Below are 72,089 nucleotides of genomic sequence, written 5' to 3'. Positions count from 1 at the left end.
GCTGCAGTTCAAATGATAATAATAATAATAAAAAAAAAACAACGTTAACAATCCGTCGACCTTATTTCTTCACCATATTTCCTTGAGCAATCGAAGCCTTGAATAAAAAAATAAATGTAAAACAAAAGTCATATTGGAAAAACAAATGCACCAATCCTCGTCAATTAGACATACATTTAAATCCTATCAATGATTTAGACGGTGAACTTAATAATTCAATATAAACTCTCTTTTTTACTGCAAAGTCAACATCTAAGGAAGAGTTCCTCAAACCTAGGAAGTAGCAATAACGCGAAAAATTGCATCACAGATGAACTTTTAAAATTTGCAAACCCCCTTGTGCCCCAATTATTTTAGAATCATCCACTTCCCAACTGGGTGCATTGAATCAAAAACAAGATTCAATTTTTATCAAAAAAAATAAAATAGAAATCCCTTTCCTTAATTTGCAGATTTAAAAAGGATGAAAAGATTACAGTATCCAGGGAAGCGAAGAAACTGGATGTTGCAGAGAACGACGTCGTTGCAGCTGCTATGGTGTTCTTCTTCCTTCGTCTTTGTTTGTGTGAGGCAGATAATCGTTCGATGGTTCTCAGAAAATGTGGATGACGATGATGATGAAGTTGAAAGAACCTGTACTTTATATTTTGGTTTTTGGTCCGTAATTTGTTGTGTATTTCTAAAGTGACCACATATTTACGTTTTACTAATAATTAATTTAATTTAATTTAATTTAATTCAAATACTGTTTATCTCCCTGTAATATGTTTGTTAAGACTTAAATTAAAAATTATATTTATTCTCTTGTAAGAGTTAATTTATAATATCCCATACATTATTAAGGTCTTAAATTTAACTAAGTTTTGTGTTCGTTCAATCAAAAATAAATACATACCCACATGTCTAAATGATTTCTAAAACATAAGAGAAAAATTAAGAAGAACTTGCATTTATACCCTTTAATTTTAATTTTGAAGTAAACACTCATTTGGTTAGTTTTAAAATACTTTAACATATATTTATATATTAATTAATGGTTCTCATCTCACCTTAGGGATAGTGTGTCAATTAGATTTTCATTTTTAAAAAAGTTTAAATTTTAATTTTAAATTTATTAATGAATATCAATAAAGTTCTTTTATGTTGACGTCATTTAAATAATTAATATTGAATGATTAAACATGTTTTTATGACAAATTATATAGACGTTTTATATGAGAATTTTGTGTGCAACTAAATTTTATTTTAAAATTCATTAATGAAAATCAATAAAGTTCTTTTATGTTGGCGTCATTTAAATAGTTAATGTTAAATTATTAAACATGTTTTTGTGACAATTTATATAGAGTTTCATATGAGAATTGAGAATTTTATGTGCAACTAATTTATTGGTATCTGAGTTCTCAAAAAGATATTGGTCAAAAAGAGTTAAAAATATAACTAAAAAGAAAGGAAGAAAAATTGATCAAAGTTAAAAAAATGAAAAAAACAAAAAATGCGTGATAGTTTAGAAAAAAAAATCATATTTAATTCATAATTATAGTAACATTATTAGTTTTAAATAAAAAGTACTTATATTTAGTATACATTATCATAAAAAAATTAAATTTAACATTTAAATTTTATTCAAAACAATTAAAGTTATTTTTTAAATTTCAATTTTTATATTATACAAAATTAATTTATTATATACGTAATAATATATCTCCAAAAGTAAATTTAATAATTTAAAATGAATTTTTTTTGAATAGAATTGTGATATATAAATTTGCAAGAGAATAGCTTGGATATTACTTTCTCACTGAATATAAGTTTCATTTGTTAGCTACATATTAATGACAAAATTATTTCATAGCTAAAAATTATTTCATAGCTAAAAATTATTTCATATTAATGATATATAGTGATGTAAAACATAGATTTATCAAATCATAACTAATTAACTATAATATTTTTCGTCGTTATTTCTTCACTAAATAGCAAGATATTAATGAGAAATAATTTGTCTCGCTAATTTTCCTAGCTAATTACCAATTTTGTTACAGTGTTTAAAATAATAAAATACTACTAAGTTTCATGTCATAGTAATTAATTATCCCTCATCTACATATCGTATCCTCTCTAACTCACTTATTATATTATGCCTACTCTTGCATAGACTACTTAGCTTGACAGCTTAACATCTTATGCACTCATCACCACAATGTCTAATACTACATCCATACATGATGCCTCATTTGTAAAATACCATTTACGACTCATCGTCTACTTTATATAATTACACATATAGTCTATTTCGTGTAATTAATTAGTGTCTACTTTCTGCAATTACACGACATCAATGTAATTGCACCTAACATTCATTGCTTTCAATGTTTATCACACTATATATTAGCCTCTATCAAGGCATCATCTAACCATAACCTCTACATCTTTAATTTATTCCTACACTTAGCATTTTCCATGTCCTTACAATGATAATACTAAATAATAAAAAATAATAGGTGGATAAAAAAATAATACTAAAAAAAAGATTTTTTAAGTAAAAGAATTGTATTTTATCTAATTTAAACAATTTTTTGTTGAAAGGGAAAATTGTGAAACTCCAAGTCTTTGGTTTCTGATGCACATCCATCGATTAAGTTTAGATAAGTAAATTAAGTCTAAAAACTGTTATAAGTAAAACGGCGATAAAATCAAATTAATTTCAACTAAGATAAGTTTTGATACGAAAAATATTCATTTCAAAACATGTACGAGTCACTAATTTTTGTATCAACTGATTAACTCACCAATATAATAAAACAGAACACATTTATAGGATTTCAAAACTAAAGAACATTAATTGATTAGGTTAATTTCATAATCAATTAATATCATCGGTGAATAAATTTGTCTTTAAAATCAGCTCCTTACGCATTGTGAAAATACGAATTTTGATATAAAAAACCTAATATTATGAGATGGAGGTCGAAAACACGAATTTTGATATAAAAAAAAGCTAATATTATGGGATAGAGGCCTTCTTGGGTTCATGGAGAAAGCATTGTTGTGTTTCTTTTAACTCTATTAGGTTGCTTAACATTAGGAATGTCTTGTAATATCTGTTTTTTTTTCAGGTATACTCATTTCATTTACTTTATGCATTTTTTAATTTTTTATATTGTTATCCCTGTGTAGGTGGTAGTCTTGCAACAACTCTGTGAAGCATTGCATTTTTAGTGTGGTTCTTGATAAGTACATCAAGTTCTTGATGTCTTAGTGTTTATAATTATTAAAGTGCATTTGTAATTTAGAAAATTCTTTCAATATAGTGAAAATCTTCTAAGCTCAGGTTGTTTAGAAAAAAAAAACTAGATGTAGATTCTAATTGATTTGAACCAATATAAATTGGCATGCTTCCTCCTTTCTTCAATCTCTCTTTTCTTGATAATTAAAAATTTTCAACATCTCAATATACTTGAAAATTGATAAAAAAAAAGATTTAAATTTTTGGAAAACCAATTCACTCTCCCCTCTCTTGGTTTATGAATACTAGCTATGACAATATTAACTATTTTAAATTTTAAATTTTCTTATTTTGTATCACACCATCTATGTAAATTATAAATGTTAACTATGGTAAGTATACAAGGGTTTAAGATATAAGTAAAGTGTTAAATCTTAATTTTAAATCAAGTAGTAGAAACATATGATCAATTGATATTTATTATGCATATTTAAGTGAAAAGAAGAAGTTAAAGAATGCATTATCAAGAACTTTTCATATGTAACATTTGTAACTACTTAAGGCTATATGACTTTAACGACTCTTTATGTTGATCAATCTTTTAAAAATTAAGTTATCTATATTTTGTTAACAAGATAGTTCACGCTTGTATATAGGGTCGTTGTATTGATTATGATATGGCAATAAGAGGAAAGATATTTTTTTCTCAAGTTAGACAACATTTTTTCTAATGATAACATGGTGAATTTTGTTTTTTTAAAAAAATAAAGACTTAATTTGGAAAATGCTTTGTTGTGTAAAGGTGAATATTTTCATATAAAGTATGTACACATTTATTTAACCTTATAGTTTAAGAATTGTCAAAGGCATTGGATAATAATGTTTTGCTTAAAATTAAAAAAAAATGTTAAGTATGTGAAGGAATTAGAGAAGACGTTGAAAGAATTTCAAAAATGTGTTAAATAAGTGAGTTTAAGTTATGTATGTTAAATTATAATTCAACTCCCACACATTTATAGGAAATACAATATGCTATTTACAAAACAAAACTTATGTTAGATTAACATCCCAACATATAGCATAATATTATATGATAGATTAATCACATATAATAATATGATAGATCAGTTCACCAAGAGTTTGTAAATTATTTTAAGAGTACAGTTATCCAAAATAACCATAAAACTAAAAACTTTACGGAACAACATAAGTCTGATAAATTAAAGATATAAACCGAACGGTGATACAACACTGTAAGGACCTCATTTTTTTTTTAGTGGTGGGGACACCCACTTCTTGCATTATTAGAGTGCAATTATTGGGGGAGGGAGAAAAGGGAGGGTCGCATTTTTGGCACCAAGGAGAGCAGCCCACAAGTAAGGAACCCATTCTTTCTCGCTCTAAAACTTCATCTCCAAAATTCTCTCGCTTCTCTCTAGAATTCCAACACCTTGAACCATAGGAATTCAATTCTGATGCTACCTTGGCCTCCGCGGAGTAGAGGGCTTCATTTCAACCGAACGTTTTCGTCGTTCCGATCGGGGCAGAGTTCTTGCCTGTAGGATGGTTGTGCTTGGAGAAAACCAGGTAAGGGGAGTTGGATTTATTTCCTTGATTGTTGAGATAATATGTGTTTGCTGCAAATCTGGACTGAAGGGGATGAAAATGGGGTTTCTGGGTTTTTCTAGAATCTGGTGCGATTCTGCAGAATTCTGCAGAACGCGCGTCCGTCCAATTTTGGTGAGTTAAAATTGGACGTTCGTCCAATTTGCTCGACCATGGTTGGCTAAAATAGTACGAGCGTTCGGTTTTGGTGTCCTAAGGTAACGAGCGTTCGCGTTCGTCCTTAGGTAAAGTTAGAAATATATTGGACGTTCGTCCAAACTGTATACAGTGAATTAGTAATTTTAGGCGTTTGTCCTTAATTAATTACTCTCATGAAGAAATCTGTAACGTTCGGTCTTGGTGTTTTAGTTATTGTAGCGTTCGGATAAAGTTAGGATTCTCAGGATTTGATTTAATGTTGATCGATCAAGAACTGATTTAGTACCGTTCGATCAGTTTTTGATCTAATACTGTTCGATTAAGTTGAAATCATTCGGCCAGGATTCCATATGTTCGACTAGTACTTTAGGTGTTCGGTAATGTGTTCTATGTGTTCAACCAAGACTCATAACGAACGTCCATAGGTTGTAGCGAGCGTTCGGTCTTGATGTTCCTTGTTCTCAGATAGCGAACGTCCATAGGTAGTAGCGAGCGTTCGGTCTTGATGTTTGTTCTCAGGTAGCGAACGTCCATAGGTAGTAGCGAGCGTTCGGTCTTGATGATGTTGTTCTGAGGTAACGATCGTTTATGGGGAGTGATCGATCTTGACATTTATTCTGAGGTTGTGATCGATTAATAAGTAGTGATCAATCGTGATGATGCATGTTTCAGGTAGTGATCATTCATAGGTAGCGCTCGGTTTGAATGATGCTTGTCTCAAGTAAGGATCGTTAATAGTTAGCGATCGTTCATAGGCAGTGCTCAATCTTGTAGCGATGGGTCTGGATAACGTTCGGTCTTTAACGTTCGGTCAAAGCTACTAGGGTTCGATCTGGTGTTCGGTTTTGAGCGTTTGGTCTAGTGTTTGGTCTTAGTGTTCGTTCTAAGAGTGTTCGGTCAATAGGGTGTTCTGAGTTTTTAGCGTTCGGCTCAATAGAACATGATCCCCTAGCGTTCGTTCAAATAGGATTCAACCAAATAGTGTTCATTAGATAGCGTTCGGTAGATAGCGTTCGACAGATAGCGTCCGTCCAAATAGTGTTCGGTCTTATAGTGTTTGGTGAATAGCGTTGTTCAGTAGCGTTCGTCCAGTAGCGTTCATCTAGTAGTGTTCGTCATGTAGCGTTCGTTCAATAGAGTTTGGTGAATAGTACTTGTTCAAATAGTATTCTACAAATAGCGTTGGATTCTGAGTTGAATTGAATTATGTGTACAAATGTTTGGAATATATGATGTAATGTGATATATGTGAATGCATGAGATATGATAAAGTTACTATGATGAATTTATTTTATGATGTTGATATGGGATTATGCATTTGCTCATGATATCAGTATTATGGGGAGATTTAGTAATGGTATAATATGAGTTAAGGAATATGAGTATGGTATGAGTCTCGTGAATAGATTCAATAATGTTATGGTATTTGTATATATATTGATATGGAGGGTCGGATGTCTTGGTCTATGTGCCGGTTTTGGACATAGTGAGGGGACTAACCTTGTGAATGATATGGAGGGTCGGATGTCCTGGTCTATGTGCCGGTTTTGGACATAGTGAGGGGACTAAGACTGGCATCACAAGTGGTAAATCTTCCGTTGAATTGCTCATCAACGTATCATCCGGATGAGTGTTTATTGGGTATTGTGGTGTTTATTGGGGATTGTGGGGCGAGTGTCTAATAACAATTGTAGTATGATGGTATATGAGGATGTCTGACATAAATTTATATGATGTTTATATCAAAGTAATTATGCATGTTTTATAAATGTTGTGTTGTATGTTAGCTCACCCTTACTTGTTTGTTTGTGCCGGAAAATCTTATCTGTGCGATGATCGTATAATTCGTTATACGGGAGCAGATGAAGGATTGTCGCGTGATCTCGTGCAAATGAAGAAAGAGATGGAAGAACAAATTAGAAGAATTCAATGTTATATTTGCAGTTAAATCTGAGCTTAAACATATGTATAGATTTAAGTGTGAGAGTTTGGGGTGTTACCGTAAACATATTATTACAATATTTAAATTTTGAATTTTTGGGATGTTACAAACACCCTGTATAAACCGATCGGTTTAGAAAAGATAGGTTAAGCCTATTGACCGAATGGTTCATTCTAAAACTATACACCACTGATAACCGAGCGGTCATAACTTAAGTAACAGGGTCCTCGCCTTCCAATGCTTGCTCCACCGAACACTCATCACCTTCTGCTCACATTCACAGGATGATCATTGCAAAAGAAAAGATAACCGGACGGACAAAACAAGACAAACAAGAAAGTAGGGTAAGCTAATGTAATTTAATTATAAACACATATATACAATTCATGCAAGTTCAATACGTACAAAGACGAACGATACATTATATCCACACTGATACATTTAATTACATACCAACCGAACACCACCATTCATATATATATATATATATAAACTGAACGCTATGACTTGACTATCCGGATTGTATGAATATGTAGCTATAGTCGTCCTTGCACTTGTGGTAGTGTAACAGCTGACACCAATCAAGCTACTACCCAAGGTTAATCCCATAATACCTACCTCGGCACCCTGAGGTGGTAGGACCTCCTACTATTCTCACAAATGAAATACCTCTCTCTATGTGAGAATGATACTCATAGAATTTTAGGATGAACGCCAGCTTAACATATCCATATTCATACTTTACAATTCAATAATCATACACGAGACATTCCGCCTTGGAATTCTCTTCTACAGTATTTAAAGGTCACAATTATCATATTTAACATAATCTATCATTCATCAGTTACATTTTCATTCATATAATAAAGAGAACATGTGAACGTTAGAGACCAAACACTTTCCCACTACCCAACCGAGAGAACCGAACGCTTCGTAAAAGACAGAACAGAATAAAATGACCGAATGCTATTATTGACCGACCGCTATAGAAACCGCCTACTAGGAACTTAATCCAGTCCTGAAGAGCTTACACCGCACACTCATAGCTCAAACCGAACTCTAGTTTAATATCAGAAAAATTGTGATTAGCCGAACAATCATACTTAGATAATACCTCTAATAGACCGAACACCTGTAAATGACTGAGTACGTAACATGACCGAACGATCAATCAAAGCAAAACTCTGAATAACACTTCTTAAACCAAAACAAGGCATTTTTCTTAATTTCTAAACTTCCAAACTTGATTTCTAAGTTATTATAAACCTATTCCACTAAACCTATTACACACTGTTCACCACTCATATTTTCACATGCTCTCATTCCCAACCAGAAATGACCGAACGTTCTACAACAGGAAAACCCCAGTCCAGTTCACATGTCTCGTCCAAACACAGAATTTGAATACAATTCAATCGAACACACCATTATTCATACATGCAAGCTTCCACACATCAATTCCAAACACAGAAAAATATAATTAAATCACTAGCTTCCCTTACCTTGAATAAACTAGGAACTTCCTGAGCTTTCACCACTTTGACTAACGAGCAACCACTTCTAAAGCAACCTACTACAATTTAGATCGATGAAAAGGGACCAACCAGAGGATCAAAGACAGAAACAGGTTCAGAGAGAGATAGATGAAGAACACATGCAAGCTAAACAGTGCTTGCATGTACCAGAAATTACCTAAACTTAAAAAGACCGAATGAGTTTAGTTACCCACTTCACACAGCAACTAGATTGATAGAAAAGAAACTTTTGCGACCAAGGAAGAACTCAGACACAACCTAGATGATGATTAGAAGGAGAAAGTGAGGATTTTTTTTAGAGAGAAGAAGGAGAATTGTAGAGAGAAGGAGGAGAAACTCAAAAATTTGGAGAGAAAAGGTGCATGCAAAAGTGGCTCAATGTTTGAAAATTTTACTTATATACTACCGTAAAAAACTGATCGGTCAATCAGCTACACACACCTGTCTTCCACTTTCTGAATTTTCTAAACCCTTTCACCTACACCTGACTTTCACTCACAGCTGAATTTAATGGTTCTAACATTAGACCTACCTTTAACAAAACTCTATAAATTGTAGAGATTAAAAATTCAACATATCTTATTTTCATTATTTTAGATGTCAAACTACAATATTCTTTATTCTAAGTCATACTTTGTCTACAAGTATAAAATTGTTGTCCAAGCATAGAAAAGGTCACGATTTATAAGCGTACTTAAAGATTATCAAAGGCAACGATTTTAAAAATATAAATACTTTATGTCACATTTATTTAATTGTTGTTTTTAAAAATGTAGCATAAACAAATCAAACATGGATTAAAATAAGATTTGAAAAAAATCTAAACTTTATCCTTGAAGGATTTGTCGAAAATAATTTGGGTGTTCCTCCCTTGAAGGATTGCAATGTGTTATAACATCCTGCTTTAGTCCTTTATTGCCTTTATGTGCTTCATGTATCTATGATATTTTATTACATTAAAATACTTACATGAAATTATTAATTCATTAAAATTAAATATTATTTAAGCATATAAGATGAATGTATCTCTCATCAATTGTTTTAAACATTTAATAATGGTTTAATACCTCTTTTGGTCCCTCGAAAGGGGGGAAATGTTCAATTCGATCCTACCTTTTTTTAGAAGTTCAATGTGGTCCAAACTTTTGTAAAAAGTGTGCAATCAAGTCCTTTTTGGAAACGGCGTTAAGTTTTTAACGGAGCAGCTGACAGGGTGGACTGAAGTTAGCTACGTGGCTGTGTGTGGGTAATACGTGGCTGTGAGAGGGTGATAATGTGTGTGGGAAATCGATCGTTCACAATTCCAGACCAGAGGCATTAACCAATAGTGGCAGGAGGAGTGTTGCAATGGAGCATTTTACCTCAATTGAGGATTGCCCCAAATTTAATGTTCTCAACCGCATTTGTGTTAACCTTCTCCCTCCCAATCCTCTTCTTCCTCGCTCCTCGATCCTTCCTCCCAAACCCCACTCTCTACCAATCTCCCCCTCCGATGAACTCAATGACATCAACCTCTTCAACCGCGCCATCACCCTCACCAATTCCCGCACCTCCACCGCCTTCGCCACCAACCCCTCCAAATTCTTCCACCTCTCATCCAAAACCCCTATCTCAAAATAGCCTTCCTTTTCCTCATGAACACCGATCTCCACTTCTCCCCCCTCTAGGACCTTTTCTTCCACGACACCCCATCCAACCTCTTCAACATCTACATCCACACTGACCCCTCCATCAACATCACGCGCACTCTCTCGCCGCTCTTCGCCAACAAATTCATCCCCTCCAAACACACACCTTCTGCGCCTCCCCCACCCTCATCTCCGCCATGTGCTGCCTCCTCTCCACTACCCTCCTTGACGACCCCGCCAACACCTACTTCGCCCTCCTCTCCCAGAACTGCGTCCCTCTCCACTCCTTCTCCTACACCTACCACTTCCTCCTCGTCTCCCCCTCCTTCGACTCCTCTGATCCTGAATCCTCCCGAATCAGCATCCGCCTCAAGTACAAGTTTGATAACGGGAATAGTCGGATTGAGTTTTCTGGGAACAATTTGAGGGCTCTGTGGCCGAGAGATGGGAAGCCGGGTCTGTGGCTGAATTCAATTTCAAGGATGGGAGCAGTGTACAACTTGATTGCAAGGGAAGAAGTGATTTTGATTGAAGAGAAGAGATTTTGATTTAAGAGAAGAGAAGGAAGGTTGGTGGGGTAGTGGTGGATGTGGAGAGAAATGAAGATATTGAGCTGGTGTTGCCGCCATTGTTTGATGACTGCACAAAGGTTTTGGAGGCAGAAGATCAAATAGTTGCAAGAGATTTTGCCCAGAAAAGTAAAATTGACAGAAAATTGATACTCACGAGAACCAGATTTTGCCCATAGCTGGTTGCGAGACTCGTCTATAGAATTGGGGCTGATGTGAATGACATAAAATTAAACCTATTTTTTATATATGGATATTCGTATCTCGAACACGACGAACACCCTTCAGAAGAAGCCATTCGTATCTCAAATACCAATTTCTCTACAATTCCTCAAACCCTAACTTTTGATTTCTTAACCTCAGTAATATTATCACATTTACCCTCTCACAGCCACGTATCACCCACACACAGCCACGTAGCTAACTTCAGTCCACCCTGTCAGCTGCTCCGTTAAAAACTCAATGATGTTTCCAAAAAGGACTTGATTGCACACTTTTTACAAAAGTTGGGACCACATTGAACTTCTAAAAAAAGGTAGGACCGAATTGAACATTTGCCCCCTTTCGAGGGACCAAAAGAGGTATTAAACCTTTAATAATAGAGTGTTAATAATACACTTATTAACAATAGATTGTAAGTCTAAGAAAAAATAAATTATTCCATAAGTTAAAATTAATTTACAAATAAAACCAATTTGTTTAAATATATTTACATTCATAATTATTTACGAATTTTTTATTGGTGAAATTTACGGTGAACATTTTGTTAACAAATTTTTAGATGTTAGTAATTTGTCAATATAAACAAACTTAAATTATCGTCGAATTTTTATTATTGTTAACAAATATTATCAACTATAATTAATATATTTTTTGTAATAATAATTGTTTAGAAAATTGATTCATGATATATATAATAATATGTTAGGAAGAAAATATTTGATTTAATATCTTATATTATACATGAGAAAAAAAACTATAAACTTTTATATAATCACATCTCATCACAAAAGAGATAATATAAACTCAAATTATATTTCAGTATTATTTGTGCGCTAGTTATTTATTTTCAAATTCTCCTATTAGTTTGAGATAAAGATTTTAATGATGATTATCTCACTAATTTACTCTTGATAATCAATGCAAAAAGATATATTTATGGCATTTAATATATTGTTTAATTTTGATGAGATAAAAAATTTATAGATAAGACAGTAATTTAAGGTGATTTTGGAAGTATTACATGTAGAGTAGGATATAGGGTAAAGATGGTGTTTTGCTCACTTATATGAATTTATTTGTGACTAATTGATTATCATCTCCCTGTTATCTTTCTTCGAAAAGTTTAGTAATAACCACAGTCATTAATTTTACTGAGAAGAAAAAGATAATTTTTATATACTAATAAAAATAATTTTATATTAAAATTTCAATATGCACATTAATTTGTTTAAGACACATACATATCAAAATTCCTAATACTTCACCTGCTGTCTTTAAAATATTCACATATAATAAAATGACACAAAATTATATAATGTTATTCCTATATATAAAAATATAGAATGCTTTTGATGATAATAGTATATAATATTTATCTAGATAACGTGTGTTTTTAATTTGGACTCGTGGAATTATAATTACATATTTATCATGTTTAATAATATATATATATATATAATAATTGATAATTATCAATGGTTTTAAATCTGTTAGTAAATATTTATATCGATAAAATTCATCTATAAATTTCATAATTAGGTTTTTTTTCTTATTTTTTTCTCCTCTTCTCATTTGTTTATGACTCCTCTATTGTCTCTATCGTTATCGTGTTAGCCGCCTCCAATTCCACTTTCAACGCTACCTCATCTTTTTCTTCTATTTTCTTAATTTTCTCTTCCTCCTCCTCTTCATTTTTATTTTCCTCCTCTACATTACCTCATCTTTTTCTTCTTTCTTCTTAACTTCCTCTTCCTCCTCCTCTCCATTTTTATTTTCCTCCTCCACTATCGGCTGTCACGGTTGTTATGGTCATCATCGTTACTCCATTACTAACCATTGTTGTGTCACCAATGCACCTTTGTTACTAACATCACTTCTTCTCCTCCTCCTACTACTTTTATTCTCCCCATTTTCTCTTCGTTTTCTTTTCACCAATATCACTTAATTTATAAAATAAATATCATCAAACTTGCCGAGAAATTTGATGTTTTTTTATTGACGAATTAATTGACAAAAAAATATATTTATAATAAGAATTATATATTATTGATGAATTTTATGATATAATTATCCAAGGATTTTATTGATGAATTTTATAAAAATTGCTTAAAATCCATAATGGGAAGTGTGTGCTATTTTCATCGACAGACAAATGCATCAATAATAAAAAGGCTTAATAGCTTATTTTGTCCCCAGTTTTGGTGAATTGTGTCAATTAGATCTTTCCTTTTAAAAAAGTGTCAATTGCATCCTTACTTGGTAAAATTTGTCTCAATCAAGTCCATTCCCTTAAATACTCATATACGGCGTTAACTTTTTATTCTCTCTCCACTGTTTCACTACAACGCAGCAGAAAGTTATGTCAGTGCTATCTTTTCATCCTTTTATGCAGTTATACTTCCAATTCCAATACAAAAAGTCAAACGCACAATCTCCATTTTTCCACCTCCATTACTCTGATTTAGATAACTCATTCGTTGATTATCCAACCCCAAACACTCTTCTATTCTCTCCCACTCATTCTTCACCTCCATTGTCAGCAATCAATTCATCCATCATATCTTTTATTCTCAACATCGTTGCCATCAATTAACACAATACACATAAATCAGAGAGAGAGAAAAATGGGAAGAAGAAATTGATTGGGGTTACAAGGTCATTGTGCTCCACAAGCATACACATATCTTTATTTCTTTCCTAGATGATTAGGGTTTATGTTGCACAAGTCCATGCCTTTCCCATGTTCATTTAGGTCCAATGTTGCGTCTAGTTCTCCAGACTTCCATCCAGTGGTATTCTGAACCGTCCAACCCTGTTAATTAATCAATGTTAAGTAAACCATAAGTCACTCTTATGCATTATGATCTTTCCACAATCTAAGGCTAAGATATCCAAATATCAATTGGTATCGGGCTCCATCCTCACCCCAAGGTACCCTGCTCTCACCAAATCTGGAAACAACTTCACAAACTCCTTATCCCTCACAACAGGGTACGCAGTGAATCAGACCCCCAACGAGTCACTACACACGAACTTCCCCACTGTTTCCAGCATATTAGGGTCAATCACAATCACCCCCTTCTACGTCTCCGTCACACACACCACCCTCCCATTGCCAAGCTTAACCACGCCGGTGTTCGCGTTGTTTGTCAGCGCCGGAGAACAGGCTCGCCAACTCCTTCACATACCACAGGAAATTCGCCACCTTTGGCACTTCCGAAAACTCCCGAAAATAATTCACCTCCTATTACGTTGTTTTCTCCTTCTTCACAATCGGCTTGACTTCTTCTACCTCCTCCTCCTCGCGGCGCTGCTTCCTTTCGCCTTCGGCGTCGGCAGCCTCCTCCACTATGCCTGCTTCAAGCGGGAAGTTGAGGATAGCCTTTGAGCCGCAAAGCCTAAAGGTAGCACGATCGTAGGCCTTGGTGGTGTCAAAGGTTCCAAGCCACACTCTCGACCCGCGCTTGTTCGGGTCGCAAATCTCGGCGGCGAACTTTCCCTAAGGCCGTTGGTGGACTCCTCTGTAGTGCTTCTTCTCCAGCTGGTTCTCCGACAATACAACAGGCGGGTTGGGATCCTGTTACCCAAATTGGATCCACTCGGTCTTCTTGGGAGAGAGATTTGTAGAGAAGGTTCCTTATTTAATTGAGGTTTCTTATGAAGCGATGTGAGGGGTTAGGGGTGTCAAGGTCAATTATTTGAGGTTTGGAGTCGAACTCGGAAATGGGTCTTTGAATTTCAAGGTGGAAGAGCTCATTGAGGTAGTGATCGAAGGAGAGGCAAGAATTAGAGGAAGAAGATTGAGAATGTTTCATTTGGATTCATAAAAAAGTTTACGTGTCAAGTGTGTCAGAAATGTCTGTTGCGTTGCAGTGAAATAGTGGAGAGAGAATAAAAAGTTAACGTCGTATATGAGTATCTAACGGAATGGACTTGATTGAGGCAAATTTTACCAAGTAAGGATGCAATTGACACTTTTTTAAAAGAATGGATCTAATTGACAAAACTCACCAAAACTGGAAACAAAATAAACTATTAAGCCTAATAAAAAATATAATTTACTGACAGATATGTTATTAATATAAATTTCGTTACTAACAATTTTTTCGACAAATATTTCTATTAGTAATTGAAATTCTAAAATACCTCGATAAAATTCATTGAAATAGTGATTTTATCGACGAAATTATTTTCATTGTTAAATTTTCATTAGTAATTATGAAAATTGTTGTAGTATATGTTTACTTCTAATTCTGGAGTTATAAATAAATGGTGTAAGTCACTGAAATGATATTTCAATTTACCTTAAACTATAAATAGATTAGAAAAAAGAAACTTTTTTTTTATAAAATGGTTATCTATAAATAATTTATCAAATTCATATTAGACATACAAGTTACCAAATGAAGAGTGTTTGGCTTTCAATTAATAGAAACATTGATAAAAATTAATAAGAAATTGAAAATGAAAACAATTTAGAAACCAAATTAAAAGTATTCAAATGGACTAATACTTCTTTTATATTTAATGATTAATTATAATGTAACAATCTAGGAAATTGTATTTTAGATTTGATAATGCATTTATAATGATGAGACTTGATTATTTTAATAATAAAAGTTTAAATTACAAATATAATTTTTTAACGAGTTTTATTATTTAAAAGTACATCATCTCTCTAAAACCTTTTTCCTTTCAGAGCTCTCCTCCTTTTGTCTAAGTTTTTTATTGTCTGCGCATTTGTTTGAAAATCGAAGACCGTTAAGGTGATCCTTGAGACAAGTTCTCCACGTATATCCAATAAGTTTCTTAAATAAAATAAGTTGGTTTTCTACTCCTTTTTATGTTCTTTTGGCACATGTCAGCTACCTTGGCTCGCATGTAGTGTTTGAGTCTTTTATAAGAATCTTTATTGATCAGTGGTCCTAATGGTGTGCTTTGATCATGTTTGTGTTGTTCATATTAGTATATAGGGTTTCTTGTGCATTTGGAGGAGTCTATAGGATTCCTTGAGTGTTTGGTTCATTTATTAGATAAGGAAAACTAATTTCATTATTTAATTGATATATAACTTATAATTGTTGATAATATGCTTGTGTGATAATTGGTTTGTGTAATTGAGTTGTTTGATGAAATATGACACATGGAGTTGAGTACGGTTTTGGTTTGTCACTTATGCTTGATATGTTGAAATTTGGTATACTATGTGGTTGATATTACATTTGAGATTAATTGAATGACTGAGTCATGTATAATTTGATGGCTGATATGTTTTTCTATTTATGGTTGTTGTTGGATTGAATTGTCAAGGCTTGAATGACATAAAAATCTATATAATTATGTAGACTCATTGGACTAACATATACTCGTTAGGTGAATTCAAAGTCAGAGAGTTATAGACTTGGTTGTCGTTGAGAATGAGTATACTCGTTAGGCGATGCCAAAGTCAGAGAGCTCATTGACTTGACTTTCGTTAGGTGATAATATATTCGTTGGATGAGTTGAAAGTCAGAGAGCTACTTACTTAGTAGTCGTTGGACGAGAATAATTTTGCTGCACATAATAAAAGTCAAAGAGCTTACTGACTTCACAATAACAGGGCAAGACAAGTCTCATTGGGCGACTTTCATGAAATTCTAAGCCTCTAGGTTCCAGTGATGACTCGTTGGACAAGCTATCTGGTCGCTGAGCGAGAGTACTTTTAGGTACTACTCGTTGAGGGAGTAGATATTCTCCTTGAGCGAGATTAACCTTACGAGTAGTAGGGTAATAACCCCTATGTTTATGACTGCTACTAGAAGTGCACACCTATAATAAAATCTTATGTCAAAGACATGTATCTAGATAATTGAGTCTAATGACTTGGTTGTCGTTGAGAATGAGTATACTCGTTAGGCGATGCCAAAGTCAGAGAGCTCATTGACTTGACTTTCGTTAGGTGATAATATATTCGTTGGATGAGTTGAAAGTCAGAGAGCTACTTACTTAGTAGTCGTTGGACGAGAATAATTTTGCTGCACATAATAAAAGTCAAAGAGCTTACTGACTTCACAATAACAGGGCAAGACAAGTCTCACTGGGCGACTTTCATGAAATTCTAAGCCTCTAGGTTCCAGTGATGACTCGTTGGACAAGCTATCTGGTCGCTGAGCGAGAGTACTTTTAGGTACTACTCGTTGAGGGAGTAGATATTCTCCTTGAGCGAGATTAACCTTATGAGTAGTAGGGTAATAACCCCTATGTTTATGACTGCTACTAGAAGTGCACACCTATAATAAAATCTTATGTCAAAGACATGTATCTAGATAATTGAGTCTAATGTTTATTGTTTGTGTGTGTTTACATGAATTCTGACACTTTATCAATGTTTTGTTGGAAATTGATATGATTTATGTAACATCCCGGCAACTCACAGGGACCATCGACTGCCCCCACAGATCACCACGAGGCTTTCCAGTGTGCCTTGTCCTCACTCGCACACTTTCTGGGAAAACTTCCCAGAAGGTCACCCATCCCAGAATTACTCCAGGTTAAGAACGCTTAACCATGGAGTTCTTATGAGTTAGGCTACCGAAAAGTAAATGCATTTGGTGATATGAGTAGCCAAATCAATCCTTTTAAGTTATCCTTCAACTGTATAGTCCCATGCCTATACAGTCTCTGATCCCTCTCATTCCGGTGTATGTTCGATTCGTCCATGTACCCCTTCCACCCGAAGCTGCCAGGAGCCGCTCCTTGTCTGTGCCCCCTGCATCATGCCTCTTGCACCGGCGTCACTCCCCGCCCTCGTCAATGCCCGGATGTCACAATTTAACTGTCTTATGATGTTTATTTTGTACATTAACTTATCTTGTCTTTTCTAATGAGTTAGGTTTTGATATGCCTTTGGTAAAAGACAATGACACATAATTGTATAGTTTTATCTAATTAGTTATATAAAAGTTTATCTCTTTTAGAACAACTGTTATAGTTTCTTTTAGTATATATATATATATATATAAATATAATATATATATATATATATATTATATTTATATATATATATATATATATTATATTTTTATAGTTATTAAATTGGATAACTGTATTAATATTTTGTATTAATATTTTATATGCTTTCAAACTATTTATTATATATTATCAAACTTTATTTAATATTCATATTAAATGAGATGTTACGTATAATCACTTTATAAATTTAAAATAGATTAATATAATACTGAATAAAATTTTCTATGATAAATAACTTATTAAATTGGGTTAAGTCGAAGAACTTAATTTCTTTTGACATAAATCAATTATTAAAATGTGGATTTTATTAATAAATAAATGTAAGCGATATAATATTTAACCTCAAATTAATGATAGAAATGTAACATGATCGTTATTAATGATAAGACTATGATAATGAATAATGCACAAAAAATAGAAAAAACAGAGATAGGATAAAAAGAAGAAAACTCTCAAATTTAATAATTAAAAGAAATAAGAGATCATAGATAAAGCTTGCTTATTTATTTATAAGCTCTAATTAGTGATACAATAGTCTTCGATCCCATATATTTACTATAGTCGTGAGCCCAATTACGAATACTTTGACATTAAAACTCATATAAGATTTAAACAAAACTACCTTAACTAAAAAAATATTAAAAAACAGTAGAAAATTTCAAACCTAGTGGATTCTATTTTCATTTTAAATCTCAGAAAACGAATACTTCAATGCAAAAAGAATTAGAAAAAAAATTGCAGATAACTTAAGCTATAGCCCAAACTTCCCACATATTTAATATAATTGAAAATACAGATTTAAAATGTTTATATTAAGCAAACCTAATTTATTATTATGGATTAGAAATTTTCAAAAATTTAGAGAATAAATAAAATATTTAAATCTAAAACAAAACACGAGTATATCATTCATCAAATTTGAATAATAAATACAATAATTAAAATTAATTTTTTAAATAAAACCATAAATTTTTAAAAATATAAGAACAAAAAAGTTATTATGACTAAAATTAGACATTAGATTTGAAATCCTAAAGAAGAGTTTATAGGTAATGATGGTTTAAAAATAATGACACTAATATTTTAATATTAAAAAGTTTAAACAATAAAAGATATTTTAAATAACTTTAAGTTCGTTATTATAAAATCATTATCGCTTCATAAAACATACCTTTAAGTTTTGTCCATGATATTGATCACTATTTTTATCTTCTTGAACAACAAAGATAGTATAAAAAATTATAATATAATTATTCGATGAAAGAGTTAAACAAAATAAGTTTTATTTTTTTTTAGGTATTTTTGTTTCATGAGATGCATGTGAGACCTAGGTTGTGCATGTAACTTAAGAGAGCTCTTGATCAATCTTTGTTGCTCTTTAAATTATGTGTTTAGGTTTATGACTGGGGTCTTTAATATTAAATTAGGTCTTCGTATGTGAATAGAGCTTTAGAGAACACCTTTGAGAGCAAATATAATTTAAACAAGACAAGGAAAGTTAATTGTAATTTCTTATCATGTGAATTGCATTTTGAATGATTGATGTTGTTGTGATTTGAGTTTGATTTTGAATCATGTTTGCTATGATTAACTTGGTGTGTATAATATGTGTAAATTTGAAAGCTGGAATAGGTATATAGTACTTAGTGATGAGATGCAGAACGTTCAATTATATATGTGAAAGTGGTATGTCTATTTGATACTAAGTTAATTTGATTGAATTGAGTATGTTGGTGTGTTGATTGAATCATAAGATGATTTATATGAGTGTTTGATATTGCTTGAAATGTAGAATTATGTGTATGCACTATACAAACTCACTAGGCGAGTCATTTTCTCGTTGAGCAACAATCAATTTTGAATTTGACAAAGAGTCAGGAGAAATCTACGTGTTGGACGAACAAATTCTTGCTAACTAACGACCAAATTCAAATTTGACAAATAATTAGAAAATGAATATTGTCAGACGAGTCTACATCGCTAGGTGAATAAATATATATTTTAGTTTTAGTGCTCCACTTATTAAACTAGGTCGTTAGTTCTTGAATAAAGATTCTACAAAAAAACTCACTAAACTAGTAATTGATCTTGCTGAACGAGACTATCAATTTCCATAATATTTTTGGTTAATAGTAAGAAATTTATTATGAAACTTCAACTAATATTATAAAAGAAGTAATTTGTAATAAAAATTTATATCAATTATTTAATAATTAACACAATAAATAATTTATAATATTTTGTAAGTCTAAGTTAATTGTATAATAATTGATGTAAAAAGTATTATTTATCATTAATTCATATTTACGTTGTAATTGATGTTGAATGATTTTGTTATATTGGTTATCATATAATCATGTAGAAAGTGTTTAAAATCATCTTACAATTTTTATTTATCGTAAAATTGTTGTTAAGTATAAAAGAAAATTCATATAAGTAGACACAAGTTTATTTATCATTAATTTTATGTGTGTGTGTGTGTGTGTGAGATTTTGATGATGACAAATGAACATGTTTTGATTTTTCTATCAAAATTACATGGTATATGCAAAAGTTTAAAAATTGTATAATGATTGAACAATCAAATATGAATCTTTGACAAACTATAAAAAAAACATTAGATGCATACACAACTTAAATTTAGTCTTCTCACATTCTTTTACTCATGTGAAATTAGATTCTATAAGAAGAAATATTTAGACTTTATATATCTTGATGGTGAAAAAACTTTTCTTGTCAACACAAAACAACCTTTATTATATAGTCAAAAGTGACTCTATGTTGTTAACCTAAATGACATAATAAATAAAATAAATTAAAAACATATCATAGCCAAGTCAAACATTAAAGCACATAATTATATAAAATGTTTGATAAAAAATAGTAAAAGTTGACAATCTTCAAGTCAACTCCATGTTTTTTTTATTAAAATAAGTAAAAGTGTATTTATACAATTTGTTTATTTCTTAACTAGTAAATCTGTTAACAATATCACTTCACTGAAAAACATTAAAAAAACCATGTCAATATTATTTGATTATAATTAAGGCGAATTAAGGTGTATTGGAAGAAGCTTATATAAAAACATTTTAACATAAAAAATGATATAATTTTGTATAAATTAAAGTTTATTTATGAATAAACTAATTTTTGTAGGTTTTAACCAGAAAAAAAAAAATCATACCCTGCAGCAGTATATATATTTCTCTCTTCACTTGATGTTTTTTTCTTCACTTCTTCTCACTCTCTACATTTTTGTTTTCTCTAACCCTTTTATTTTTCTGTCTCTCTGCATGAGACTGCGAATGTTTGAGGCTTTGATCTCATGTTCTTCTCTCTCTTCGCTCTGATCCTCTTCCAACCACGGTTGTACTCCCATTCCCATTTCTCTCTTTTCGTTCTCTCTGTGAATCTGAATTCTCAATTCAATTTTATTATTTTTATGATTGGATAGATTGAAATTCCGAAACCAATTCATCGTTATACTGTGTGTACAAATGTTGCATGGAATTCACTTTATTGGGTCTAATTATTAGTTGTTTATTTAAATTTCTTTATTTTGTTTTTCATCTGTGAATTTCAGGGACGCGGTTTTCCTTCAGTTTTTAACTCAGGTTCAGCTTCTCTGCTAGCAACAATAAGATTCATGTTTATTGGGAATTTGAACTAAAATCCTTGGGTTTTAGATTTTAGCTTGAGTACTCTCACGTCCTGTTTAGGTATTATTATTAATAATATTACGATTATTTATTATTATTATTATTATCCCTACTTTTATTTACTAATAAGTTCCTTTCCTTTGAAAGAATTTTGGACGTGTTAAGATGTGAAGTCGCTGTTAGTTTTGTTGAAGTGTTGAAAGTGAAATTTGCTCTTTTAATCATGTTTTTTTTTTTTGTAATAATTATATATTGCTGTAAGCAGCACCAGGCTTGTGGGGATATTGAATTCTGTATTGTGGGTATGGTCTGTTGGAGAAATTTTTTGTTTTTCCATCTCCAAGAGAAAAAGACTTATGTTCCTCTTTGTATTTACTTTCTGTTTGGGTAAGAATGGTGAATATGATTTGAAACTGTGACAATTGTACTTGGTTTTATTTTGGAGTCTGCTTTCCTGGTTTAGAGAAGATCATCATAGTTTTGTGTTTAGGCAGAAACTTGTATTGTTAAAACTTATATGCATAATGCTTTACTTGTTCTATGTGATCTACAATTTTATAAAAAGGATCTCCTTGGATTTTATGGTGCTTTTAGTTTTGATTATTTCCCTTACCGTTTAAGGATTATGGCATCTCTGTTTGTTTCTGAGGCACCTTATAAAGTTCTTTTCTGGTTTTCTTCCTTATTGTCTCGATCATCGAATATCATTCTACTTGTGTATTGATGTGTAATATTATGATGTGTAATATTACAATGTGGTCCACCACACAAAAGTAACATCCGAGGGGAGTAACAGAATGAGAGGGAATTTAGTGGACAGCTCCAATTTTATTTTTTTTAATTTTTTGGCTTTTCCGTTTTTCATTTTCTAGTACTTTAATACGTGATTCACAAACTCATTGCAGAGACTATTATTTAAGAGATGGGTCAAATGACACATGAGATTGATGACACTGTGCATGGTAAGAATCAGACTGGGTCACGGTTGAATGACGGTGGTATTGGAGGAGGTGTTGTTCTGAAGAAAGGGCCATGGACAGCTGCTGAAGATGTTATTTTGGTGGACTATGTCAATACGCATGGAGAGGGGAATTGGAATGCTGTTCAGAAGTATTCAGGACTTTCTCGGTGTGGAAAAAGTTGCAGATTGCGATGGGCCAATCACCTAAGGCCAAACTTAAAGAAAGGCGCATTTACTGCAGAAGAGGAGCAGATGATCGCTGAACTCCATGCCAAAATGGGAAACAAATGGGCACGCATGGCAGCACATGTAAGCAGACTTCACAATATTTGTTGACTTACGTATTTAATTTTGTTTCATTTTGCTGTTTCTTTCACTTTTATTTATTTTAAATGTATGAATTCTTTTTGCCATTGATGTCAGTGTTGCGTACGCCATCCTATCTTCAAACAGTGAACATCATATGACAACCATGTCTTCTTTTTTATTGAACTTGTCCCTTACAGTATGAAATCAGCTTGTTAGATTTATGAATTTCAATGCCATTCAATAATATATACACAGTCTAATGTGGCATAATACACTTTAGTTGCCATTTAATAATATTCTGAATTTAACATAAAACATTATGCATAACTTTCATTGAATACTGCAACAGTTAAGTGTGACAAATCTTTGACAGTATAGAGCCTTGTAACTTTTTTCTCGATTGTTCTTGACATCATCATGTCTATCTTGGGAATGTAACCAGTATTATGGTACTGTGTTCTTGATGAGACTTGTCTCTGAGCATCTATTTGAATTTTTTTCTGTCTGTAAATCATTTTTAGTTCTTTCTTAGATATGAAGATAGACTAACATATTACTTTATTATCTTAATCATAATTTTAGACCATTAAAGTTAGAAAATAGCACGAAAAGGAAAACTTCTTACGCTTGTTATGAAAAAGGTAACCTATGTCACGTTCTTTTTTTTTGTGATTGTTTCCTGTCTGATAAAATATGGCACATGGTAATGTGCCAAACTGGGGAAATGAAAGTTACATCCATTTTAAAATGCATTCAGAGTTTTTGAGATTGCATTTATTGCGAACCAACTTGTGTAATTCTTTTCCTTGCATATCGCAAAAGATTGACAGCAAAATTCAGTTTCTTCCTTCCACCACCTTTTCATTGTGTCCAAAGAACCATCATTCTCTCTTTTAAAAAGGATATGTAATCAGTGAGTCTTTATTTAAGATCACAATGCTGCTGTTGCCAGGGGTGGAAGAGGGAGATTACAATACTGGTATTTCTACCCGACACCACCCACCCAAAGAAAAAGAAATCAGTTAGTGACAGAAAAGATGTGTGAGAGATTAATGCCAATGAGTAAAAAGAGGAGAGCAATAAAACAAATGAGAACATATTTTTGTCAGAATTAGAAGCTGGAATTACCCCTTACAAATGGAAGAGTATGCTTGCAATCACTGCACACTTAATTTCTTTTTCTGTTATCATTATGATGTATTCATTTTCTCTATCAATGGAGATTTAGAATGATTGATTTCTTTTGTTTTCAGTTGCCTGGTCGTACAGATAACGAAATAAAAAACTACTGGAACACCCGGATGAAGAGGCGTCAACGGGCTGGCTTGCCACTTTATCCTCCGGAAGTAGTACTGCAAGCATTTCAAGATAATAAGCATGACCAAGGTACTGCTGAAATCAGCGATGGAGATGGAGGCCACCAGGATTTCATGGAGAAAAACAATTACGAGATACATGATGCAATATATGACAGTCTGAAGGAAAATCAGGGAATCTTACCTTTTGTGCCTCAGCTTCCTGATATTTCTGCTAATAGCATTCTGCCAAATGTTCTTGGTTCTCCTCCATACTGTAATTTCCTGCCATCGACATTACCTAACCATGATCATCTTCAAGAGTCATCCGTGTCTTTTATTGGTTCCAATGAATTGAACAGTAATGGGTTTTATCCATTTGACCACTTTAAGGATAATACTTCTGATAAGATTGCAGAATCATTTGGATTGCATTCTCCCCTTGATCATGGTGCCTCCTCATATGGCTCAATCTGTTACAGCCATTCAATATCGAATGACAATTACTCTACTTCTAAGCTAGCTTCTGAGGCTGTGAAGTCAGAGCTCCCTTCACTCCAATATCCAGAAACTGAATTTGGTAGCTGGGGTACCTCTCCCCCGCCTCCATTGAATGATTCTACTGATGTTTTCATCCATTCTCCTCAACCACCTTATGCACTAGACTCAGGTTCTTCTTCATCACTCACTCGTTGCTTCCTTAATGAATTTCTTTATCAGCAGGCGAAGACTCTTGGTTATTCAAATAATAATTGGCCTGAGAGTTCAAATTCATCCATTGCAACTCCCGTTGATGGAGCTGAGAGTTCAGCTTTGAATATGTACGAGACAGAGTGGGAGGATTATGCTGACCCTGTATCTTCCTTTGGTGCAACTTCAATCCTGAATGAGCATCCTGTTGTTGGCACCAACGGAAAGCCATGGGATGGGTGGGAACCTTTTCAGACCTTTAGTGGTTAGTACCTTCTAATGTGGTATGATAAGGATGATATTTGGAAAGCATTCATTATTTTCTGCACACATCCACATATATCTTTGACACTGCAAAACTTATTTAAAAGTGAGATTACCTATTTTACTTAAATAAGCTTCATTATGTCGTGTCATGCACATTCTGGATCATAAAATTGTTGACTTGTCTTAAATAAATTAAGTAAAAAAATTTATTTCCTCTAAAGTTGTATCATTGGAAATTGATTATGAATCTTGATAAAAATAAACTCCATGACTTGAAAACTCTGCAGGCAACAATGTGAAATTGCAGTCAGTTGAGGTTTCGGCCCCTATGAGTGAAAATCAATCCATGTCCATGTCTCTGTTGAATCTCACTTGGCCAGATGTCTTGCTGGCCTCAGATTGGCACGAGCTGTATTCTGAGCACAACAACATGAACCAAGCTGACATGATTGATGCTAGTGATAATTTCACGAGACAGTAAGCATGTGGTGACTAATGGAACTCATTTTTCAAGTACAGGATCTTGTTTCTTTCGTGTGGATTAAGATGACTCTTTTTGCAATTGGCTGATATTAATTCAGAAAACTGCTCAGTATGTGATTCAAACTTTCTATTATCCATTTATGTTTGGGAAGTGTGTGTAACATCTACTGTTCTGAGAGTCTATATGGGTGTGACCTGTGTTATCAAATACCCAGGTAGAGAACTTGTTTCTTTCTCATAGCTTTATATACTCCCTTTTTCTTTGTTACATTTATTGTGCACCGTCTTTAAACACTTAAAAGACAAATTGCTTTTGCAGGGTTTTGAATAATTTGTGGAATAACACTGCACTTGAAACTTTGGACAACATGTAGCTCAATGGAATGACAATTGTTTTGCATTTTCTTTTTGGTTCCATTTGAAAGTGCATGAAGGTTTGGTAGCTTTTGGATATTTTAGAAAGCATGTGTTTTTGATAAAAACAGCATAAAGATAGGCTCGGTTAACTCCCGATGTAAATTTAGGATATTAATCATTTTCAAGGGAAGAATTGGTCACCAACTAAGCAATCTTATTGATTTTACTGTTTTAGAAAGGTTAAGAATCAACCCAAAACTTGAACCACAAGGCCAACTTCCCACCTCCCAGTCACACCGTGGTTCTCCAAAAAAATCTAAGAAAAACCTTTCACTTAGCCCATCAGTTAGCTCACGGCCTTTAGGCGTTTCATCATCACCCATTCACTAAACCAAGCTCAATCCCTTCCCCTAATGCGCAGCAAATCCCAACAAAGAGTCCACCAAAAAAACCTAGAAAATCAACCAAGAACGTCATTTCCCCCAACCTCTTGTTTCTATCTATCATCAAAGTTCTCTTAAGAACTCACTAAGAACCTATCCTGAATCACTTCTAACCTTCCCAAAACTGTCCTATCCCATAATAAACCCCTTAAATCTTTTAATCTTGGCCTAACCTCAGACTTAACCACCGTTTTTCAGCCTTAAATGCCACCAAGACTTACCTTCTTAAAAGCTTAGTATTTTGTGAGTTGTGCTTCAAAATCTAGGACATGAGGATACAAATCTATTTATGAATTATTTAATTTAAAACCAATATTTATATACTCAAATCATGTATGTACAAGGTTAGTCGAATATAATGATCTAAACATATTGTCACCTAATACAAAAATCAATCTAAGTGAAAAGTAGTATTAATATAAGATTTTTTTCCTTATTTTTATAATCATAATAGAAACTTATACAATAAGGGTTTATAAGTTTATAAGCTTTTAGAAAATCATTGTATTTGTTCTCAATGACATTGTGTTAGAATCATGTTAAAATCATGTCTCGAGACAAAAAAAATGTGTTTCAAATTAGACACTTACCGATACATGTCATATGCGTGTCATTGTTCTATACGGGTTGGACGTATTTGAGCCTTAGAAAAGATGTTCACCTCTGAATAAATTAACCAGAAACACCTTATCCTGATTCGAGTTTGGTTCTTTGTTGAACAACAATACTGGTTGAATTTATTAGAGTTTTATTACAAATTAGATTGAAACAAGTGTTTTGTTATGTCCCTTTTAAAACAGTGTTTCAAATTCATTTACATTCATATGTTTCAGAAAGCTTTCACCATTAGTCTAAGTTTTCCCGAACATGATACACCTTTCAAATTATTTGAGTTTTCATATTTTGAAAATCAATTTATTTAGGTTTTTATTTTCGTTTATCCCATCAAATAATTTCAAAATGCATTTTATGATTTTGAAAAGTTGTTTTGAAAGACTTATTCTAGAAATTATGTTTTAAAAATCATATATTGTTGAAATTATATTCTAGAATATTTTAAAAACAAATAATCCAAAAATTACTTTTACAAATCGAAATGATAAGGTGTGGCTGAAATTTTGGGCGAAGAGGTAAAAAAAAGTCCTAAAAGGTTTATCATCTATTTATGAATGGTCTCTATCTCCAATTTGAAATTTGATGAAGTTTTTTTTTATATCAAATTTTGAAATTTGATAAGATTTTGGAAAGTTCTTCGTTAAATATAGAATTTGATGAAAAAAATCCTAAATCAAATTTTGAAATTCAATAAAGGAGAAAAAAAATGAAGTGAAGAATTTTTTTTAATTTTAGATGATAATTTTTGAATTTAAAAGAATTTAGAATACAGAAATGATTGGAGGGAAATGAAATGATGGGAAGTATAAGATAAAATAGAATGATACTCAAAGTGGTTTTCTTGACAATTTCGGTTTATTTATTTATATATCATCGGTTATAAAAAAAACTACCCAGTTGACTTCCACTCACTTAAAATAAATTTCCTCCCTCTCTCTGAAAATTTGAAAGAAACAAAATCTAAAATTCAAACAGTAAGTGTTGAGGTTATAATAGAATCTATAATCTATACCTATAATGGATTATGTTACTAAAATATAAAGTGCTTCAAAGCATATTTTGTAATGTATATAAAAGATCATCCATAATACTATGAGTATCTTTTATACTATTAAAGAAAAACATAATATTTAATAATCAATTCAAAACTATATATTCTAAATTATTAATGATAATCTAAAATTGATAATGCTTCATAGTCAATTCAAAATCTTATGTTTTAAATTACTAATCTTTCATAATCAATTCAAAACTATATTTTAAAACACTGTAAGATTCCAAATTATATAATTAGACATATTTCAAATTAAATAATTTAAAAAATTTCAGATAGCATAATCTTAAAATCAAAATATAGTTATAAATGATTTAGTATAAAACATAATTTAAAAAAATAATAATTATAGATTACTTTATTTACAAACCGTTAATAAAGTAATAATTACAAGTTTTCATAAATCTAAAATGTGTTACTAGAAATATAAATTGAGGTGAAAGAAACTCAATTATTTATATTAACGAACTTCATTGACATAGGATGATTAAAATACATAAAAAAAGACTTGAAGGCTTGAAAATAATAAAATTTATAAATCTTGATTAACTAAATTTCAATAAATTAATATACAAATTAAATTTATAAATACATTTATAAACAACTAAAAACCTTGGATTACTATATTTTTTATTTTTAATAATTGATAAATCATATTTTTGTTATTTCATTTCTTCTAGTAAAGGATAGAAAGTGAAATTGACAGTGATATTTTACATTTTCATCTTTTTACATGATCACACCAACTTACTGGAACAAGTCACAGCCACATTTTAATTTTAGAAAAAAATACATTTTGAAAAATACAAACCACTTAATAATAATGTTATTATTATTATTATGATAATTTATAATAATAATAATATATCAAGAATTGTGAAGTGATTATATATTTTATAAAAATTATCAATATATTATTTATTTTGTTTTATTGGACTCAACATTCTAATTGATGACAACCACTTTCAATCTAAACTCTCTTTTTTTTTAAAAAAAATAACAACGAAGGTGAGATAATTATAAACTCACTAATTAAACTAGCAAGCTAGCAAGCAAGTAGACGTAGCCAAGATCGAAACAACCACATGTCAATAATGGTTTCAGAATAAGTCTATTTTAATTTAGTTTCTAAAACAGTTTCAAAGCAAAATCCACTAATAATGCAGATTTGTGCATGTATTTCTTTTTATCAGCAAACAATAATATATATATATATATATATATATATATATATATATATATATATATATATATATCTCCATAACAAACATAATAGGATTTTAAAGCAAAAAACACTTCCTCACCAAGCACTATTTGTGTGTTCAATATGTTTAAGAACAAACTAATTTCAGTATTTAGTTTCTAAAAATGCTACAATTTTGTTAATTAGTATACAGTTTTAACCTCGCAACATTATATGTGATATATTTCATTAGTTGTAAGGAAATAAAAAGAACATAAATACAAATGATGAGGTTTCTATTTAGTGTAATTAAAGATAAAATGAAAAGGAAAATAAAAGGAGAGAAATAAGTTAACTCTTAGAAACACAAGTCAACTTCTTTTCATTTCTTCAACTTAAATTTTTTAATATTTTTGAACTTATTTATTTTATTCACACGGCCAAATATTTGTACGAAAATTATGACTCATAGTGAAGAGAAATCCATACACAGTATATCTAGTAAGAGAGACATCTAATTCAGATTATAAAGCTCTAATCATAGTTAAAGTTTAGAAGTAGATAACCCATTATAGTTTTATTGTAATTTAGAATTGTCACAAGTAGATAACCCATTCTTTGATCAAGATTGGTTTGAGATACTCTGATCAAGGATAAGATGAAAATGTTTTGGCCTCTAGTTGAGGAGAAGTTGAAGATACTTTAGCTAAGTTTGGTGAAATTACCTTAATTAAGGTCGAGTTAGATTTAATTTTAGTCAAGATCATGTTTTGCAATTTCTCTGATCGAGATTGAGTATGTTAAGTGAAGATGACTCGATCAAGGCTTTGTTGAATATGGCTTGATTTGAAGTCAAACAAAGATGACTTAGTCAAAACCAAGTCCAAGATGTCCTTGTTGAATTAAAAATGCCCTAAACCTAATTGAGGCTAGTTCACAAATAATTTGGTTAAAATTGAGTTGAAGATAATATGGTTGAAATAGAATAGAAGCTAAAAATACTTTTTTTTTCAAGATCAAAGTAAATATACTCTGAACTACAGTTTCACCCAACTTCAGACGTGATTATTATAATTTACTAAAAAAGACAAAATGCATTGAGTGCAAAGTATGGTTACTAAAATAAATGTAACAAAATAGAAGATGGCAACTCAAAGACAGATAAACCAAAGTCCTGCATCAGATTCTGTCTCTTCAAAAGAATTCAAAAAGGGTATCATTATGTTCATAAGGTAAACAATGCAAAAGTTAAAAACAAAACGACAAAGTACTAAAGGTATCACACGTATACAAAGTACCCACTTGACCCAATACATTTCTAAAGATGCTTCCTTCGATGACATGTTTAAAAATTACAGAACTATAAAGACATCCATGAGAGATCAGTCAATGTACATGTTTGAAAATGATGAATTTCAAGCATGCTAGAATACCAAGCCACTTTACCACTTAAGAAACAGGATTCACGTGACTACTTCCATATGTAAGAGCTCTCAATGTCCATCACAATCTTTATTATTTGTTACATACCTAATGCGCATTCCCTTTATGATATGTAATCAAGAAGCTTCTTCTTCCAGCCTATACATTGTGATTTCCTGCTGCTTGAAATATCGTCTGTCCTCTTCATCAACCAACACAAGATTTAAAAAGTACTTCACACTGAATTTGTTATTAATGTTGCGATGAGTTGGTGTCAGCTCATAAGGACTGAGGAACAGTCTGATCGGAATTGATTCACCTGTAAATACAATCACACAAATAAAGGTGAAATGTATTTCACAGAGGTGTGAAGACAACATCTGTTTATTGTTTTCATTTTTAATCACTGTCTATGCCATGAACGTTTTTACAAATATATTATTTTAGGGCTTTAAATTGTTATTAATACTTTGGCATTATTGAATATAGTGAAGAAGATTAGGAGAAATCTCCCTTATGTGTTTGGCATACACATAGGGTGGTTTATTTATAATGTAAGATAAGGGTTAAACCCTAAATACAGAATGGGCTAAGCCCAATTAACAGAAACACACAACTTAACATCTAACACTCCCCCTCAAGCTGGAGCATATAAATCATATGTTCCAAGCTTGTTACAAAGATAGTCAATTCTAGGTCCTCGTAAGGACTTGGTGAATATGTCTGCCAACTGGTTGCTTGAGTTAACAAACTCAGTCTTGATATCTTCGGATATGATTTTTTCTCTAATAAAATGACAATCAACTTCAATATGCTTGGTTCTCTCATGGAAGACAGGGTTAGAACTAATATGAAGAGCAGCTTGATTATCACATATAAGTGTCATGTGAGTGACATCTCCAAATTTCAATTCATTAAGTAATTGTTTAAGCCACACAAGCTCGCAAGTAGCAAATGTCATAGCTCTATATTCTGCTTCTGCGCTGGACCTTGCCACAACACTTTGCTTCTTACTTTTCCAAGATATCAGGTTGCCACCAATAGAGACACAATATCCAGAAGTAGACCTCCTATCAGAAGGGGAACCAGCCCAATCAGCATCTGAATAGCAAACGATTTTTGTATCGGTGTTAGGGCCATATAGCAAACCTTTTCCAGGTGATCCTTTAATATACTACAGTATGCGAACAACTGCATCCCAATGGTCTTCACATGGGGAGTTTAGAAATTGACTCACTACACTAACTGCGAAGGAAATGTCAGGACGCGTAACAATAAGATAGTTTAATTTACCAACTAATCTTCTGTACCGTTCAAGATCTGAGAAAGGCTCCCCCTGATTTGGTAGGAGTTTGATGTTAGGGTCCATAGGTGTCTCAACAGATTTACAGTTCATTAACCCTGTTTCCTCCAAAATGTCTAACGCATACTTCCTCTGAGATATGACAATACCATCATTGGATTGTGCTACTTCAATACCCAAAAAGTATCGGAGTTTGCCAAGATCTTTGGTTTGAAAATGATGACAAAGGTGTTGTTTCATCTCAGAGATGCCGAGATAGTCACTTCCTGTGAGAACAATATCATCGACATACACTATTAAGTAAATACATCCAGCACTTAGTGGCGATAGAACACTGAATGATCCGCTTCACTGCGAGACATACCAAATTGTTGAACAACACAGCTGAATTTACCAAACCAGGCCCAAGGAGATTGTTTTAAGCCATATAAGGATTTGCGAAGACGACATACCAATCCAGATGACTCCCCTTGAGCAACAAAGCCAGGCGGTTGCTCCATATAAATTTCTTCATGCAAATCACCATTTAGGAAAGCATTTTTGACATCAAGTTGGTAAAGAGGCCATTGTCGAAGAGCAGCCATGGCAATGAATAGGCGAACAGAGGTCATTTTTGCCACGGGAGAAAAAGTATCACCATAATCCAAACCAAAAATCTGTGTGTAGCCTTTGGCAACCAGTCGAGCTTTCAGACGATCAATTGTGCCATCAGGACCAACCTTGATAGCATACACCCACTTGCAACCAACAACAGACTTTCCAGATGGTAATTGGACAAGCTCCCAAGTTCCACTTTTCTGTAAAGCACTTAATTCATCCAGCATAGCTTGACGCCAGCCAGGATGAGTTAGGCATCACCCACAGATTTAGGAATTGACACAGAAGAAATGGATGAGAGACAAGTGTAAAAAGATGGAGATAATCTGTGATAACTAAGAACAGTATAATGGGGGGAAGGGTTACGGGTAGAGCGTATACCTTTACGGAGGGCAATAGGCAAGTCAGACTCAGTTGCTGGAGCCAGAGGAGACACAGGAGGCGGCACTGGAAGTGAGTCATGAGGGAGACAAAGATGACGACTATAAACCTGAAGGGGTGGTGGTGAAGGACGATCCTGTGGTGAATGAGAGTCTAAAGAAGGAGGAGACAAAATGGGTGGAGCATCACCAGGAGGATCACAGATAAGAGGAATATCAACAGTAACAGGGAGAGGTACAAAACTAGAAGATAGATGTGTAAAGTAAAAAGAAGATTCATCAAAAGTGACATCAGCAGAGATAAAATGACGATTGAGGGAAGGGGAAAAACACTTATAGCCCTTTTGTGACCGTGGAAATCCTAAGAAGACACATTTGTGAGACCTAGGAGATAACTTATCAAGACCAGGACTAAAATCATGAACAAAACATGTAGACCCAAAAACTCTAAGAGGTAATGGATGCAGAGGGTCTTGAGGAAATAAGATAGAATGAGGGATTTTGTTCTCTAGGACGGAAGATGGCATGCGGTTGATAAGATAACATGCCGTGAGAACAACATCACCCCAAAAACGTGAGGGTACTTGACCATGAATGAGAAGGGTACGAGTTGTTTCAATAAGGTGTCTATTCTTGCGCTCAGCCACCCCATTTTGTTGAGGGGTATAAGCACATGAGGTTTGGTGAAGAATGCCATGAGAAGCCATAAAATGTTTAAACTGTTGAGAAAGGTATTCACGGCCATTATCACTGCGTAAAGTGCGAATAGAAACCCCAAACTGAGTTTTTATTTCATTGAAAAAAGTTTGAAAAATAGAAAACAACTCAGAACGATTCTTAATGAGAAACAACCAAGTACATCTGGAATAGTCATCAAACAAAATACTGAAATCCTAAAGTTGACTTAACACGACTAGGTCCCCAAATATCAGAATGAACCAATGAAAAGGGGGATGACGCTCGTTGTGAAACACTACGAGGAAAGGAACACCGAGTATGTTTACCTAACTGACAAGACTCACACGACAAACTTGATAATTTGGACAGACTCGGAACAAGTTGCTGCAGTTTGGCAAGACTGGGATGACCTAACTGAGCATGAAGAAGGGATGGTGACTCCATGATTACGCCAGCATGTGGAGAAGGGCTGAGATGATATAAGCCATGAGACTCACATCCTGTGCCAATCATGTGTTTCGAACTCCGGTCCTGCAACCAAACAAAATCTTTGGTAAAAGAAATAACACAATTAAGGGAACGAGTTAGACGACTTACAGACAATAAGTTAAAAGGAGACCTAGGGACATAAAGTACATTATCAATGGATATGGACGAAAAATATGAACAGTACCAATACCATGAGATGAGACTCTAGACCCATCAGCCATCGTTACCGAGGGTAAATTAACCGGACATGACAAGGAAGAAAACAAGGACTTGTTACCAGTGATATGATCGGTGGCGCCTGAGTCAAGGACCCAAGATTCGAGAGAGTGAGTCAGACCAACAAAAGGAGTACCTGTGCGTGTAATAGAAGCAGATGTAGTGGAACTAGAGTGCTGACGGTCCTCATACCATCTGAGAAATTCCTGAAAGAGTAAAGGGTTATTTATGGGACTTGATGAAGTAGGATGGTCTGCAGACAGTGATCGGAGAGGTGGATCAGAATTAGCCATTGCTATAGGTCGAGGAGGACGTCCATGAAGCGCATAACATCTATCAATTTTGTGGCCTAGCTTGCCACAGTGGTCACATTTTGGACGTCCTTTACCTGATTGGCGAGATTGACTCCGATCATCAAGTTGGGCAGCCATGGAGAGGGAGAAACCCTAAAAAAACAAAGTGCTCCGATTGACGCAACGACCACAGATCCAGAAAGAGGGCGAGGAGGCGATCACGGCGGTGCTGATCGGCGGCGGAAAGCTCTGGCGACGCGCCGGCACGCGCGGCGACAGCGGTGACTCTTGCGGCGGCGCGTGGAGGCGCGTGGGTGGTCCGTTCGCCGTGATCTTCGTACCACGGTGGTCGCCCGGCCGAGACGATTCCGATGGTGTGGTCGCCGGTCGATTCTGGAACTCCGACGACGGCGACGGCGGCGGCGACGGCGATGGCAGCGGCGGCGACTGCAACGACAGCGGCAGTGATGGGTGCCGGAGACCGTGGAGTTGACTGGAACTATTCCTGTGATCTAGATACCATGTTAGTAGTGGTTTTAAGCCTAACTCAACCCCACAAAACCACTACTAACAGGCATAAAAGATTTGACAAAATTGTAGTTGTCTATCAATTACTTGAGACAACCTTCTTTTATCTTTGGCTTGAGAACAGTTTATGTAAAGTTTGACAAGCTTTTATATTTTGATACACTCTTCACTGGAGATGTCCAATTTACACTAACCTCCGTCGTGGAGAAATGAAATGAGTACAAATTTAGCCGATTTTAACATAAATTAATCTTAACAGTGATGATACGACCAAAGTCTTCTAAAGACATTATTAAAAGCTTTATTATTAATTTCAGAACATCCATGGCATAACTTTGGAAACATCACCTAAAACATTCATATCTTTCTCAAATACAAAAAATTAATAATTAGTTGATTTTCAAAATAAAGAAAGAACTTTAGTTTACCAATCTACAAGACAAACGTAATTTATCTTTATATTTACTTCAAAAAACGACAAGTTTTATGTCATTAGAATCAACATCTACGTGGCATAAAATTGTTGCCTTAACTAACTGATAGAATACAAAACCAGTAAAATACAATTTCACCTCTGGTAAAAGAGTGAATTAAAAAAGATTTATGAATATGTATGCATAAATATGAGATGTTATGCTTAACAAGATTTTTTATTTTAAAGTTCAGTTAATACAAAAGGGGGAGTTGGTTTACCGGTGAAAGTATATGAAAACCTAGATGATGTCTAAACTATTTTTATGTTATCCAGATTAATTTGTAAATAGAAAGTACAAAAGATGAAATCCAATTTCAAGGCTAACCAACCTCTAACAGGAGCACCATCCATCAACTCAAATTTAGCCAATGTTTCTGTCTCAACATGGGTGTTGGTCCCTGACCCTGTGGATTCTCGACGCCTAATCTCGAGATCCATGTTTTTTATCTTGATTCTGACAAGTAAAAAGTATATCTTACCAATGATGACATCTTTCAGATGATACCTGAAGAGCAGTACATACGAATAAGCATTTGCAAGGCTCCCCAATAAAGTACAAATTAGATGAGAAAAGTATTTTCTCTTCAAACATGCACAAAAGCTCAATGCAGTATACAGTACTAAGATGCACAGACATTTCTAAATAGTAGCCATGTCATATCATAGCCATGATGGACATGTATCCATGTTAAATACTGCGCAAACATTTCAAAATCTTGAATGCATTTTTACACTTTACTTCCCTATAGATTTCAAACTTTTATGCCAACATAGATTGAAATACTACAATAATTAGATAGATGAAGTATTTCATTGTGACTGCTATAAGTTACAAAATTCTTAAAATTTAAAGTTACAAAATTCTTAAAATTTAAACTCAATCCTTTGATTAAAATGTCTACTTTAAATGAATTTTAAATATTATATTATAGTCATGTTGTGTCCAATAATTTGTAAAATTTGTTGTCCCCTTGTGTCCGTGTCGTATTTTTGCTTCCTAGATGCAGTGTGATGCAGTGTAATTTTTTGAAAAAAATATCTTTGGCGCAGATAACTGCTAAATTGTCTAGGTGTTTCTATTATAATCCATAGGCTTCGTGTAAACAGAAAAACAAATCCATAGGTCTAAAAGAAAAAGATAACGTAATGCATATATTTCATACTGCAAGATATGAACAGAAACTCCACAAGATACAGGTTGGTACATAATTAAGATAAACAACCACACAATTCCGGTCAAATAGCCAATTAAATTTTCAGCTTACTTGCTTTTATTGTATTCAAATTCAATGTGTAGACAATCTTCAATTCCAACTTCCATCTGTACAAGGTATAATACCATGAAATACAATTAAGAAATGGAAGTAGCCAATAACAAAATTGAGGTAAAGCACACAAGGAATAAATTTTATTAAGAACTCTTATTCCCAATACTGGCACTGATGTGTTTTCAGAATCAAGAACATGGAACAGACAGTAAATGACTCCCCTCTGAACCCCTCTTCCTATTTCTATATAACAACATCCTCTTGACTGACTGAGTAAATGTCAGGGTATGACCTCCTATTACAAAGGTCTATGAAAGATGAAAGAAGGGAAAAGGAAAATACACCTAATTGTTTTAATTCAAACAGCTGTAAAATCTGTTAGTAGTTAAGTTTGTTGTTGTGTTTGAAAGCTGATATATATACAGGTGCGTTTTCAGGTCTTGGGTGTGTCAAAAAAATTAGTGATTAGTGGGAGGTTTTCTGAACCCTCAAAATGCCAGCAGGATGGTATATCTGTAAACTTTTGAAACTTCCAAACAAACTCTTTAGTTTCTTTGTTTGAGTGCTCTTTTCCTTTTTGATTTTATGATCCAGTTTCTATAAGTAACCCACTAACTGACTAACTCACCCCTTACTGATGAACTAAGGCCTCTCAACTAACAGAGCTATCACAATAACTACATGCACCAGCAGATGCTTTGGCGACAGGTAAATCAAAGACAATGGTTGACATTGATGTCATGGCTTCACTTTATTGTTCCTGAGTCATTATTGGTTTTGATTGATTGAAAATTGTGAAAATGAATATCACAGTTTGTAGCAACAGATATGTGCTAGACAGAATTAAAATTTAATTACCACATCATTATGCTCACCTTGATGCTATTGTTAATTTCTGGAGGTGGAGAATAGTTCCGAACCTGACAGATGAAGAAACAAAATATAAGTTAACAAAGAAAATATATTCACATCTACAAAATTATTTTTTTTAGATATACTCATGTGAATTATATACTTTTACAACTACATCCACCACAATAGTGTCCATGAATGTATGATTTGATAAAACAATAAATTTGATATCAGAGATCACAAATCAGAAATTCTATTTACTCAAAGAGAACATACCACGAAATCCTGGTATTCTATTATGCTTCCAGCATAGCCCCGATTAATCGTCACTTTCAATACATACCTGGAAGTTGAAAATGCATAAAAGCATAACAAAATATCATATTCATGCATCCCATACCCTTATAGCAAAATAAATATTTCAGACTATAAACAAAAAGCAAACTGAGAAGTCCATGGATCTACAAGGTATCTTACCTAAGCCTCACATTCACCCCATTATAAGTTTCATATGGCATTTCAACAGTAGAAAATTCAAATGCATATGTTTTCCTCTCATAAATTTCTCCAGGAACATCTAGTTCTCGTACTGCAAAACAGTAAAAAGAACATATGTTATTTCACAATAGTATAACTAAGCATCGCATGGGTCACTCCATTAGTTGTACTAAATGAAAGGCTGACTACAACCAGGTAGAATATTTAAATTTAAGAATGGAAATGGCAGAAAACAGCTGATTACCAAGGGAAGTAAAGTCATAAAAATTTCCTCTGTCAAAATACATCTCTGCACAATGAAACAAAATTGAAAATGAAATTGTTAGTAAGATAACGGTCACAGCAAAAATTATTCCCAAAGCAATATTGATGAATGGATAATTTCTTCTTTGCCAGCCATTACCAGCAACAAATTTAACAGTTACGTACATCATTGTAAAAATAATCTTCAAGTGCACAAATTTGAAATAAGATTATCAATGTCAGGACGATTACAACAGTTTCAGGTGCAGATGCTCAAGAGAATAAAGGGTGGGTAAAAATCCAAAGAAAATAAGTTCCATAAACTATTTTGATAAAACTGAAATGAAAACCTTCAATTAGGAAATCCATCTTTCCGCTGTACATCTTTAGGACTGAAATTGTTCCGTATAATAATTCATTTATGTTTCCTAAGATTATAAGAAAATAATGAATAAAATTTCAGAGTAGCATGCATCGTCAATGCCAGATTGATTTTTAAATGATTCCAGACTCCTTAAAGGTATGAAGGTGAATTACATAGAGAAAATCACACATCTATCTTACAATGTGATGCAAATGTGACAATGTAGCATCCCTAGGAGTTATAATCGTAATTGAACATTCAATACATTTGATACAAAAGGACAAAGATAGTGGATAATGAAAATTTTAGTTTAGGGGAAATGGAAAATCATATACCTTGAATGGTAACTGACAAGGTAAATTCCTTTATGCAAGCGCATCAAAAGTCCACAAAGTACAACAGAATTTTTCTATCATTATCAGTTTCATCACTTAGATACAGACAAAAGATTTTTAAACACCAATTCATTGTACTTCTTCATTTTGTTTTCTTCCGTTGAGATTTTCAAGACATATAACACATTGAAGAATCGGGGAGATTAGTCAAGTACGAACCTATCTGTCCAAGGAGCTCAACTTTTACACCATTGTGATCAATCTTCTTCCCTTGCATTGGTTCTACAGTAATCTAAAAATGGCAGCAGATAAAATAATATTCAACTCAGTGAGGTAGACAATATATAAAAGGTTACTGAAAAACACCATGTGTTTAAACTTAAACTCAATGGTCCAATATTATGAACATCAAATAAAATACCTTCCCAGCAATGTTTTCTTGACTTTGGAAAAGTGGGACTGTAACCATTTGACCATTTTCCTTTTTAAAGGGAACCTAAAAAACCCACAAAGAGAAAATCAACCAAAACTAGCATATAAGACCCTACAATGAACAAGGAAAACCAAAGCTATTGAAAGATCACAATTCCTCTCCCACCACCTTGAACTATCACAAGCATCAACCTTTGCCTTTTGCAACATTATTACAAAATGAAATTGCCACAACGTGAAGTATACCACTACTTATAAAAACAAAATAAAAACGGTTGCTTACCTGCTTCCGGTTCTTCCCATCGTTAAACGAGATCAAGACATTACACGCAGGCTTGAAAGCTCCAAGCAAGTAATTCTATATACATATATAATTTATTTATTTTTCATTTTGGTTCCCCAAAAATAAGTATAAAGAGTCATCACCATCAGCAAATCAAGTGAACCAAGGTTAGAACAATAACCAACAGGAACATAACCAAAATATAAACCCCGAGAAAACAAAACTCACCATGGTGCTCAAAATTCAGTATTCTTCTTTCTACCTCAGTGCACACACCAACACCTGTGAAGCACAAATCTATTAATTTAAAACCATTCATACAAAAAAAAAATGCTCCTGATTCACAGATCTTCACCCCAGAACCAAATCAAATTGAGTCAATGTCCAATTGGGCATCCATGATCACACTCAAAACCCCTTTTCACCTAAATTGTCTAGTTCTACCGCTATCCCCCTCCCAAAACCTGAAAGCCGAAATCTAACGAAATTGAAGAGTTACCGTGTGCGCTATCCCACGGATCAACAAAAGGAAACGGTGGAGTTGCGATTATCTGCCACTTGGTTTGAATTGGTAACGAAACGCATAATTTGAAAGTGAATCAGAAACTCCGTGAGCCCTAACAGTGAAACGAGAGAGGTAGAAGAAGTAGCAGAATCGCGTCTTCTTATTCTTCTGCGTTTCCAAAACCAAAACGCATTGTCGTTTCACCGAGGCTGTGTGTTGTGTTGTGTTGCGTTGCCTTTTCTTTCTCCCATTCACCTCTGCTCTGTACCATTTGGACAACATGGCTAAAATAAGTCATATGTTTTTTTATAATAAAAAAGTATAATAGTAATTTCGAAAATTTACAAAATAAAATCTATATAATTTTGCCTAAAATAATAAGAGAGATTTAATTTATAATAACAAATCAAATTTTCTCACCAAATCACATGATAATTTTGGATGCCCAGATGAGTACAATGAAAATATTTTTTTACATAAAAATAATATTTTATTGTTACTATTTTGAAATTTTCTATTTTCCTGCTACATTTCATGTCTTGGAGCACGTAGAAAAGTTTTTCTTTTTCTTCATTTGAGTAGTATTAAAATAAATAATATTTTGTAAAAGAAAACTCTGAAAAACAAAGGTGCTTGGATAAATTATAAAAAATGTAATTATTTTCTATTACGTTTGTTGTTTCATCTCTTATATAAAAAAAATTCTTTAAATTTTTAGTTAATTTAAAATTGCGTTTTATTAAAATTACTTAAATAAACATTTATTTTTTTATTATAATCGATTAAAAATACAATTGAATATTAAAAAAATTATTTTTTTCGGTTATTTATTAGAATGCTTATTTCACTTCTAAATGATCAAGTAAGATTTCACTTCTTTCCTCTTTAAAAATGTTTTTGTTTTTACATTTTTTTTCTTTTAACTTTTGTTGCTTAGTTTATATTATCTTTTTTAAATTATTTTTTTAGAATAAATTTTAATATATTTAAATATAAAAAGAGTTATCATAAAATTCATACTTATTATTTCACTTTATTTGCTTTATATAAATAGAAATTTTTAATGATATATTTTATGCTTAAATGTATAACACTCATATTCTCTGATATTTTTTATAATGAAAAATATAACAATAACTTTAGTAAACAAAATATACAATAAAATAAAAAATAATTAAAATAATAACTTAAAAATTTGTCACTAAGTTTCTTTAAAATAAAAGTCAAATATGTTTTTTTAGGTTTGACTTAACCATTCCTATTCTTATCACTAAATTTCTCTCTTAAAAAAATTATATGCTTAGAAAAATCTCTTATATTTTAAGAATTATAAAAATATGTTTTGCTTTATTATCTTTTCTTGTTCATCAGTTCAGGAACATATTACAACCCTTATCTTAAAATTGGTTATGACAAATATTCAAATTATACTCAAATTTTATTTTGATAACTTGAATATACCTTTTTATTGTAAAACTTTTAAAAAAAGAAAAACTTCTAAATGTATTATGCAAAAATATAAATAGGTTTCTTTTTAGAAAACTTATACGAAATGTTTATCTTCCTTATACAGCTTTTTTTCTAAATTTTTTATCTTTCTACTTAATATCTCACTCAAAATTCATCTATTCTTTAATCAGAGTATGTCGTGGGAATCACAACGGAAAACTCCACAAATTTCACGGATCAAAATCATGATTAAAATAAGTTTTTTTTTTCCTATTACTTTTTTTAGAGTCAAATATTTGATCTTATGTTTGTTTGTTTGGGGTTCTCTGAGTTAGATGTAATTCAACTTTAATCTAATTTATTATTTGCATGTTGATAATTTTAGTGTAGTGTTCAAATCATTAATTGATATCGTTGTGTGAGAGTAGATACTTTTGTGTGGGTAGAAGCGGTGAAAAGGTGTGAGGAACTTAAAATTTTCAATTGAGATGAAGGAAGCTGATTATAACAAATTGCATGTTGATTTTCGTTTTAATATTGGTAATGTGTATGTAAATTACGATCTAAACCTAGAATTGCATAATTTTGTTTGAAATGAGTGTTTGAATTGTGCATGAAATTGATTGAATATAGAAGTTGTCAAATATGTTACATTTGGTATTGTGACAGACACTTTGCTATGAAGTTGTGGAATGTATTTTATTTGTTGAGATAAGTGTTTTAAAATTGTGATTAGTGTGATATTGAGTTGTGTTTTAAAATTGTGATTGGCGTGATATTGAGTTGTTTTGAAGCAGGAGGTAACAATTGGTTTGGTTTGGCACTACTAAATTGTATAATAGTTGACTCTGTAGACTCATTGAGTAAGACCCATTCTTGTTGAGTGATTGATAAGGTTATCTTCTACCCTTTATTTGTATTAAGTTTTGTGAATAAAATCAACTCTTTAGATTTTATATTGTTTAATCCTCAAGTTTGTTTTATTTTTGCATTGTTTTGTGTTTTATTTGTTTCGTTCTTCTTTTACCTATAATCTCCCTTTTAAATATGATAAATAAGTGAATAGGAAGCAATAATGGTAGAGGATAACAAGCTAGACATCAAGAAGCATGATTGGACAACAAAAAGTGGATTAAGACAAATATTTGAGTCAAACGCCATAGGATTCACGCCCAACGCTGTAAACATAGAGAGTATTTGTGTTGTAGGATGACCTGGCATTAGGTGGCACAATCATGGCGTTGAGCACCACCCACATCAGAATAGACTATCGTTAGGCAGTAAAATCTGGCACCAGACGTCACCTGGTCCTATAGAGTTAGTGTAGAAAAGGATTGACCTTGTTTCCCAACCAAGAGGGGGGTGAATTGATTTTATGTTATAAAAATGTATCTTTTAAAAACCTTTTGAAAATCTTCAAGTCTTTCTTGAAATGCAAGCAAATAAAGAATGAAATGAAATGAAATGAAAGAGATAAAGAATAGAAAGAACCACACTACGGTTTATACTAGTTCGACCTCAATGCCTACATCCAATCCTTTTCAATCAACCTAAGATTGAAAGTAAATGCACTATATAGATTGAGTTTTACAGCAAGCAATAGAAACACCTTCTTAATGTATCCTCTTCTCTAACTTCAAATCTACTATAGTCAAACACACAAAAAGAACAATTCTCTTTTTGAAAAACCCCCTTTGAGATACCCCTATCAAAGTAACCAGAACTCCACGTTCTCTTCCTGGCTAGTGGCAACAGGGCAACACCAATCACAAATGATTGTAGACAAAATTGATCTTCCAATAGAACACCTCATTGTAGATTGATCAGACTATAACACAGAGTTATGCGTCAATTTATATCTTCCAAATGAAATGCTTCTTGATTCTTGGAGAATGAACGCTCCTGCAATTTAAGATTCAACAAACTTTGTCAGATTTGAAAGATAATATCCAAAAGTTCTTGTTATGCACAAAGTTATGCGTCAATTTATAAAAATAACAACTCTAATGCAAATTAATCGATTACGTTATTAATGTAATCGATTAAGCAATTAAAACTATTGTAACAAAATTACATTTAACGCATTTAACATATTTTTAAATGCTATCATTTAAAAATATGACCATTAAGGTAGTTATGACTTTTCAAGAAAACAATTTTCAATTAATGAACATTTTAACTGATTAAGAAAATAGTGTAATCGTTTAAGTACAAAGCTTAAACAAATTTGAAAACTTTTTCAGACCAAAACTCATCAATGCACTCAACAATCAAGTAAATCCAAATGCACGATTTTTAATTGATTATCCACATAATGTAATCGGTTAAAACTTGTAGTTTACCACTCTTAAACAAATGTTGATATCTAATGAAAATAATAGATTACATAATCACTGTAATCGATTAATTCATACAGATAAGCAATGTGCACAGAGTTTTATCAATCTAACCAATGAATATACATATCACATATATAATCACATATCACAGATATAAACACAATGAATATGCATAACTTATAGTTCAAGCACAAAAAAATATATAATCATCATCTTTGCTTAATGTGTGCAAGAAACTATTAAAACATTTTTGTTGTTGTCATCATCAAAAAGACATATGAGATATGTGGGTTTAGGTTTAACATAGCTCCTCCTATCAACAATCTCCCCTTTTTTTGATGATGCACAACCAAAAACTATTTTTCCAGTTACTTCTCTCCCTTTGGTCATTAGAAAAAAGATATCACCAAAGCAACAGGAAAAGAAGTGCCTAAAGAGATACATCAAGAGGTTCTTACAATTAGTAGAATGTGATTCTTCCCTTATCATAATGCAATAGCACTTTTAAATAGTTTGAGCAATAAATTGATACCATAATCAGTGCTCAAAACAAATTAGATTAACACAATATAATAAAATAACCAATGTATCAGAGTAAAAGTATCATATTGTATACTGAGTTTAATATACTATATCAAGCAGTAACAAACATGTATCAGAGTAAAAATAATGCTTGATGCAATTATGCTATCATGTGTAGTTTTTAAAATACTCCATTTTGATATGTTGCAGATGTGAAGCGAAAAGTATAATGAACACATGATTTCATTTCATACATTAGCATAATTAATGTTTTAGTATGAATGATTATGTAGCATAGAGTGCAATGTTAAAAAATGATGCATGTATAAAGATCTTCAAAACAATTTTTGAAATAGAGATGCAATATTTGGAATCCACTAAATGAATAAGGAACAATTATAACATATCAATAGACATGAATCAACAAAGATTAGTATAAAACCATGTTCTCAATTTTTAATCGATTTCATAAAGAGAATAACTGATTAACTCTGCTGAACACAGTCAATCAATTTCAGACAAGTGTGTTGATCATTTCAACTTGTCAAGTTTCTGTAATAGACTTGCAAATCACAACTTTCTCAACATTGTTGAGTGTTAGTCCAGTAATACACAATAGTTGTGATGCAACTTGGAATATCAAATAAGTATGAATATGCAATGAATTATACGATAATGATAAAACATATTACATTCATATATCAGATTTATCCAACCAGATTCATTCAATAAATCAATCATTTAAGCAATCAGAATAGGATATGAACCATACTTATAATATTTCATTTATCATAGAATCAAAAATATAAACATAATAGAGTTCAGATCATTAAGGCCTTATAGCCATATTACATTAATCCCAAAATAAAACACAAAACAGACTCAAAATTAGAGCAAGTCCCTAATTAGAATGTCATCATCACTTTCATCTAGGACACTCTCCTCCTCGTTATCATCATTCCCTTCATTCTCCTCACTTCCATCATCAAAGTCCTTAATTTATAGCTTGTGCATGATTACTGCCCCTTGGCAGAAGAATCCCGGAAATGATGAAGGAACAAAGATGATAATCCTTTTTCATCCCATCAGTTCTGTAGTGAGAATTTGTGAAAACCTTCAATACCAAGATGACATTTCTCACCTCTAGGTTAAAATCCGGGAATGCTGGTCCAGACATCATTCGTTAGCTTGATGTCCACCCCTTTAACTCTGGAACACAAGGTTCCATCACTAATCTTCAAGTTTGAATAGTGATAACAGTTGAAAAACTGTTATTTTTATACTTAACATTGATATAAAAAACAACCTTTATGACTTAGAAACTAGCTTGGAATCATGCTCTTGCTTATGTTTGTGGAAATAAGAGAGTTGGATAGGTTTTATGCTTGATTTCCTTGTTTTTGCAGATTTTTGAGATGAATTTGATGAAAGAAGAGAAATAGGAAAGAGATGGAATCAGAAAAGGACACAAAAAGTGCACAAGAAGAGAAGAACCAAGTGCCGCTCAGCGGAAATTACTGCTGAGCGGTGTTCTTCAAGACTCGTTGACACTGTTGAGGGGCATAATTGCAGTTGAGGGGTGGAATAGAGGACACGCACTTACCGCTGAGCGGTATTTTACCGCTGAGCGACATTCTGATGGGCTTGGGCTCACTTTTCTGTAATTTTTAGAATACTATATAAGGTTTTAGTTAACATAGGTCAATCATCTTTGGCTGGTACGAAGCAGAAACACACTCTTTCACCCCTTGGAGGAGGATTTTGGATGCTAAGGCTCCTTTCTCAACTTTCTAGGGTTCTATCTTTCACTCTTTCATTGTATTTCATCTAGTTTCACCATGAATATGGTGAACTAAACATTTATTGTTGTTGGGGAATCAATGTAATCCTTTTGAAACTCTCATGTATAGAATTTGTTTTTAAAAATCTTCTTTAAGATACATGCTTTCTTTCATTAATTGTTAGGGTTTTTCCTCTTTGCTCAAAGCATGCATTGTTTAACTCATTCGATGTCATGATCATTGATTTTGTCGATATGGACGCATACGGGGAAATCTAGATCTGGGGAATCTCTCCCAATAGTAGTTTAAACCTAGACATAGGAGTATGATGGTTGATTGCCTTTAAGCTTCTGTTCACCATAATGCATAATTAATTGCTAGGGAGACAAGACATTGTAAACTAGTGATTATGATTAGGCTTTTTTTGCCGAGACATTGGGTTTAAGGTAATTTAGAAAGTGACATTAACAATTAATGAAGAAAGATGAATTCCTGAATACATGAGAGTACATATGATGAAATTGATAAACCCCAACAACATAGTCATCCATATATTTCAATTCACGTGTTTTGTTTCTTCTTACCATTGATCAATCTATGCATTCATATTTACTTTTTAGTATTTGCATTTAAATCTTAATCAATCGGTTTTGCAAGTCTTAGCTAATCAACAAACCACACAACTGTCTAGGCCGTGAGTCCTTTGGGAGAACGATACTTGGTCTTACTAGGTTTATTACTTGATACGATTCGGTTACACTTACCGATGGTTTAACAAATAGAAAACTTTTACAAGTTCAGGGTACCACGGGTCAGTCATTTCAACAAACGTCTTCAGTCCTTGCCTACTAAGCCAATCTTGAAACACAAAACCCTTTCTTGTGAAGAAGTTCAACTTTGCGTATTTGTGAGGAATAATTTTCCTCAGTCTCTAGTGATCAATAAAATTGGTTTGAGCTTCATCCTCACTAATCCATCCATCAAGATTTGGACCACGAGATACAATCCTTCGGTCGAGAGTCTTGATTCTCTTTCTCTCGGATGAAGATGCCATTTAACAGTGATTTGAAGCAGAGAACTTTGACAGAGAGTTGAAGAGTGATTCCGAGTGAAAGTGCGAAGAGCAATTTGATAGATTAGGGTTTTAATTAATGAATTAAGTGTGGAAGGAAACCCCAATTCAAATTTAAAATCAGTAACACTTCAATCGATTGCCTGAATTACTTAGTTGATTAAATTCACTTATAAAAACTTTAATCGATTATATTAGTTCCTTAATCGATTAACCTGCAACCAATCTGAGATTTTGAAAAATAAAAAAACACCGAGAAGTGTTTTAATCGATTACATTACTTATATAGTTCGTTAAAATTCACGAAATCATATTTTCACACAATTTCACCACAATTAAGCATAGATCAATCATAAACATCAAATGAATGTCACTGATAAAGAATGATGCATGATTATCATAATCAAAACACTATTACCACAAGTATTCCTCAAAAAGTAATGATTTTTCTTTTGATCCTTCCTTGAGTGCTAGTATGCCACCAGTTATGTTTATTTACTTGCAAAAGCATCATATAAACTTGGGTCCTTTTGTGTTAGTAATAACAATTGGCTTGTTGGGAATCTACTGAAATTTTTCCTTTGGAACACCAACTTTCTTCTAATAACAAGACTTAACAGTGTGACCAATGGTATTACAATAGAAACAGGTAATAGAGAAAGGTTTACTCAAATCAATAACTTTCTTTGAGTTAATTCTTTCACTTTTTGCATTGTAACTTATTCCTTGCTTATTGATTACCCTTCTTTGAGAACTCAGAACAACTTCTAAATTTGATCTTCCAAGAGTAAATTTAGAAAGTATGCTAGTCAAGTATTCAATCTTTTCTAAATGAGAAGGACAATTTGTACAATCTTTGACAATAGTTTTAACTTCAGATTTAGCATTTTCAACAGATTGTAAAGCAGCATTAAGAACATTTTTCAAACAATTATTTTCTTCAACAAGGTTACCAATTATATATTCAAAATCCATTTTCTCACTATTTAATCGATTAACCTTATACTGCAACTTCATTGCTTATGCGTGAAGTTCTTGAAAGACATCTAGCAGTTGATCATATTTGACTTGTAACGGTTCATCATAGAAACTGCTTTCACTGCTTCTAGAATTTACAGATCTAGGCATGAGACAATGATTAGTCTCTTCCTCTATGCTTTGATCATCTTCATCACTAGAAGAACATCCTAAGTCACATTCCTCCTAGGCAATGTAGGCTTTCTTTTGCTTGTTTTGCTTCCTGTCCTGATTGAATATTTCATCACTTTTTTGCTTCAGCTTCAAGGCAGGACACTCTGGTGTGATGTGGCCATCTTTACCACACTCATAACAAGTGAGAATAACAACTTTGCCTCTCTTCTTGTAGCCTCTAGCATTATGTGTAAAATCAAATGCATTGTTTTTGGATTTCATGAATCTGGAAAATTTCTTTACCATCATATTGAGTACTTTTTTCTCTGGTAAATCTACATCTGAATCTGCATCAATATCATGCTTTCTTGAAGCGTTCTTGCTAGAAATCTTGAGGGCAATTGAGTGTTTTTGTTCAGTTTCTTCTTCCTCCCTCAATCTTCCAAGTTCCAACTCATGTTCCCTTAGCTTGCTAAACAATGTTTCCATATTCGTAGTGGTCAAATCTCTGGATTCAGAAATGGCTGTCACCTTTGGTTGCCAGTTTCTATTTAGACTCTTAAAAATATTGATATTAATCTCCTTTTTATCAAAAGTCTTGCCAAGAGCCACAAGGTGATTAATAATACGTGTAAACCTCTTCTGGACGTCATAAATGTTTTCTCTTGGCTTCATCCAGAACATTTCGTACTCTTGAACAAGAGAGTTCTTTCTGGCCCTTCTGACTTCATCAGTCCCTTCATGAGTGACTTCTAGAACATCCTACATTTCCTTTGTGGTTGTGCATGTAGGTATCCTAAAAGACTCATCAATTGTTAGAGCAGATGAAATAATATTTTTACCTTTAACATCGTAATGAGCCCTTTCACTTTCTTCAGTGTTCCATTCAAAAAAATTCTTTGATACAGTCTTACCATCAACAATATTTGTAGGCTCATAAGGTTCATTTATCACTACATCCCAAACCCCTCTACAGATTCTAAGAAAATTCTCATCTTGATTTTCCAGAAAGGATAGTTTTCTCCTGCAAACAGAGGGGGTATGTTTGTGGAAGCAACTTCTCCAAAAGTTTGAGAAATAGAGGCCATTAGGATCAAAATAATCGATTAGACTGAAGAACTGATCGATTAGTTTTTGAGTAACTTTTGAAAAACCAGCTCTAGTGCCAATTGTAGAAAAAGATTGACCTTGTTTCCCAACCAAGAGGAGGAGGGAGGTGAATTGGTTTTGTATTATAAAAATTGATCTCTTAAAAACCTATTGAAAATCTCTGAGTCTTTCTTGAAATGCAAGAAAATAAATAATGTAATGAAATGAAAGAGATAAAGGATAGAAAGAACCACACTAAGGTTTATACTGGTTCGGCCTCAATGCCTACATCCAGTCCCTTTCAATCAACTTGAGATTGAAAGAAAATGCATTATATAGATTGAGTTTTACAACAAGCAATACAGAGACACCCTCTCAATGTATCCTCCTCTCTAACTCCAAATCTACTATAGTCAAACACACAAAAAGAACAATCCTCTTTTTGCAAAAACCCCTTTGAGATACCCCTCTCAAAGTAACCAGAACTCCACATTCTCTTCCTAGCCAACGGCAACAGGGCAACACCAATCACAAATAATTGTAGATGAAACTGATATTCCAGTAGAACACCTCAGTGCAGATTGATTAGACTATGAAAGCACAACAATTTCTTCAAAAATCCTTGCTTTCATTTCTTCCAAATGAAATGCTTCTTGATTCTTGGAGAATGAACGCTCCTTCAATTTAAGGCTCAACAAACTTTGTCAAATTTGAAAGATAATATCCAAAAGTTCTTGTTATGCAGAGAACTATGCATCAATTTATAGAAATAGCAACTCTGACACAAATTAATCGATTACGTTATTAATGTAATCGGTTAAGCAATTAACACTACTGTAAAAGAATTACATTTAATGCATTTAACAGGTTAAGCATAACATGTAATTAAATAAGTAATTAATGCAAGTCATAACATTTTAAAATATGACCGTTAAGGTAGTTATGACTAGGGATGGCAAAAAAATCCGCGGACACGGATATCCGCGGGTAAAATCCGCGGCGGGCATTTACTAACTACGGATATTTAGTACCCGCAGGTAACGGGTAGCGGGTATTTTAATACCCGCTTCTAAATAGGTCGGGTACGGGTAGTATACTACCCGACCCGCGGGTACCCGTTACCCGAAAAAAATAACAAAAAAAGTTAATTTATATATTTTTTAATTAAAAATAAAATAAAATTATATTTTATTAAATTAAATTTAATTAAAATTAAATTATAATTTATATTTAATTTAATTTATATTATATTATATATATTTTTTGTAATTTTATTTAAATTTTATTTTAAAAATGTATTAAATATTTTTTTTGCGGGTATCCGCGGGTACCCGCAGATTTTAAAATACCCGCGGGTATTTTCTAAACAAGTACCCATGCGGGTAGCAGGTTGAATAGCGGGTATAGATTTATCCGACGGGTTGGGTAGTGGGTAGACACTATTCGTGCCCGACCCGACCTGTTGCCATCCCTAGTTATGACTTATCACGAAAACAATTTTCAATTATTGAACATTTTAACCGATTAAGAAAAGAGTGTAATCGATTAAGTACAACACGTAAACAAATTTGAAAACTTTTTCAGACAAAAACTCATCAATGTACTCAGCAACCAAGTAAATGCAAATGCACGAGTTTTAATCGATTATCCACATAATGTAGTTTGCCACTGTTAAACAAATGCTGATATCTGATGAATATAATAGATTACATAATCATTGTAATCGATTAATTCATACATATATGCAATGTCCATAGAGTTTTATCAATCTAATCAATGAATATGCATATCACATATATAATCACATATCATAGATATAAACACAATGAATATGCATAACATATAGTTCAAGCACAAATAGATATATAATCATCAGTTTTGCTTAATGTGTGCAAGAAACTATTAAAATAATTCTGTTGTTGTCATCATCAAAAACACATATGAGATATGTGAGTTTAGATTTAACTTAGCTCCCCCTACCAAAAATTAGCTTATCCTTTCACTATTTAACGAGTGCGCCCAGCGGTACTGAGATGGAGTTGGGTAGTAGCATCACTTACATCGAAAAAAATAGGTAATTAATAATGATTCTTGCAGGGGTTTGGATTCATTTCTTATTTTTCACGATAGAGAAACACTTTGGGTGCTTAGGAGAGCCTCTTAGAGGTTGTTAGGGGTGTTGGAAAGCTCTCCCACTTCTCATTGGGTCTTACCCTCTATCCATTGAGGTTTACCCTCTTTTTAAGATAGTAAAGGAAAATGGGCTATGAATGGAAGACGTGGGTATGAATGGAGCTTGGAGCAATTGCTTAGTGCCTTGGAAAAAGGGCTTTCTTCTTTTATTTGGTTCAGATTTTTCCCTGTTCCTTCAATTTGTAAATCATAGGTTCTCCACCATAGATAAATAAACCTATTATTGAGATTAGATGTAAGAAACTAATATATTTTTATTTTGTGATGTCAATACATATGTTTTTCCATTTCTATATTAATATTTGATTTCTATGCTTAATTCTTGTTGTGACTTGATCACCTATGGCTTGATCGTGGTTCTTGAGGTGTTGGAAAATGTCTTTTGAACCTAAAGTTGAAATTGAATACCTAATGGAGCTTACATATATGGATAAAACATGATTCATTAGTAATCTTAATACTTTTGAACTTAATGCATGATTTCACTTGTTGATGATTCAAGGAATTGGAACTTGATGAGTTATCATAGACTCAAAGTCACTAAGAATAGGATTTGAGTAATCTTGTTAGTTGATTTTGACTTAAAATTGGAGTTGAGATATTTGTGAATGTATGAGAATGAAGTGGATGAAATATAATCTTGACAAGTGTGAATACTCTATGTTAAATTTCTTTTTGCACACCAACTCTTTGATAAAAGCCCAAAAAGATTTTCTTTGTGTTTTTGTGATATTTGTGTCTAATTGAGTTGTGAATTGCAAAATTTGTTGAGTGTTGCAAAAATCCTTTGGGAGAGAACAATATTTATCACTTGTGACGTGCTACTAGTGCATTTGTCGTTTTCCACTAACATGGATAGCCAAAACTGAATTTGGCAGAGTTAAGGGAGGTCTTCTCACTGAGCGAATGTCGAATTTGATTTTGGTTGAGAGTTAGAAGGATTGGGACTCATTGAGTGAGTCTGTCTTTCTAGGAAAATTATTCTAAATTTGCTTCTAGTGTTGGACTTGCTAGGCGACCCATTCAGTCTTTGGGCAAGTAAACCTCAAAGGGTCACTCACTAAGCAAATGCATGTGCTCACTGTGTGAATATATGTGTTTCAAGTATAATTCATTTGTGGAGAAATATGTGGTGAAATTTGATTTATTCAAGAGGAGTATTACAAGGTTAAATAAATTGTTATATGTAATTAAGTACTAAAGTTGATTTGTATGGTCATATCATTCATGAGGCATGATAAAACATGTGAGTCTAGTGTTATGCATTTACTAGGGACACTCTTTGAAAGCTATCCTTATCTTCTACTAAACGCACAAATTCATATAAAGGATGAAGTCTAGCTGATGAAAAGAGAAGGAGGTTCCTATAACTGGTCTTGAAGTCGTGGATTCTATTTTTTAGGCTATAAGTTAACTTATTTTTTCATGAGAGAGAATAAACAAGTACTCTTACGAGAATTGTAATATTAAGGATTTCATATTACATGACAAAGCAAGCTTCTATAGTCCGAATGGATGCATAAATTCAAATAATAAAGTCTAGTCATATATTTATGAATGATAGAGAATTGTTTTATGATAGATGAGGTGATGATTTGTTAAGTTCATTCCAATTGATCTTTATATAATAATTGTATATGAGTGTTTAAGTTATTATTATTATTTTTTTGGTTGTTGTGTTTCTTTTGCATTTATTGTTTTATGACGTAAGCATATGAGAATGCAAGTGGTAATGATACTTGTCAGGGCTATGTTTTGGAAATCTTTTGAAGATGTGTACATGGTTATACGGTGTACTGTAATTAAATAACATTGTCTTGTAATTTAAAGGATTTTAGTAATTTGAAAAAAAAATCTCAATTGTTGTGACAAGACTATATTACATTCTATTGTATGTATTTCTTTTATCGGTATGAGCAATTTTACTTAAAACTTAGGAATTCGTATAAATAATCTATTTTCTTTTCTTTGTTACACTTATATTAATAATTTTGTCAAATTCTTTTTAGAATTAAAGTTGGATAAATTATATTCTTCTCCTTTTTCTTATTTATAAGTTTCCTTTTGATTTTTTCATCTTTAAAAAAATGATTTTAAGGCAATTTCAACAAAAATAATTGAAAATTTTAATACAACTTTTTTTTAGAAGATGAAAAAAAACTTAACTATTAAAAGAGCTTAATTTCTATATATTTTTATTAATTTGTATCTTCGATCTCAGGATTAAGATATAAGTTTGGGTAAACAACTTTAAAAAATAACAAATTTATATGTGGACAAAGAAACAAGAGTTTAATATTTAATAGACTCTATCTTTGTCGTGCATAAGCAATTCAAGTTTCTCCTTTCTTTTAATTTTGTCATAGATTTCTAAAATTCCAGTCATAGATTTCTAAAATTCCAGTGTGATGTTCTTATAGAATATTTGATTCACTAAATTAGATTTATAATTGAATTTGTTTAGTTAAGTAAGATCAGTTACATCCTAAATATAGGTTTATATGAGTGTTTCTCCTTAATTTGACGTATGACATTATCAATATTACATGTACAAAACAGTATCTCGTACTATTATCTTATATTTAATAGTTCATATATATATATATATATATATATATATATAAAATTCAATTTAGTCTTATTTTTTTAAATTTAGATTCTCTCCAAACTAAAACTAAATTTATTATTTATATAAATATTATATTAATATTTTTAGGGTTAAATATGTTTTTCGTCCCTTAAGTATTACACGATTTTGGTTTTAGTCCCTATTCGAAACTTTGATTGTTTTTAATCCTTATAGTTTTGAAACTAGTACTATTAGTCTTTAAAATTGGACGACATTAACTTTTGTTTGATATGACTAACGGCGAGGATGTGGAATCATGGAGGATGGATTCGGATCTACATGGTGTTGTAGAAGCTGACAATAATAGAATAAATCGGAGAGTGGTGAGTTGATGAGAACTAATCCAAATCGTCTACAGTGAGAAAGATGGGAACTTTTTTCACAAGGATTAGTTTAGATTTGGCGTCCAATTTTATGGTTTTAGTTATTTAGATTTCGAGGAGAGTGGTGAGTTGATGCCTACCAAGAGGTTGTCGTGGATGGCGACGATGCTGGCGCATTCCTGGCCACGGTGCTGCTGGAGGGCGTGGAGGGCGAGGGGGCAAAGACGGGAAGCTTCTGGTTCGCCGTAGATGACGAAGTTATATTCAACTTGAAAAATGAAACAATCAACGTGGCACAACACCGGGCATATGACGTGGCTTCGCCGTTAGCCATATCAAACAAAAGTTAACGCCGTCCAATTTTAAGTTCTAATAGTACTAGTTTCAAAACTATAAGGATTAAAAACAATCAAAGTTTCAAATAGGGACTAAAACCAAAATCGTGTGATACTTAAGGGACGATAAACATATTTAACCCATATTTTTATTAAAATTAACTTTTTAATATATTAAATTAAAAATGTTAAAGTAATTACATATTAAATTACTTTATTATAATGGTAATAATGATAATAATAAAATTTTAATTTGTAGATATTCATTATTTAAATTATTGTTTTTTTATTACATAATAAAAATTGATTTTTAAATTATTCTTATTTTAAATTTTAATATTTTAAAGTCAAACAAATATTTATTTAATATTTTATTCTATTTTAAATCAGACAATACTTTATTATTTATCGTATAAATGTTATTATATGAGTTAAATATGTTTTTGATCCCTTAACTTTCAGTGAAAATTAGAATTAGTCTCTCTTCAAAACTTTGGACTAATTTAGTCCCCAAACTATAGAAATGTGTGAATTTAGTCTTTTTAATCAAATTTTAACCAAATTTGGTTAACTTTATTTGATGTTTCAACTGCATTTCTCAGACTCAAATGCTATCATGAAACGCACTTGAAACATCAAATAAACCTAACAAAATTTAGTTAAAAGGACTTAATTCACACATTTCTAAAGTTTGGAGACTAAATTAGGCCAAAGTTTTGAAGAGGGACTAATTCCAATTTTCACTAAAAGTTAAGGGACCAAAAACATATTTAACCCTTATTATATTTATTAAAGAAATTTAAGTTTTAGGTATAGAGTAAATATTTAGAATTATTATATTATTAATTCATATTTGTTTATAAAATTAAAAGTAATTAATTTAAACAGAATTCAATAATATTGTTAGAGTTTGTTTAAAAATAATTATAAAATATTTAATAAAAATTTTTAATGTGAATATTTATATAATATTTACATAAATCATAAATTTGGTCTCAATTTAGAAATAGACAACATTGTTTAATTTTAATAAAAGGATTTAATTGAATAAAAAATACACAGAGAGTAAATTGAATACAATACAATTACACTTAACACTGACACATGATACTATCTTATCACATCACAATAACAAAACCACATGTCACACTACAAGGCCTGACCTAACATGTGGACAACCAAATAAGTTTTAAAAGATATGTTAAGAAAATTAAAAAAAAAAAAATAACTAACTAATACTTGACATGTTTGTAAGGTATTAACAAATTTAAAATAATCAATCAATGCTCTTTGGAACATGAAATAGGTACTTATACAAAGAAACTCTAGATTTTGGGAAATTCAATACCTGCTTTAAGATGTTGGTAAAATATTTTATACCAACTTTAAGATCATGGTGAAATATGTTATGGTAACTTTGTTATCACAATTTGATAATTTTCTTAAAAGATTTATACAATATATGACAATAATTATAATTAGAACTAATTTAAAACTATGTAAATTTTATATAAATGTCTCTCATAGACTTATGTGGACACAACCACACTCAATTGATTTAAGAAGACTATAACTTTTTGCATAAACATGTTTCCCAATGGACCTATGATCAAATATATAGTGTAATATAAACACGTCTTCCACACTTATGTGAATTTTGTCATATACATGTGAATATATCCATAACTTTGTAATTTAATCTTTAGTGTAATTTTCCTTAAGATTTCATCTCTTACAATCAAGTGGAAGCAGCTTCATGATTGTGGTAGAATCTCTAGTGTTATTTTCTTTATGAATGTAATTTAATCTTTTTTGTGTAATTTTTCTTAAGACTTCATCTCTTACAATCAAGTGGAAGCTACCCCATGATTGTGGTAGAATCTCTAGTGATATTTTCTTTATGAATGTATCTCCCACAACCATGTGGACATAGCCACACCTGTGTGGTTGAATATTTGATGCAATTTTCTTACACGAGCACACTTTCCACAACCATAAGGAAGAAATCATACCTTTGTGTTCAAATTTCTAGTGCTCTTTTTTTAAAGAGTGCACATTTAGAGTTGTCAATTTGGCTCTCATCACAAGACTTGGTCCTGACACATATGGGTTGGAGCCAAAAAGCCCCATTGGAAAAGCCCATATGGTCAAAATGTCCAAAAAAGCCTTGTGAGTCAAAGTCAACACATGAACTTTATTTTTAAACATGAAAAAAATATTAATTTATTTAAATATATTATTAGACCTTTAATTTAGGGGCCGACTCGGCCAAGGCAAACTCGACTGAATTTGGCCAAATTTCAATCGGAGCCAACATGATCGAATTCAACTGAAATTAGTCGAGGCTAACTTAGCTAAAATTCGGCCAAGGCTTAATCAAACCAGGTTTGGTCAAATTTCTCCCGTGAAAAACATAGTAGAAATTCTATTGGGACAAACTCGACCAAATTTGGCCAAATTTAAGCTAGGACCGAGTTAGTCAAAATTGTGTTAGGACCAACTTGACTAAATATGGTCGAAATTTGACCATGGAAATGAATGAATTAAGCCAAATTTTATTCGAGGTCAACTCTGTCGAATTTGATTGAATTTCGATCGTAGCTAACTCGGCCAAATTTTGGATGGGGCCTGTATGAACCTTTAGAATGGGTAGGCACATCTCGACATATGGCTCAGGCTATCCCTTCTCGAGCTTCGTTTTAGGTTAGCCCATCTGGACCTTCTCTACCTTTGGTCTAAGAAAACTCGTCTCGACCTTCAACTCAAGTGGCTTAACTCACCTTATGCTCAGGTTGACCTGTCTCGACCTTTTGCCCGTGACAACTTGATTCAATATATGACCCAAGTTAAAGATATTATATTTAAAATTTAATTAAAGTCTTGTAGTGAGGTCAAACACACCTATGTCCTGACCCTAACCCACTTGAGAGAGGGTTTTAGGATTGTGATTTTTTTTGCCTCCTCAATTGGGATCTCTTGAAAGAGGACTTATTTAAGGGTTGGCTAAGGCTGACCCATGAACCATGGGTTAAGTTGATAACTCTACACAACTCCTACAACCATGTGAATGTTACCATAATTTTTTGGTTGAATGTTTGGTGTAATTATTTTACATGAGTGCACCTTTATAATTACTCCGTGTTCAATTTTTTTACATGAATGCACCTCTAACAACCATGTGAATGTAGACACTTTTGTGATAGAGTCTTTGGTATAATTTTCATACGAGCACACTTCCCATAACAATATGAACACATAGACTCCCTTGTGATAGAATTTTTCAGTAATTTTCTTCATGTGCACATAACCATGTAGAGGTAATCATAACTTTGTTGTCTTTGGTATAGTTTTTTTTTATAAGTGTGTCTCTCGTACTATGTTAACACAATTGTGGTTTTGTGGTCAAATCTTTGACATAATTTTTTGTATGAGCATTTCTCATATACTTATGTGGACATAGTCATATCTATGTGATGACTCCCTGATTCAATAGGCACAAGCCAAGCTTCCTCATATAGTTGTTAGCTAATGAAATCCATGGAAATGAGGCAGCAAAAGACAAGTGTTTATGGAAGCTAATTGAGGTATATGTGGTTTAAGTGTAGGATTTAGACTAGGTAAAGGTTCCTAGTAATGGAAGGAGGCTAAAAGAGGCTCAAGGCCTCTTTAGCCGTGACTTTCTAGTAGAGAAAATAAGCTCTAGAGTTATCTCAATAGAGTAACGTTTCTATTATCCCAAAAGTTTCTATTACAAAGTAAGGAGCACTGAATTTATAGATCCATTCAACCTCTAACCATGCCTAGCTACCCTCCCGATCATCAGGTACCATTCACAAATCATAAGACACATATACAAGCATGCAAAACACATTGAGCAACGTAGAGAAAACACACCCCATGTTGTTGGGAAACCTAACATGAGCTCGTTAGGGGCACTTACCATCCGCTGAGCAGAAGCAGCTTGCTGGACTTTGGAAAACTCTCTTGAATCTTGGCGTTGAGTGCCTTCTGGTTGATGTTGAGCAGTCTCTCGCTAGGCCCGTGAACCAGCTTGCTGAGCTTTGGCTGCTCCATCTCCCTTCTTTATAGCCTTCTTTCACTTGATTGAACCTTCCTTTGGTCGTACTCCTACTAAGGGGTCCACTTTTTGAACCCAATTCATTATTATGAACAAATCTTTAATGTATTTTCTCTATTGGTAAACACAACTAAAAGGTGTGTACCATCTAATCACTTAGGGAATCATATGTGTCATCTAATCAATATTTCATTAAATATTGTGTACTAATCTTTATAAAAAGAGAATGGGCATTGTGTTTTCTTCTCTATATTGACAAAAGATTTATGTATATAAATTATGATTTATATACTCAAGCTTACAAAACTTTACAAAATGAGTGAGTTTATTATCCATCAAATTCATTCATCTATTAAACAAAAGTTATTTAGATTTTGAGTTTGGTGGACTTGTATCTCTATCAACTAAAGTATACTAATATACTTGTTTCCAAGAATATATCATAATATACTTTAAGTCAGTATTTATATGTAATAGAACAATAAATCTATTAGCATTTAAGAATGTCTTTTTTTTTTATTAAACTTTACTAGAGCTGTCAAAACGGGTAACCCAGCCCGACCCGACCCGACCCACCACGGGTTGACCACTTAGTGAGTCAACCCAACCCGGCTCATTTATTAGCGAGCCAAAAAAATTCGAACCCGACCCGACCCACCACGGGTTGGTGGGTTAAACGGGTTGGCTCATTGACTCACTTAATTAACTTTTTTTTCACCTTCTTCTTCTCAGATTCTTATAACATGTTACTTTGATCGATCAAATTGAAACAGTAATAATTGAACCAATTGATATAAAAGAAAATGAAACAAAAGAAATATATTGTTATAGATATTCTAAGCTATCAAGCATAAAATTTTGCTAATTTAATTTAGTGAAACATACAAGAAACTACATATAGACGTTAACAAAAATATATAACACAAGATAAAATTGTCATGCTTGTAGATAAGTCTAAAAACAAGATAAAACAAATGATATATTCCTGAATTATCCAATCTATAATATTATCCATCTATTAAATTGGAGTCCTGAATGGATAAATCCACAGCTCTTGAAACATCTTCTTCTTTATCTCCTCTATACTATTATCCAATCTATAATCTTAGGGTTTTATTTGCGAAGGGGAACTTTTGGAAAGACAGCAACGCGAAAGTAAAGGTATGCATTTTGAATAATTAATTTAATTAATTTGATTTCAATAAAAAAATAGGATTTGAATAATTAATTTAATTTAATTAAAAAAATAGGTGGGTTGGTGAGCCAACCCGACCCATCACGGGTTCAACCCGTGTGAGCCGGGTTCTTAGTGAGCCGGGTCAAAATTGGCTCGCATAAAAAATTTTGCATTTTTTTCCAACCCAACCCGACTCAAACCCGTGGTGAGCCGGGTTGGCTCACGGATTTCAACCCATTTTGACGGCACTAAACTTTACCTTATTATTTACAAGATAAAAGCTTATATAAGATCATCAACATAAAAATAAATGACATATATCTCTAAACTCATACTTGATGGGTCTTTCTAGATAGTATCACCGGGGAGATATAACACCAATAAGACATGAGTCAACCCACACATAAGGATTGATATCATCTTCAATCCAAAATTTTAAGGTAATGAGTTTATGGGTCTTCATCCTTATATGGTGCTTAATTTTCTCACTTTTACTTAATGTAAGACTTATACCCACACTTGGATTTTCCAACAATCTCCCTTTTAAGTGTGAGTTCCTTCACGTTGACATTTCCTCCTTAAGCTTTCACATTTCACAAACCATAAGTACCCCTTACTTGTACCGTCGTTCTGACATACCGTTAGGAAGACTTTCAATACAAAGACTCATCTAACCTGATCACCAACAAGAACTTGGCTCTAATACCACTGTTGAAAATTGAGCAAATTATGCAAAAACAAAATTTTCCCTCTATCTATGTAACTTAAAATAGGCTTAAGAGAAAAAAAAGATAAGAGAAGAGAATAACTCACAATATTTTTAACATGGTATGGGAAGGAAAAACCATGGGACCAAGCTAATATAAGAACTCCATTATAAAAATAAGATTACAAAAGAATTTCTCTTATCAAGAGGAGAACTCACAAACTCACCATTTGGATGACTTATAACTAGTTAAGTAAGAAATGATGAAAACTCTCTTTTTCTTTCTTAAATGATACTCAACTCATTACCCAACTACTCTTGTGTGTCTCAAACTCTCTAAAGACCCTTATTTATAAGGGTAAGGTTTCTAGGTCAAGGATAATGAATATTAAATATTTTTCATCTTTTCAAAGATGAATATATCTCTCTTCAAGAGTCAAATAAATAATTCCAAAACTATGGAATAAATCATTTATAAGTTTTCATGCCATCCTTTAATTAAAGAGAAATGTAATTTCAATGATTCCATGATCTTAAAATAAATCATTTATAAATTTTCATGTATAAAAATTGCATCTTTTGATTAAAAAGAGTGTATTTTTAGCAATACTAACTCTTTATATTACGAATATAATTTTATTTATTTTTATTAGGACAAGTTCTTACAACATTCATTTTTCTATAATCCATAACTTGACACAAAGGTCCATTCTCTTCCAAAAAAAAAAAAAACTCATCTAAGGACAATCCACATTCTAAAGAAGACCATTAAATCGGAGAATTCTTTCAAACATAATTTCAACTAAAAAGAAATTATTAATATGAGAGGAGATGAAAATTTTATAAGTTAATACAATTTGGATATTTTGAAGTGGATAAACTCTTAAAAAGTCAATGAATCTTACGGTTGGAGATTGAAAGCTTATATATATAATCCACAATTTTTTTTTCTTTCTTTTTCTACTTTGCATTGTTGGATCTACAATACATACTTTCACTTCACTCGTCTGATTGTGAGGATTCCTCTGAATCATCTTTTGACCTAGAAGGGCCTGAGATTAGAAGGGTATGATCTTTTCTCACAATGCAGCTACAACCTTTTCCTATCTGATTTAAAGCCTTCACCACCTATCATAAATTACAAAATCACATTATTACATAATGTTCAGTCTTCACTCTATAAGAAATATCTATGTCATTCATCGAAGGCAATTGACACAATAATCTAGCAATACACTCTAATACACACATTATAATTAATTAAAAATAAACAAATTAACGTTAATCTTCAATAAACTTGTTTAATCATGGAATTGATAGGATATTCAATAAATTTAAACTAATAATAGAAAATATATTTTAAAAATGTGTTAGTAATATTGTTCATACTTAAAATTCAAATTAGACCTATTGTAATTGAACTGAAAATTGGTTTTCAAATGTATTTGTCTATCCCTTCTAAAGAAACATAACTTTTTAGTATTGCATCACTATGATAGATGTTGGCTCCACTATCAACAACAATAACTTAACTACTCAATAGATTTTTTTTTTTAAGAATTTCTAAATTCATATACTTTGGTCTTTAGTGTTTAACCTTTGTTTACATTTATGCTTTTTCCATATATTTTGGTATCATTAAGTGGCTCTCATTATTATTCTTTCATCTAAATGATATTTCATGCAAAGAGATTAAGAACACAAATAAAGTTATAACTGCAGAAATATTACATAGTAACTAAAAAAATATTAAAGTATAGAATTGGTTTACTCTGTTTAGAATTGGTTTAATTATTGTTTACATTAAAGTTTCACATAATAAATAATAGATGAAAATAAAAATGTAGAAGAAAACTAATTTTTGTTTTAATTTGATGACTGAGCTAAGTTAGCCAAAGTAGGTTAGTTTGATATATATATATATATATATATATATATATATATATATATATATATATATATATATATATATATATATATATATATATATATATATATATATATGCATGTCTTTTGTTAATGACTAATTTTCATACTACTACATAACTTTGCCCCACTCTCCTACTCAACATGGCCATTCTTGTCACATGTTCATTCCATATATCACTCTTTTCTCACTAAATGGGAATGAAATGTGATATGAACTATGAACACAAATTCCTGAATCTGAGTCTGCATTTTGATCCTATGGCAGATAAAGATGACATGAAGTGGTGTCCAATCTATGAAAACACAGCAGAACATGACAACTTTAGATGTCATTCATCTTATGTAAGTTGCTTGAGAAAACAGCAGAATATGACATCTTTAGATGTCATTCATGTTATGTAACTAGCTTGTGCAGTAGACTTACTGTACTCATATGCAATCTCTTTTCGGGATCCCTCTGAAGACAATTTCCGGCTAGACGGCTCATCCAATAGAGTTGATGGCAATCATGGGAGTTCATCATTCTCCCATCAATAAGGTCTTGGCATTTTCCTTCCCTCAGTAGTGGTCTAGCCTGAACAAAAATGAGCAACTAAAATCCTTGGTATCTGCATGGTTATGCCTGCATGAGTTCTATTTGCTAATTATCAACTAATTGAAAGGTATTTCGAGAGAGGATTACTCAGAACATGCAACAACACCAATGGGAAATGATCTCAATCTACATGAGGGATTGACATCAATTTCAACCTAAAATTTTAAGATAATAGATTTATACATGATTCTTACCCATTCCACCAGACCTTTACCACCAAGTCGTTTGTCTGTGGTCCTCATTCCAGTTATTAACTGTAGTAGAACCACCCCAAAGGAATACACATCTGTTTTAATTGACACTTTTCCAGATTCTGCATATTCTGGTGCCATATAAGTCAGATTCCCTACACATTCTGTACAGTATGAGGAGCCTTCAGTCACAGTTCTAGCCAAACCAAAATCGCCTAGCTGAGAAAACACAAAAATAATTCCTTAGTCAAACTTGATGAGGTGAAGGATGTTTTGGCTGTGGAACCAAATTGCAATTAAACGATCACTCATCAATAAAATATAGTATAAAATGTGTGTATAATATATATAGAAATCCAGTGTTTCCAATAAGCCATTATAAATGAAAGCGTATATGGTGGAGAGTAGATGCTGCAATTTGGTACAAAATAAATTAGTTCTCCTTTCTTTTGATTGCTCATGTAATATGCATGCCAATAGTTAACTTTAAACCTAACTCAAATAAAATGAGATTTGAACCTATATATATACTATAAATTAGCCTTATTAGTCAATGTAAGACCTCCAACGAATTATCTTTGCATATTATACCCTTGCATCATAATCATGTGTCAGAAGAATGTTGTTAGTCGTCAGATCTCTGTGTATTATGTTATTCTCATGCAGGTATAGCAGTCCTTTGGCAGCACCATCAGCTACTTTCACCCTGTCTGGCCAATCAAGAAGTGTACGACAATGTTCTGCACAGTAAGAAACCGAGATTAGTACCCCTTCAATTTAATATCAACAAATGCACGCACTCATAATCTATACAAGTTTGGTTTCATTTCTGTCATACGAGATAAATGTTGGTCCAATGAAGCATTGCAGATATATTCATACACAAGAAGTCTATGAATCCCTTCTGCGCATGATCCTAACAGCATGACCACATTCTCATGCATTGCTTTGCTGAGAACATCAACTTCAGACTTGAATTCCTTCTCTCCCTTTTGGTTAGAGTACGTGTGTTGCTTGACAGCAATCTTCTGTCCACACAACTCCCCTTTAAAGACAGAACCAAACCCTCCTTCTGATATATAGTTCTTAGGGGAAAACCCTTGTGTGGCTGAACACAACTCAGCATATGAGAACTCTTTTTTCCTGTTCCTTTCAAACTGTGGTCTTCTGTTATTGCAAACAGAGCAAACAGATTTTGCAGCCCTTTGGTGTGCTTCATGGCAGCTCATGTGCTGTTTTTCTTGTTTAACTTGTGCTTGTGGATTAGACATTTTTGTTTGACTTGTCCCTTGAGCATAGAGAATGAGAATGCACAATGCCCTATTTGAAGGATTCTACTAACCTTGAATTTGGAGACAGAAAATTTGGCATTTTGTGAGATTATATATATGCATGTTGTTGCCTTGGTTTTCCAGGTTTTACTAAGTTGAAGAACAATTAAGGATCTTGAAACTGTCTTTACCACGACATTGTAGTAATTAAGGAATTGTATGTGATGATTCTTTTCATGAATATACTTGAAGTTTTGGTGTTATCAATTTTCTTTTATTCTAAAACTGATTTTCTCCCTTGGTGGGGAAATTTGTTTGGAAGTTGTTTTTAATGGAACAATCCTAAAGACAAAATGTTGAAGAAAGAGACATCTCCATAGTACGAGGAGTATTGTCTATGTGATATTTTGGCATTAAATGTTTTAACTTTCGAAAAGGTCTAAAAGTAGAAAAGTTGTCGAAGACACTGTTTGAGAATTCAAGATATAAGCTTTGGAAATGATTAGAATAACAAAGTGCAAGAAATTAATGCTTTTAAATCACAACTTGGAGGCTTTTCATATATATTTTAACACCCAACAACAATGTTAAAGCAATGTTAGTTAACAAATATTAAGTTAGAATTTATAGAAAATTATAAAACAAGAGAAAACATTAAAAATAAGATGTGAAGTATATAATTTTACCTGAAGTTTAATAAATTTTAACCAATAAAATATTATCACTTTTATTATATATGTTTTTAGTATTAGTTTTGTTTAACATGAAATATAGAAAATTGACAGGGAAATGTAACACTTAATATTATAATACACACTACCATATTATGATCAATTTGTACCAAGTTTCATTTACTTTCAACATATCTTTCCAAATATGAAGTTGAGAGAGAGCAATGCTTAGAAGTTGACATAGACAGTGTCACTAAAATTTGTGGTAGAAAGTATTCTTAAAGAAACCATAGCCAACCCATTTATTGAAAATCTATTTTACTTTAATATGTTTTTCTACCAACATCCTTACAAACAAAAAAGTATTTTTTTTATAATTAACTTGTACTCTAATTAAAAATAACAATTTTTATATAATATAATTTTTATACATTATTATTTAACTTATGAAGATATTTATTTAATTTATTATTCTTATTTTAAAAATGTTTTGTTTCAGATCTTATTATTTTTAGTTAAAAAGCTTCACATGTAGTGTAACTAGAAATACTTTTTTGGAATGATTACTCTGTACGTTCAACAAGTTTGACTTTAAGGAGATAAATTTAAAATATTTAAATCTGATGTTATTCTTCCTTAAATTTCATCAAGCTTAAAAAATAAACTTGTAAAAAAAACTCATCAAAATTTTCATGAATTTAATTTATGTATACACTTTTAAATAATTATGTGTTGAATTATTAACTATATTTTAATTCAAATAACATATCAAAATCAAGTCTTGACTTTACTTGCCATGTGCATGTGATTTTGATTCAGATTACTCTTCTACTGCAAAATTGATTTCTTTGGTTATGTTTTCAAGAAAAAAAAACACATCATCATAAACAACACATCACCATCTTTATTTTTGAGAATCATCCTATCAATTAAGATTAACACAAAAATTTGTAATGTGAAAATTCTAAAACAAAAGAAAAATCATAACTATTGTCTAATGACAATCAAATAATAACAATACGTAAATTTTTTTACATCACAAACAATTCTCTCATATCTTTTTGACCTGAAGTGCATCTATACTCTTCAAAATAAGAATTTAACTAAAACCTCGTAACACTCAACTACAAAATATAAGAAAAGTCAAATACAAACTTAAAGTGTTTTTAACTTAAAGTATTTTTAACTGAAGTAAGAAACACCATGGACTTAGACTCTATTATATCATTCATTCTCCTACCTATCTTAAGATGATGTAAACTTTTCAAAATGTATTATTTTTATCAATCCAACATGTTTTAATTGTATAATGTTAAAAAGTATTAAAGTGTTTTTGACTGCTACAAGAAATATTATGAACTTAGAATCCATTATATAAACTCCCTTACATATCTTAGATGATATGGATTTTTGAAAATGTATTATTTTCATGAGTTTAACATGTTTTTAATTGCATAATGTTTAAAAGTTACTAGTATCACAGGACCACTTAGTGTATAATGTAAATGTTATGAGACCCTCAGTTTGAAAATTATTGCATAAAAAAAATGTGATTAAGAGAAATTCTAATAAAGATGACATTATAGATTAATTATAAAAAAAAAATGAAAACCATGTATCATTATTGTTGGAAGTCCCAAATTGACTAGATAAGAAACATTTAGAGTATATAACTAGGTGCAAACCTTATCTTACAAGTCAGTTTTGTAGGATTGAGTTAGACTTAAAGTTTATTCCCTAACATGGTATCAGAACCATTATTAGAGCTTATTATAACGATATTTGTCGTCCAAGCTACTTTTATAGGATTAACTAAGGCTTCAAGTTCACTCCTTAATATTTCTTAAATAAATCGTCCATTATTTTTTATGTAGGTGATTTTGAAAATTTCAATGTTAACTTCTCGTGTTTATAATATCTTCCAAAAACAATTTTCATTTTAATATTAATTAAAAATTTGAGGATAAATATCACAGAACAATTAAAGTATTCATTTTATAATCTAGTATAACAACTCGTGTTTATTTTTTTCAACAAAAATTTATTAAACTATAAAAGAATTTATTAAAAAGATTACAAAAATAAATAATTTTTATAATTTTTTGTTATATAAACAAACTTTTATTATAGATAATTATTTAAATTTAAAAAAGTAGCTGTAAAAGGATAAAATTAGAAAATATTTTTTTATTATGAGTAATTATTTGGATTTAAAATAGTGGTTACTAAAAGGTAATATTAGAAAATAAAATGTGGACACAAAAGAAGGAATCCACTTTATGTAATAGCATTATATAGATACAACTAGTTTCTTTTTAGTGTATTCTATCTCTAGAGGACAAACTTCTAAAAAATGCTTTAACTCTCACATTTTATGTAAGTTCTTTAAAAATTGTTTTAGACTTCTACTCTATTTTTACTTTTAAAGAGGGAGTTCCAAGTAAGAAAAGAAAGAAGTATATTTGTTTAAACTATAAAATTTGTGCAATTAAATTAATCATAAGTGTTATAGTACTTTATAATTTTTTTGTTTATTTAATAGGTACAACATTTAACTACTAAGGTTGATAAATAGGGAAAATCTACTATAACATATGATAATAAAATTGAAGAGGTGGAGGAAGAGGACGAGAATAAGTTGTAAGAGAATGTTTTATTAGACGAAGAAGATGATCTTAATGACATTTATCTCAAAAATGGTGGATGAAAGCATAAAATTTGGACATCATATTTATATTAAATATGGAAAATAATATTTTTCTTTTTATTATTCCGCTTTTATTTTATAGATTGACATTTTGACTTTATTTTCATATATGATATTTTTAATTTTTTTATGTTGTCAAAATCCAATTTTTTGCCAGGTGAATAAAATTGATTTAAAAAAAATATTAAAAAAATAGTAATAAAAATGAGAGAAATAAAAGTTTCTTTAAAAAATTTAAAAATTAAACTAAATGAATTCAAAATTTTAGTTTAAAAATTAATTAAAAAATGAAAAAATAGAGATTGAAAAAAACTATAATTTTTTTAAAATAAAAACAACCAAAAAGAAAAGAAAAGTGAAAGAATAAAATAGAATCCAATCCATTTTTTATTTATACACTTTCTTTCTTGATGGACTAGAAGTGTAATCTACTTTGGGTGCTTCTCCTTGCACCTCCAAAACCTCCAAATTTTTTTCAAAATGATAAATTTGCCCTGTGGTAAAAATTAATTAACTAAGTAAAAGTTGTAAAATTCAAACTTTCCTTCCTTCTTATGACCTTTGACCATGTCGATCCTCACTAAACCTAAAACTAACGTGCAAACGAACACCTTTTCTCTCTCTACAACTCCAAAACCTGGCCACAACCCCCCTTCACTTCTTTTGCCTCTTTTTTTTTGTTTCTTCCGATCAATTTCATCCTCCGCCACATCAATCTTCTTCTACTTTTACTTTTTTTCTTTTGTTTCATTGTTTATGTTTGTTTGTGTTTTTGTTGTTGGCTGTTCATCCTCCATAAAAGGTTCGTCCTCCTCGTTTTCTCCGTTATTTTAATCCATTAAATATGTTTTGATTTATTGAATGTGTTATATGTCTATGAACATAGATTTTTTTGTTTGAAGTATGATATGTGAGTGAATAGGTTAAAAAGGAAGTTCGCCAAAGTTGAAAACGTTCAACGAAACCTAGAAATTGTTCTAGGCTTTAACAAATTTCAAAATCCATTTTTAATTGCTTAATTTTTTAAACTTATTTTCGTATTTTTTATATAATTTAACAGGGTTTTATAAGTATATAATTGTATAATTTTTTAATGTATTAACTTTTTACTTGTGTTTTTATTATTAAATGAAAAATATTTAGACAAATATGGCTCGTACCTGAGGTGCATCTTCGTATTGGGAAGAGAGTTCCTTGTAGGGTGATGCAAAGAGGAGACATACTGCTTCAACTCGTAGAAGGCATGGTGAAGCTAAAGCTGATGTTCAGTTTGGAGAGCATCCAAATGTTCAATTTAAGGAGCACTAGTTGAGGAACATCATGTTCAAAAGAAGGAGCATGAGAATGTTCCTCAGGTAAAATAGGAAGTTGGTGAATTTTCAGGAAGTCCACATGATACTTTCCTATTGACTCATTACATGGAGCATGTTACTATGCCTTAATTATGGCAAGGCTAGGTTAGTGTAAAACTTGAATTTTAATGGCTATTGTTCAATTTAAATTATTTTATATTAATTATTATTGTGTAGGATTGAGGGGAGATCAAGTTTATCTCTGATAAAAAAAGTTAAATAAATTTGGACAATGTAATGAGGGAATTCAACAATTTGTGTTGATATCTGGTTTGATGCCTTTCGTCGATATTTTGTACGACTATACCGACAAAGGTTTATTGTTGGTGTTCATTGATAGATGACACTTTGAGACAAACACTTTCCATCTCTCAATGGGTGAGATGTCGTTCACATTGGATGATTGTCTTTGTTGCTACACCTCTCAATTATAGGATAATTTTGTATCATCGAGGAGTTAGAATTTGAAGAAGCTCGATCAGCCTTTGTAGAGCTTTTAGGCGTGGATCGTGCAAATGTTGGTGTAGAGATGAGAGAAACACGTGGTCTAAAAGTGAGGTTGAGCTGACTGAGAGACATCTATGATGAGTGTTGTGAGCAGCAATAATGAGAGTACGTTGCTTGAGCATATTTGTTGCATCTAGTTGTATGCACTATCTTTGCAAATAAGAGTGCCACATCCACCTACATGTCTTACTTATTGTTGTTCAGAGACTTACACGTATGTGGCAAATATGCTTGGGGCGTTGTTGCACTAGCCCACATGTACGAGCAACTAGGAGATGTCAGCTTTGCTGCAACAAAAGCGAATTTTTGAGATATTTGACTCTTTTATAGGTACACATATATTTTTGATAACGATTTAAAATACCGTTATCTGTGATATAATTTTGATACTAAATACACCCTTTTTGGCTTAGAAACTTGCTTGGACTCATGCTTTTTCATTAAGTTGTGTGAATAAGAGACTTGAGGTTGAATTTGATGATTTTATGACTAATTGCCTTTGTTTTGATAGAAAATAAGTTAATAAAGGAAGTAGAGATGAAGTACTAAGGATATAGAGCTCAGAAAGGCCTAGAAAAACACCAGAAGAGGGAATCGCATGAAGCTTGGGCGACCTGCAGGAGGCTTGAGCGTGGAAAAATTGACGCTTGCCGCCCGGGCGTCGGACCCTTGAAGCTTAGGCGAGATTGGAGGCTCAAGCCTTCCAAAAATCAATGTCCACCGCCCGGGCGGCCAAATTTGCTGCCCGAGCGTCTCGCATTACTGATCCGACCCAATTCTTGCTCTGTTTCGACTCTTTTGGATCGGGCCCTATTTCTACTCTTTTCCAACTTTATTTAAAGGACCCATGCGCTCTAGGTTTTGGTATCTCTGGCTGGAGCAACACAATAGCACACTCTTTTACTCTCTGAAGGCGGATCTGGAGGCGGAAGCTTCCTCTTCTACTCTTAGGGTTTTACTATCTCATGCTTTTCCATTGTACATCTAGTTTCTCCATGTCTATGGGGAACTAAACTCCATTTGTTGTTGGGAAATGATGTAACCTTGTGAACTCTCATGTATTTGAATTGATTCTTAATCATATTTGCTTTATTCATTAATTGTTGGGGAATTCATCTGTTTCAATGCTTGCTCTATTTAACTCATTTAGTTGCATGATTTATGAATTGCATGAATGCCGGGAGGTTCCTTACAATTCAGGTTCTTGTTGAATAGATCAAGGGTAATATTTGTCAGGGATGAGGGTATGAGTACTTGGTCGTCTTAAACTATTGATCTTCAGACTTAACTTTCTAGGAATGTTAGGAATTGCACAAACTAGGAATTAATGCAGACTTATTGCGCCAAGAGATTGAGTTCTAAGTACTTTAGTGAGTGACGTTAACATTAATGCATAAAGAAGAATTCTTATATACATGAGAGGGAACTTGGTGAAATCTAACCCCAACAACATATTCATCTCATTTTATAAACAACCTCCGTTCATCTTTAGGTTTTAGCATATCATTCCATGACGCCACATGTTGTAGAGGTGGACATACTAACCATTGATGTTGCCTGGTTACACTATGTAGACCATGTTATAAGGCATGTAATATTGGTCTCATCTCCGTCATATTTTGTTGAGGGATACCTATAGTGGTTCAGGAGGGTTTCCTATCCATA

The 72,089-nt window shown here is 32.2% G+C and overlaps 4 protein-coding genes and 1 pseudogene across 10 annotated transcripts in view; 1 reads left to right on the top strand and 4 right to left on the bottom strand.

The window, feature by feature from the left end:
- The window catches only part of LOC108333024 (protein NCA1), a 7,615-nt gene extending 6,976 nt beyond the window's left edge, over nucleotides 1–639 (bottom strand). Inside the window, exon 1 of the mRNA XM_017568334.2 lies at nucleotides 477–639. The gene's annotated coding sequence lies outside the window, so the exon portion shown is untranslated. The remainder of the gene's footprint in view (nucleotides 1–476) is intronic.
- Nucleotides 640–14,010: 13,371 nt separating this feature from the next.
- Nucleotides 14,011–14,704, bottom strand: LOC108332681 (ethylene-responsive transcription factor 5-like; annotated as a pseudogene).
- Nucleotides 14,705–21,142: 6,438 nt separating this feature from the next.
- Nucleotides 21,143–26,567, top strand: LOC108332291 (transcription factor MYB33). Of its 6 annotated transcripts, none has more exons than XR_001832484.2 (5): nucleotides 21,143–21,619; nucleotides 22,465–22,829; nucleotides 24,083–25,079; nucleotides 25,369–25,779; nucleotides 25,884–26,567. XR_001832484.2 is itself a non-coding variant. In XM_017567464.2 (5 exons), the coding sequence occupies exons 3-5, from the start codon at nucleotides 22,482–22,484 to the stop codon at nucleotides 25,560–25,562; spliced, it is 1,539 nt and encodes a 512-aa protein (XP_017422953.1). In that variant the 5' UTR covers nucleotides 21,143–21,266; nucleotides 21,484–21,514; nucleotides 22,465–22,481; the 3' UTR covers nucleotides 25,563–25,832. The 6 variants fall into 6 exon arrangements, 5 of the variants coding, with proteins under 5 accessions (XP_017422953.1, XP_017422951.1, XP_017422954.1 ...); XM_017567464.2 differs by lacking the exon at nucleotides 25,884–26,567 and having other exon boundaries at nucleotides 21,143–21,266; nucleotides 21,484–21,514; nucleotides 25,369–25,832; XM_017567462.2 differs by lacking the exon at nucleotides 25,884–26,567 and having other exon boundaries at nucleotides 21,143–21,266; nucleotides 21,484–21,619; nucleotides 25,369–25,832.
- A 3,811-nt stretch (nucleotides 26,568–30,378) lies between these two features.
- On the bottom strand, nucleotides 30,379–40,644 carry LOC108334259 (vacuolar protein sorting-associated protein 26A). Of its 2 annotated transcripts, XM_017570010.2 has the most exons (12): nucleotides 40,372–40,644; nucleotides 40,101–40,154; nucleotides 39,873–39,947; nucleotides 39,579–39,653; nucleotides 39,377–39,449; nucleotides 38,460–38,504; nucleotides 38,195–38,306; nucleotides 37,994–38,060; nucleotides 37,741–37,785; nucleotides 36,863–36,918; nucleotides 35,927–36,102; nucleotides 30,379–30,957 (listed from the first exon to the last, which is right to left on the bottom strand). In XM_017570010.2, the coding sequence occupies exons 2-12, from the start codon at nucleotides 40,101–40,103 to the stop codon at nucleotides 30,776–30,778; spliced, it is 909 nt and encodes a 302-aa protein (XP_017425499.1). In that variant the 5' UTR covers nucleotides 40,104–40,154; nucleotides 40,372–40,644; the 3' UTR covers nucleotides 30,379–30,775. The 2 variants fall into 2 exon arrangements, with proteins under 2 accessions (XP_017425499.1, XP_052726641.1); XM_052870681.1 differs by lacking the exon at nucleotides 39,873–39,947.
- A 21,556-nt stretch (nucleotides 40,645–62,200) lies between these two features.
- On the bottom strand, nucleotides 62,201–65,187 carry LOC108332680 (putative serine/threonine-protein kinase). The gene is made up of 5 exons (XM_052870217.1): nucleotides 64,755–65,187; nucleotides 64,508–64,656; nucleotides 63,920–64,135; nucleotides 63,555–63,704; nucleotides 62,201–62,329 (listed from the first exon to the last, which is right to left on the bottom strand). The coding sequence occupies exons 1-5, from the start codon at nucleotides 65,185–65,187 to the stop codon at nucleotides 62,201–62,203; spliced, it is 1,077 nt and encodes a 358-aa protein (XP_052726177.1).
- Between the last annotated feature and the right edge of the window lie 6,902 nt (nucleotides 65,188–72,089).

Source organism: Vigna angularis, chromosome 11 (genome assembly GCF_016808095.1).
Source record: "Vigna angularis cultivar LongXiaoDou No.4 chromosome 11, ASM1680809v1, whole genome shotgun sequence".
NCBI classification, from domain to species: Eukaryota; Viridiplantae; Streptophyta; class Magnoliopsida; order Fabales; family Fabaceae; genus Vigna; species Vigna angularis.
Note: the sequence above shows the minus strand (reverse complement) of the source record. Positions and strands in the feature narration are given on the sequence as shown.

Bases quoted from the DNA above. Each gene is read 5' to 3' on its own strand.
- LOC108332291 (XM_017567465.2), top strand. From the start codon at position 22,482: ATGGGTCAAATGACACATGAGATTGATGACACTGTGCATGGTAAGAAT. The intron at 22,830-24,082 runs GTAAGCAGACTT...TTTTGTTTTCAG, and splicing joins GGGCACGCATGGCAGCACAT to TTGCCTGGTCGTACAGATAA. The intron at 25,080-25,368 runs GTTAGTACCTTC...AAAACTCTGCAG, and splicing joins ACCTTTTCAGACCTTTAGTG to GCAACAATGTGAAATTGCAG.
- LOC108334259 (XM_017570010.2), bottom strand. The intron at 39,450-39,578 runs GTATTTTATTTG...TGCCATTTTTAG, and splicing joins AAGAAAACATTGCTGGGAAG to ATTACTGTAGAACCAATGCA. The intron at 38,505-39,376 runs GTTCGTACTTGA...TTCATTGTGCAG, and splicing joins TGAGCTCCTTGGACAGATAG to AGATGTATTTTGACAGAGGA.
- LOC108332680 (XM_052870217.1), bottom strand. From the start codon at position 65,187: ATGTCTAATCCACAAGCACAAGTTAAACAAGAAAAACAGCACATGAGC. The intron at 64,136-64,507 runs GTATAATATGCA...GTGTTTTCTCAG, and splicing joins CACATGATTATGATGCAAGG to CTAGGCGATTTTGGTTTGGC. The intron at 62,330-63,554 runs GTAAGTCTACTG...AATTTATGATAG, and splicing joins AGAGATTGCATATGAGTACA to GTGGTGAAGGCTTTAAATCA.